The sequence below is a fragment of the Hordeum vulgare genome, chromosome 5H (genome assembly GCF_904849725.1).
Source record: "Hordeum vulgare subsp. vulgare chromosome 5H, MorexV3_pseudomolecules_assembly, whole genome shotgun sequence".
Classification (NCBI taxonomy): domain Eukaryota; kingdom Viridiplantae; phylum Streptophyta; class Magnoliopsida; order Poales; family Poaceae; genus Hordeum; species Hordeum vulgare.
In genome coordinates this window covers 6,946,150-7,018,238 of record NC_058522.1, presented here as the reverse complement: position 1 = coordinate 7,018,238, position 72,089 = coordinate 6,946,150, and the positions used below count along the sequence as shown (strand labels likewise).

At 42.1% G+C, this 72,089-nt stretch overlaps 1 long non-coding RNA gene, 17 other non-coding genes and 2 pseudogenes across 18 annotated transcripts; all 20 read right to left on the bottom strand.

The window, feature by feature from the left end:
• Positions 1-3,455, bottom strand: part of LOC123397702 — a 4,018-nt pseudogene extending 563 nt beyond the window's left edge.
• A 32,096-nt stretch (positions 3,456-35,551) lies between these two features.
• On the bottom strand, positions 35,552-41,475 carry LOC123398893. The gene is made up of 2 exons (XR_006610275.1): positions 40,558-41,475; positions 35,552-40,474 (listed from the first exon to the last, which is right to left on the bottom strand). It is a non-coding gene; the product is annotated as an uncharacterized LOC123398893 (long non-coding RNA).
• On the bottom strand, positions 36,932-37,052 carry LOC123400468. Its single transcript, XR_006610734.1, has one exon. It is a non-coding gene; the product is annotated as a small nucleolar RNA SNORD14 (small nucleolar RNA).
• On the bottom strand, positions 37,207-37,289 carry LOC123400601. The gene has a single exon (XR_006610821.1). It is a non-coding gene; the product is annotated as a small nucleolar RNA snoR77Y (small nucleolar RNA).
• LOC123400486 lies at positions 37,491-37,586 on the bottom strand. Its single transcript, XR_006610743.1, has one exon. It is a non-coding gene; the product is annotated as a small nucleolar RNA R30/Z108 (small nucleolar RNA).
• Positions 37,663-37,766, bottom strand: LOC123400597. Its single transcript, XR_006610817.1, has one exon. It is a non-coding gene; the product is annotated as a small nucleolar RNA Z107/R87 (small nucleolar RNA).
• On the bottom strand, positions 37,881-37,965 carry LOC123400610. The gene has a single exon (XR_006610830.1). It is a non-coding gene; the product is annotated as a small nucleolar RNA U31b (small nucleolar RNA).
• On the bottom strand, positions 38,275-38,370 carry LOC123400578. The gene has a single exon (XR_006610803.1). It is a non-coding gene; the product is annotated as a small nucleolar RNA Z43 (small nucleolar RNA).
• On the bottom strand, positions 38,474-38,567 carry LOC123400539. The gene has a single exon (XR_006610773.1). It is a non-coding gene; the product is annotated as a small nucleolar RNA snR60/Z15/Z230/Z193/J17 (small nucleolar RNA).
• On the bottom strand, positions 38,639-38,716 carry LOC123400602. The gene has a single exon (XR_006610822.1). It is a non-coding gene; the product is annotated as a small nucleolar RNA U83 (small nucleolar RNA).
• Positions 38,992-39,077, bottom strand: LOC123400609. The gene has a single exon (XR_006610829.1). It is a non-coding gene; the product is annotated as a small nucleolar RNA snoR8a (small nucleolar RNA).
• On the bottom strand, positions 39,281-39,366 carry LOC123400608. The gene has a single exon (XR_006610828.1). It is a non-coding gene; the product is annotated as a small nucleolar RNA snoR8a (small nucleolar RNA).
• On the bottom strand, positions 39,503-39,599 carry LOC123400585. Its single transcript, XR_006610809.1, has one exon. It is a non-coding gene; the product is annotated as a small nucleolar RNA Z101 (small nucleolar RNA).
• Positions 39,714-39,797, bottom strand: LOC123400593. The gene has a single exon (XR_006610815.1). It is a non-coding gene; the product is annotated as a small nucleolar RNA Z102/R77 (small nucleolar RNA).
• LOC123400590 lies at positions 39,900-39,986 on the bottom strand. Its single transcript, XR_006610813.1, has one exon. It is a non-coding gene; the product is annotated as a small nucleolar RNA Z102/R77 (small nucleolar RNA).
• On the bottom strand, positions 40,059-40,156 carry LOC123400584. The gene has a single exon (XR_006610808.1). It is a non-coding gene; the product is annotated as a small nucleolar RNA Z101 (small nucleolar RNA).
• LOC123400591 lies at positions 40,259-40,344 on the bottom strand. The gene has a single exon (XR_006610814.1). It is a non-coding gene; the product is annotated as a small nucleolar RNA Z102/R77 (small nucleolar RNA).
• On the bottom strand, positions 40,387-40,483 carry LOC123400586. Its single transcript, XR_006610810.1, has one exon. It is a non-coding gene; the product is annotated as a small nucleolar RNA Z101 (small nucleolar RNA).
• Positions 40,578-40,658, bottom strand: LOC123400596 (annotated as a pseudogene).
• On the bottom strand, positions 40,705-40,802 carry LOC123400587. The gene has a single exon (XR_006610811.1). It is a non-coding gene; the product is annotated as a small nucleolar RNA Z101 (small nucleolar RNA).
• Positions 41,476-72,089: the final 30,614 nt, after the last annotated feature.

The window sequence follows — 72,089 nt, the reverse complement described above, 5'->3', positions numbered from 1 at the left end:
AATGCATCAATTGATGCAGAGACCAGTTATCCTTTTCTAGTTAAATAACTTTTCTATTAGTTAACCAATATTTTATGGCAAGTAGTTTGTATGACCTGTTAACTATTATCCCGCCTCCAACATAGATGGTGTTTTAGAAAATATTTTTTCAAATATCTATAAGGGAATTGTTTGTATATACGAAATTATTCGAGCTTTTTCAACTACAATAATATCACTAGATTTAATACATTTAAGTTCTGTAAGTTTATAATTTACAACAATATATGCATATACTCCCTCCTTTCTGGTTTATAGGGCTCAAATCTGAAATCTCATTAACCAGGGTGAACTGTGAGTGGATGGCACTACTTCTAACTAGCCAATGAAATATTTCTCACATATTCAATTTCCAAGGCAATAAATGTAGCATCCTTCCTTTCATTGGACTTGCATGGTGCATATAGAAAAAGATGCATGCATAGCCACCAATTTCCTTTCTCTTATCTCTATGAATTAAATATGGTGTGAGACTCAAAGCACTTTAACTCAATTAGACTCAAAATATGCCTAGTATAATGGAAATCTGAAATTTTTGAGATGAGCCCTATAAACCAGAAAGGAGGGAGTAGGTGTTTAGAGTCTTAGATACTATTTCAGAATGGAGGCATTACATCAATGTACTTAGCTGTCTTTTAATCTGCATAGATATCCTCTTGCACACAACTAGAATTTATTATGTTTTTGCATAATATTCATCACCAAATATAAGAGACAAGCTAGAAACTAAAAGGATGCCAAACTTATCCATGAACGAAAAACTGCAAATAAAATCAAACATGGCATATATTTTCAGTTTTAAGTATATAACCTCGTGTGAAGCCACATCGTTGATGACACGGCCAATGATGCAAGAAGCTCGCATGATTTTGGGATAGGTCATGGTCCATTCGATGGCATCAACGCTTGCCCCTATGACAACGAGGGCAAGGCATACAATATGCATGCAACAAGAGCTAGGCACCGAGAATCGCAGGTGATCCTCAACAGTAACTGATGTTTCGCTCTCCTCACGCCATTTTGCCTCGTTGTAGTAGCATTTCGTAGCATCGATTAGCTGCACAAGTACAATGGTATATTTATTTTCCATGGGAAAGTTAATTGTCGATATCCATACACATATTTCTTTCATGTAGCAGATTTGTCTTACGAGCGAACATAAAGAAAACATAAGCTAGGTGATAACTTCTATCAACCAATATTGTAATATTAGTTTTGTAGGTTTTTTGAAACGAATTCAACAATTAAGATGAACCATGCAACGACTACACTGTTTATGAGTTAAAATATTTTAAACTTCAAATTTCTGCAGAGCCTCGATTATTTCATCACTTTTATCTACTTGTACACCCATGCACCATACATTGACTACACTGTTGATGGGTTAAAATATTTTGTACTTTAAATTTATGTAGAGCCATGATGATTTCATCACTTTTATCTACTTGTACACCCATGCAAATGGCCCTGCATCAATTGCTAAATGCGATTCAGGGGATCCGAACCATAGTGCTAGTTGCGTTCCATACATAATGATCTTATGCAAGTATCTAACGATATATTTTTGTTTAATTGAACATGTTCATGAGACATCGACTTACTAGATTTTTTACATAGTTTGCATGCTTGTTTCCTTGACTATCCAAGTCTTTTTCAATAACCTTCATGGTAGCGAGTACTTTGTTGTAGAAGAACTTCATGTAACCTGGGAGCTGTTCAGCAGCTTGTTCATCCCACCTAACAAGAATGGATAGTTGTTCCAGAATTAGTATCAAGCAACACATTAATTGGTTATTAAAACCACCCTATCCCACACATCTATATAGAGACCTTTCCATTGCCATGGTGAGGAGTTTGCTTTCTTCTAAGGTGCTATAACTGTCGTAAATGTCATCAAATATCGATATAAATATAAAGAACTTAGTGAGCACGATTCGTCCGTATGAATATTGTGGCTCAAATAGAACTCCTAGCATCCAAAAGTGCATCTCCACCATCCGGTCTCGTGCGAAGCTCAAATGGTCTTGGAGTTGAAGTTCTTTCCACCACCTGCAAATAAACCATGAGCTCAGATTGTAATGGTACGAGGGATGGTATATATGAAACGCGTTTCAAGAGTTAAGGGGCATCGCGTAGTGTCTGGACTTAGAGTTTAGTGATGAAATATAAATTCCACCAAGGGAAAGTAGGTGAAATTTTACCGACATACTAACAGATTTCATCATAGAGAGTCACTTACAAAGTAAGAGCCCTCAGCTCCTGACAGTACAGAGCTTGCAGAATACTGAAATCCAGCTTTGCAAGCTCCAAAATGGCCTCATTCCTTGTACTCATTCTCTCATAAACTGAGATGAAGTGTCGCACTTCAACTCTTTGAGGCCTCCTGAAAAGAGGTGTTTCCAGCGCGCGCCGCACCTGATCGAGCAATATTGATGGTGGAATTGTTTGTTGCTCCACCGCACGCTGGAGATGGTCTGTTGTGTAAGCCATCGCACTGCTGAGTGTTTCTTCACCATGGGTTCGAATATGGGCAGCGTTGTACATGGCCAAAAGGCTTCTTGTGTCGTTGCAGGTAATATTTCATTTGGCATCTATGAACTTTAAGAATACATCTGCGGCATTGTCATGTATAGTACATAGTTCTATTAGGACAAATATTTATAGAAAATCACACCTGTCCACCTCTTTGAGATTTTAGTTATGTTTGTAATACCTGGTGAAACATTGAATCCCTGTTTCCTGAGCAAATAAAACCGAAGGGCCACTGTGTGAAGATCGCTGGCGTCATCGCCGGCATCATGAATCCCACACAGCAAATCATTGATCTCCTTCCCATAGTGATAATCCAAACCAAGCTGCTGTAAAGTATCGACAAGCTCAAGCTTCTGAGGCAGATCAACAGAACGCGAATCTACTATCGTTGTCCTCAGTTCTTCTTTCATTACTTCAGCCTTGTTTTTCATGAGAAGACACTGCAAGAGCATGTAACATTAGTACTTACTTGGTGTTCCAATGCATGTTGTCTTAGACATTTAGACCTGCACAGTGTCCGAGGTTACTCTTTCACAGTCCATTTTGCATGATGTGTGTTATATTGTACGTTAAAACTTAAGTTGTTTAACTTATGCATATCGTACATCTATTTAGAGTTGTGCAATGGAAGTAGTGCTAGTTCATTTGATGCCAGCCTCCAACAGGAAAGTACAATACTGGTGTGTGCTAATTAAATTTAGTTCACCTGCGTCGGAGTGAATGGCCTGAAACCAAGGAAGAAGTCCCCCCAGACAGTGGGGTGGTGAAACCGGTGGCTGCCCTGGTTGTCGTTCATCACAGGCTGCGAGTGTGGGCAGCGGCGAATCTCCACAGAGGCTGCCATTGCTGGAGTACGATGGAGCTCAGCTGATCACTTGTCTATGATAATGCTAAGGTTAGTGATGCATGCCTTGTGAACTGGTTGGCTTTATAGATAGAACAGGAGAGGCCCCTAAATGGCACACGTGTATAATACTGGAGACACACAGGAACACTGAATGCAAGATTCACGTGATATTGTAACTGTCACTTTCAGTAGTGTGACACAAATGTGCTCATTAATTTAAAAACAATATTCAAGAAGTTAGGTAGAGGTTTGAAAATTCTAAGACATGTATCTCTTTCATAGTACATTGTTCCCTTTTGGCAGGCCACCCAAAAAGATTCTCCATGCATTGCTATCTTATATATCTAGTAACTGGAGGCACTCGGAGAGACACCATGTTAAGTCATGTAATCTTAAGTCTTTAGATGGTTGGATCTCGAAAATGCAATGGTGAATATGGTTCCATGCACCAGCTATAAGCAGTAAAATAAAATAAAAATGTAAATAAGTCAAACAGTTCTAAAACTCAAGGTTACCAAACAAGATCGGTTGTTCTATTCACATGTGAAATTTAGCAAAGAAATGACACCCATGATATTATTAACAGAGAATAAAAAATCGGACCTCCAAATTACTTCATGGATAAAACAAATCAGAATTGTTTGGGGGTAGCGAGGGTCTGAGTTGCAATAGGCAGACCGAGTCCTCATCCTCGTCGAAGCTGCTGGAGGAAAAGTGAGAAGAGGAGGAGGTCATTGTCGGAGGGAGGGGTAGAAAGCAGCGGAAGTTTTGGATCTAGATGGTTGATTGCATGATAGGTTTGTGCAACTCTGCCCATTCATTGATCGACTGGGTACCGAGGCTCAACTAAATCACACATAACCAGCCTATAGACTAGGTCCGGATGCGTCTGCTTCTCCTTCTCCCCCTTCCCTCGTGTTCGGCGGGGAGCTCGGTTGGAGGGATGGGTGGCCTCGATGCAGTCACGTCACCTATCGCCGACACGAGGGTGTATCGGTCTGGATTCGTCCACTCCCCTTTCTCACCATTTCCTTGGCAGCGGACGGATTGGCGCAGGTCTTCCAGTGGAGCGCATGCAGGTGGTTATATCGGACGAGGGCCGCTGGTTGGTCTAAAGTCGGGGCCTTTGTGTAGATCTCGGGGTTGTCTGGTTGCAGGGCGGCGGCTCTAGCTGCGGGAGGCATGGCGTTTGGGGCGGAGCATGTGTCTCAGGTGCGGGCGTGCAACCATGGTCGTGCGGGTGGCGTGGTTGCGGGTGGTTGACGTAGCTAGGGTGCAACGGAGGGGGTGAGCGCCGGGGTACACCCCTTGCCTAGTCATTTGACTTCCCGACAGTGGTGACGGCGGTTGACGTTGTATCCTTCCTGAAGGCCCCGTCGCGGAGTTCCCACTCTTGTCGTATTGCTCCGGGTGAAAACCTGATCTTCACGATCGGGCGATGAAGACTATCCATGGTCGCACCCTTACGTGAGGCACCGCTTTGGAGGGTTAGTTTCATGGTTTGTCCGTTTCACCTCTCTATTGTCAATGCTCATGGTGGAGGTCTCCATCGGCTCCAAGCGATCCACCTCGCTCATCTCTAGTTTGCTTGGTTATCGGTAGGGGAGATGTCGGTGCCCGGCACCTTTGTATCTAGCCCTAGGTGTGTGCGATGTGGGTGATGATGGCGCGTGTTTGTTCGGTCTCTTATTCTATTTCGTGATGATTGTTTTATAATATAAAGCGGGGGAACCCTTTTTGGTAAGAATGTTTCAACTGGAGAACCAGTTGTTGGCACACAGCCCGGAGAACTTTTCATGCACTGCATGCAACCAAGCCTTTCCCTTACTTTGTTTCTAGGTCCATAGTTATAAGCATATGCGGAAATTCTAAGACATCTACTATATATGTAATTATGCGTGAATAGAAGTATGTCGAAAGGATTATTCAAGTTCCACACACACTCTACAAGGTTGGGATGGTGAGTTCAAGTAACTAATATGTGTACCACCTGATATGAGTTATTTACTTTCATGCAGAATTAAGGAAGAGGCCACAATGGTGATGATTTTATAATAATGTGATGATGATAAACGGGAAAGAACTTAATTTTCATAAGAGCATTGCCGGTCATGAATGAAAACTGGGACTACAATTACAGGAGTCATCTAAAGTCGATGAAGTTGCAGGAGTCATCTAAAGTCGATGGTGAAATAACTAAGTGTAAAGGACACAAAGGTTCTCAATGATAACTTCATGATGGCATATTCGTCAATGTGGATTTTGTTGGAATTGTAAGAAATATGCATACGACTTCTATTACAGGTAGGCTTTGTATTTAAAGGTGGATTAGATCTTGGAGTTGAATATCAACTCACTTTGGTTGCCATTGGTAGTTTCAATTATTTACTGATGTGCTCAGTGTGTTTTCTTTTGAGTTGGAATCATATGTTGTGCCTCAATCTTTTTTATAGCGGGATAAGAAAGGGCCAGGAAAAAGAAAAGACATGGTGCGATTGTTCTTATCCTCTGGACAAACCATCTTCAGTTGTACCCTTTGTAATATTCATTTCTTTAGTGATGTGCCTACTGTTTGTTATTTTTCTTTGGGGTCATAGACTATAGTCCTTCTTTTACACCAAAATAAAATGAGGAATTGTCGATTATGTTCTTGCAAAGTGAAACTGTTCTTACCTCTCGATTATTTTCATAAAAACCTACAACTATCTTTCATTGTACATGTCGTTTTTTTTGGAGATAAATAATGCACTGATACATGCATACATCTCAATTTTTATTACACAACACAACCCCTATATCATATCCTATAACAACAATTTGATCTGGACTAACTATATTTCCTTCCCATGTGAACTTCATCACAATTGGAAGGGTCATCGACTCTCCGTCTCCTCGCTTCACTTCCTATTTATGATGTGTTTTATCTACACTTTGGCTTAGAGGGTGTTTGTTTACAAAGACTTTTTAGTTGGGACTAAAAAAAGTCCAAGGACTTTTTAACAAACAGGGCCTTATTCTATTGATTTTGTTTGCTCGATATAATCATCGCAAATAATAATAAATTTTATCATGATTAAAATGTTATCTATGTGGATTGGTACCTCTGTTTGATCATCCAATTGTTCCTAGATATAACATAATACATTTAGAATTAATAAAAACAAAATACATTTCATATTGCAACTATTGCACTATGCATCTTAAATTCCCCTTTATTTTACTTTTTTGTAGATAACTTTCCTTTGTTTTTCAACTTAGAATTTTCATATAAGTTCTCAAGGATTCATGTCGCAACGCGTGGGGTATCTTCTAGTTTCTAAATAAAATGAGTTAGGCTTATATATAATTCATGCTTATATAGGTTTCTGCTCTTCTCATACTTGGTATAAATGTATGAAATGGAAAAAAAATAACAGGGGTGGAGGGAGTACCTATCGTGGCGGCGGCGGGGCAGGGCAAGGGCGCCGGAGCAGCGACGTCGGGGGGGGGGGGGGGGCACTACTAGAAAAAACCTTATACACAAAACATTAGCAGTACCGCTGGATAAAAGTGGGCTTGTACAGTTTTTTTAGTTATACATTGTTTCCTTGGCAAATGTATTTCCCTAAACATATGTGCATGGACATGTGTCACGTAAATCCTTTGAGGCCCACCATATTGTATATGTTACGTAGATCGAACTATCATGGAATCTTAATTTTAAGATATATACCAATCGACTACTGATATCTTCTAGTTAATGTCAATGTGGAATTTTCTAACATAGTATTTCTCTTGCTCCTGGTTCACCTTATATTATTTTTAGTATATAATAGTATAGAATAGAAAATAGATAGAATAGATAGATAGACTTCAGCACAATTCACTTAACTTCGTTGACACCAGCTAATAAAAGCTTCATTAGTCCGCTGAAGCGCTGCAGCCGACAACGATGTATGTCATGGTCAACTATAAAGCCGCTGTAACAGTGATACTGTTAACGTGATTGTGAAATAACAGTATTGATTGAACAGGAAATTAAAACTAAAAAAATGACAGTACATTTAGGACCAGAAATTTCATCCAATTGTGTGGCCGATAATTGCTTTTGGCCGCAGGAAACGCATTCTTCACGCAGTGATGCCGACCTAACATGTACCTCCTTTAAAAAGAATGTAGAAAACGTGGGCCAAAACGGCTATGAAGGAGAAAGGAAACAAAACACAGGAAACACATTTTTGGCGCGAGAAACACATTTTTTTCACTCAATAATGACGAGCTAACATATGTCATCTTCGTCAAAACGTTCTACGGTAGCCTTATAGCATAGGTATGGGCATATGGCTCTGTACCGACAACGGAAATTCAAGATCTATAAAGATAGATTAAAAACGCTTAATAATATTTTTAAATGAATACATACCGTGATAAAATTTTAAAGGAGTTTAAAATAGATCGGCAAAGAAGGAGTTTTTGGCTGTGTTATAAGGTGTGAGTATTGAGTAAGACTCGAAACCTACACACGGTGAAAAAGATGGGTATAGATCCGTCAAGGATCAAGCCCAGCAACACTACCTTTAAAGGAGTGATCTCGGGCGTCGAGGCCTGCTATTCCGGTACCATAACGCTGAATGTAGTGTTCGGCTCGCCACACAACTTCCGTAGCATCAAATGGAAGTTTTCACTTCAGCCAAAAAATAAACCGTCTAGAAAATGGAAATACATTTCTTTAGAAAAGGAAGATTACCTCCTGCATGCGTCCCTTTTATATACTCACAAAGATTATACAAAGTAGTACATGAGGTTGTCTGAAGCCATCATCTTAGCAACAACTTCCGCTACTCCTATCTACTTGATGAAGTGGTGCCGATATAGTCCGAGTCTAATACCATACAGACTTCGCACAAATGCCTAACATTAAGGCCGAAGACCCCAAGCAAGCCGCATGCTGGGTTTGGACACAAACCGGTACGACGCACTTTCATGTGTCGTCGCTGTCATCTTCCACCAATCCATCTTTAGAGCAGAAACTACTGCACCGACCTTGTCAGGCCTCTCTGCCATTGACGTCACCATGACGCCAGACAGCGTCCTCCTGTTGCGCTAGTCCATCTTCGCGCATCGGGCGTCCAGTCTCCACTGCGCCATGCTGTCGAGATCCATCGCCATCAATGTGTAAGATGAAGCACCACTCCATCGAAGAAGCAGTCCTCTCATCCCTTGAGTCCATGTACACCTCCAAGAATAACGCCCCCAAGGGGGAAAACGACACTAGAACATCGGCGCCATCTGATCTATTGATCTAGGGTTTTCCTCCAAGGTAGCACAGAGTGGCCATGAACTTCTCCACGGTGATGCCTTCAAGAAAGGAACGACGCAGACAGGACTGCCACCGCCGGCCTTGGTAGTAGCCGATAGCAAGTTTTCACCCAGATCTATTCGAAGGGCCTCCATCAACCATCTCATGCATAGACCGCAGCCATCTTAGCCGGGGACCGGACGGACGCTGTTGCCTGGCCGACCGTCGCGCCACCATGATGCCTACATCTGGCGTCGTCAGGCCCACCACACTCGCGTTTAGATGCACACAAGAACCGCTGGCCCGCCCAAGCACATCTGGGCAAGGCGAGACCCACGATCCCCGTCGGCACCACAGGGGCGACTATGCCACGGGCAGTTCGCGCCTCCGCTGTCGCTGTCGACACGCGCGTCATCGGGATCCCGCCGCTCCTTGCCGCTGGATGCCTGTCGTAGCATTCACCGCCGCCGCTAGGATATCTCGCCACGATGATGCGAGGGAGAATACCCCACCGTCGCCACCAGGATATCTCGCCACCATCACGCGAGGGAGAATACCCCACCGCCGCCACCACAGGCTAGGCTTCGTCGGCGCGACCTCAGGCGGCGGCAGGAAAAAGTATGTGAGGAGAGGAGGCCTAAGACCAGCGGCGCGGTCGCCCCCCGTGTTGCCTAGGGTAGGCGATGCGGGGACGGGGATGAGTTTTGTTTTCTGTTTGGGAACCGCCTACAGTATGTGTAGCATGGAAGAGGGTAAAAACTCTTGGTCATTGCGTTGACAATGAAAGCATGCCACCCGAAATTATTTATCTCTGTCTTCAAAGCTTGAGCTCTGGCACCTCTGCAAATCAATGCTTCCCTCTGCGAAGGGCCTATCTATTTATGTTTCTGTTGAGTCATCCTCTTCTTATAAAAGCACCAATTAGAGAGCATATATCTCTATATCATAGTAACCATAGTGATTCATAATCATAAGCATATATCTCTATATGATGGTATATTGAATGATTATTTCTTAGTAAGTTAAGCAAGTATAATGCATGAATATGTGAGCTATGCTATGCAAAACTACATCACATGGATATGATGGCTTGCCTTGATCGGTGGGGTTGTTCAAACACTCCTTGTCTTCAAAGTTTCCCTCTAAAAATATGTTTGAAATAGCAAAAGAAAAGGAAAAGCATTAAATACCTTTTTATTAACTAGAAATTCTATGAGTGTGGGAAAAATACCAAATTGTAAAGAATTTCAATACCAACCCAATGCAAAAAGAATCAAGTGATTTGGACTTGTAAATAAAAATATTTAAATGGTCAAAGTTTCTGTTTAAATCTGAAATAAATAAAAGAAATAGAAATCCTGGGAGGGGCCACGTGGAAGGTGTAAAGTGGAGGGGCGCCTCACTTAACGCTTCGGCCGCAGGCCGCAGACCCTGGCAGGTGGGGCCTGCCCCTTTTAAACAGAGAGGGAGGAGGGGGGACAGAGGAGGGCGGCTCACCGGCGACGCTCACCAGCGATAGAGACGGCGGCGAGGCTGGGAGATGACGGGAATGGATCGGGCGCTCGACGGCGGTCCTCCCTGTACCCGTAGCTCCTCCGGAGGTGGACAGACGGTGTCGCCCCGTCTTCTCCGGCGGGTGGAGGCTACCGTGGTCATCGCTGGCGACGGTTCCGGCAGGGATTCAACTCACCGACGGCTCAAGGAGCACCAGAGGGACCCAAGGAACACACTGGTGGCCTTGGATTCGATTGGGCACGGGCGGAGGAGGCTGGCGACAGAGGGGATTTGGCGACGGAGCTTTTCGATGGAGCTGAGGGAGACGAGCTCCCGGCTCTTGCTGCGGGTCTGTAGGGCTAATCCAGAGGTGGAGGAGAGGGGTGAGAGCTAGGAGGGGTTCGAGCAGCGCCTTATATAGGCCAGCGACGAGCGCTGTCGAGCTCTCCTGAAGTGGCGAGGCTCGGGCTTGCCACTGGAGCAAGGAAAGTGAGCTGGCTCTCGTGGCGCGGTGGTGAGGTGATGGAGGAGGTCAAGGGAGCGACGGGACGGGTCTGGAGCCATTAATGGCGTGCGGACGACCACAGTGGCTGAAGCCCACTGTGTTGCTCGTGGCGGAGCTTGGCCGGGAGCGACGACGGCCTTCTCCGGCGAACCAGAGGGTTCGGGAGGTGCCACGCGGCTACCAGGGACCTCGTCGGCGCTTAGGACAAGGGGGGCATGGTTTGACGGCTCGGGGCGGCTCGGCTGTCACTGGAGTTGCGCAGAGCGTGCTCTGTGGCATGCCGGCACCGTGATCACCCCGGTTGCGGCCACCCTGATGCCATGCAAGCCTTGAATCCTTGTCTATTACATCGACCAGCCTTCCATCAGTCACCATCCACTACTTGCCTAAACACACAAGCTCTGCTGCGACTAGGAACATCAACAACAGGTTCTGCCAGCAGACTTTGGGAGGTTCTAGACCTCAACAGGGTTGGGATAAGAGCAAGATAGGATGTCTAGGAGAATCAGCATAGAAAAGACTCTAAACTGGCAAAAATTGGCAAGGTTTGAAGATCAAATGAATATAGTTCCTTTGTAAACCACCTTTATGGTCCAGAACACAAATGATCTCCTAGCACTCAATTGCAAGCTTTGCTACCAGTGTCATTTGGTGGGGAAGTATCATTTGGTAGTGCACACATGCCCAAAAAATTGTAGCTCCATTGTGCACTCCTAGCTAGCACTTCCTTCACAAAGGTTCTGTTTTAGCATAAACTTAGCAGAGTGTTTTTGCTCAAAATTTGTACTGGACCATGGGATGTTTTTACATATTGGAACCATATATGATCCCTAGTAACTACAGCAATTTATTTGGAATTTTGCAAAATAGGAATCATAGGGTTGCTTCACAAAGGGATAATTCTGGTCAGATAATAAATAATTATTCTGGCCATAATTATCCATTGGACAAAGAAACATTTTTGAATATTTTAAAATCATATGGCATTGAGAAGATGTTGCAAAAGTTTTGGGTCTTAAAGCTCATCCAAGCTATAGGTTGCTTCACAACCCATAGTGATGGCATAATTCCCAAAATAGAAAAAGATAATTATTTAGTAGAATAAAATATTGCAAATAAATCTCAGAAAGGTTTTAGTAAGAAGCAAATGGTTTTCGGTTGTTTGAGACAAGAAATCGGAGATTTCATAATCCAACTTGCTTTGAGAATTTGAAAATCCACCAAATTGCAAGTGATCTTCAAAAATATTTTAAAAAGAAAAGGTTTGAAAAATCAGGGTGTTACAGATATGATCATAGAGATGAATGTCTGAGTTGCGAGTTTTGGTACATGGTTAAGAAAATTTGGAAATTGTTTTGCAATTCATGCCACCTAGAACACCATAGTGTGATGGTGTGTCCGAACGTCCTAGCCGCGCCCTATTTGATATGGTGCATACTATGATGTCTCTTATCGAATTACCACTATCGTTTATGGGTTATGCATTAGCGACAACCGCATTCACTTTAAATAGGGCACCGCGTATTTCCGTTGAGATGACACAGTATAGACTATGGTTTGGAGAACCCTATGCTGCCGTTTCTTAAAAGTTTGGGGCTTCAATGCATATGTGAAAAAGTTTCACTCTGATAAGCTCGAACCCAAAGCGGATAAATGCATCTTCATAGGATATCCAAAATAGTTGGGTACATCTCCTATCTCAGATCCGGAAGCGAAGTGTTTGTTTCTAGAAATGGGTCCTTTCTTGAGGAAAGGTTTCTCTCGAAAGAATTTAGTTGAGGGTGGTGGAACTTGATGAGATTAGTGAACCGTCACTTCAACCAGTGTGTAGCACGGCGCAGGAAGTTGTTCTTGTGGCGCCTACACCAATTGAAGTGGAAACTGATGATGGTGATCATTGAGCTTCGGATCAAGTTACTACAAACCTGGTAGGTCGACAAGGCCGCATACTACTACAGAGTGGTACGGTAACCTTGTCTTCGAAGTCATGTTGTTGAACAACAATGAACCTACGAGCTATGGAGAAACGATGGTGGGCCCGGATTCCGACAAATAGCTGGAGTCCATGAAATCCGAGAGAGGATCCATGTATGAAAACAAAGTGTAGACTTTGGAAGAACTACTTGATGGACGTAGGACTGTTAAGTAAAGATGGATCTTTAAAAGGAAGACAAACGATGATGGTTAAAAGTCACCATTAAGAAAAGCTCGACTTATCACAAAGATGTTACCGACAAGTTCAAAGAGTTGACTATGATGAGACTTTCTCACTCGTAGCGATGCTAAAAATCTGTTAGAATTATGTTAGCAATTGATGCATTGTTTGTGAAATATTGCACATAGGATGTCAAAACATTGTTTCCTTGAGGAACGGTTGTATGTGATACAACCAGAAGGTTTTGTCAATCCTAAGGATGCTAACAAGTATGAAAGCTCCAGCAATCCTTCTATGGACTGATGCAAGCATCTCGGAGTTGGAATATACGCTTTGATGAGATGATCAAAGATTTTGGGTTTGTACAAGGTTTATGAGAAACTTGTATTTACAAAGAAGTGAGTAGGAGCACTATAGAATTTCTGATAAGTATATGTGGTTGACATATTGTAGATCGAAAGTAATGTAGAATTTCTGTGAAGCATAAAGGGTTGTTTGAAAGGAGTTTTTCAAAGGAAAACCTGGATAGAGCTACTTGAACATTGAGCATCAAGATCTATAGAGATAGATCAAAACGCTTAATAGAACTTTCAATGAAATGCATGCCTTGACAAGTGTTTGAAGGAGTTCAAAATAGATCAGCAAAGAAGGAGTTCTTGGCTGTGTTGTAAGGTGTGAATTTGAGTAAGACTCAAAGCCCGACCACGGTAGAAGAAAGAGAAAGGACGAAGGTCGTCCCCTATGCCTTAGCGTAGGCTCTAAAGTATGGCAAGTTGTGTACCTGATACGTCTCCATCGTATCTACTTTTCCAAACTCTTTTGCCCTTGTTTTGGACTCTAATTTGAATGATTTGAATGGAACTAACCCGGACTAACGTTGTTTTCAGCAGAATTGCCATGGTGTTGTTTTTCCGTAGAAATAAAATTTCTCGGAATGACCTGGAAATTTACGAGGATTTTTTGTGGAATATATAAAAAATACTGGCGCAAGAATCAATCGGAGATGTGGAGCGAGGAGCCCACAAGCCCACCAGCCCCCCCCCCCCCCCGGCCATGCCTAGCAGGCTTGTGGGGCCCTCAGGGCTCCGCCGCCTCCAACTCCAGCTCTATTTAGTCCCTTTCATCCGGAAAAAAATCAAGGAGAAGAGTTCATCGCGTTTTACGATACGGAGGCACCGCCACCACCTGCTCTTCCTCTGGAGGGCAGATCTGGAGTCCGTTCTGGGCTCCGGAGAGGGGAGATCGTCGCCATCGTCATCACCAACCTTCCTTCATCGCCAATTCCATGATGCTCTTCACCGTTCGTGACTAATCTCATCGTAGGCTTGCTGGACGGTGATGGGTTGGATGATATCTATCATGTAATCGAGTTAGTTTTTGACGAGGATTGATCCCTAGTATCCACTATGTTCTAGATTGATGTTGCTAGTACTTGGCTATTCTTAATGCTTGTCACTTGGGCCCGAATGCCATGATTTCACATCTGAACCTATTATGTTCTCGTCAATATATGTGTGTTATTAATCCTATCTTGCAAGTTGTAGTCACCTACTATGTGTTATGACCCGGCAACCCCGGAGTGACAATAGCCGGAACCACTCCTGGAGATGACCATAGTATGAGGAGTTCATGTATTCACTATGTGCTAATGCTTTGTTCCGGTTCTCTATTAAAAGGAGAACCTTAATATCCCGTAGTTTCCATTAGGACCCCGCTGCCACGGGAGGGATGGACAAGAGATGTCATGCAAGTTCTTTTCATAAGCACGTATGACTACATATGGAATACATGCCTACATTACATTGACGAGCTAGTTACATATCTCCCCATGTTATAACTGTTGCATGATGAATGTCATCCGGCATAATTATCCATCACCGATCCAATGCCTACGAGTTTTTCCTACTGGTCCTTGCTACATTACTTTGCCGCTACTGCTGTCACTGTTGCTACTGTTACTCTGTCGCTACCGCTGTCACTGCTGCTACTATTACTAACGCTACTATTGCTATCACACCACTTTGCTACTGATACTTTGCTGTAGATACTAAGTCTTTCAGGTGTGGTTAAATTGACAACTCAACTGCTAATACTCGAGAATATTCTTTGGCTTCCCCTTGTGTCGAATCACCAAATTTGGGTTGAATACTCTACCCTCGAAAATTGTTGCGGTCCCCTATACTTGTGTGTTATCAAGACTATTTTCTGGCGCCGTTGTCAGGGAGGCATAGCTCTATTCTCTGAGTCACTTGGGATTTACGTCTGTTGATCACTATGAGGAATCCGAGAGATCCAAAAACTAAAGTCTTGCCCTCAACTACGAGGACAGGTAAGGAACTGTCATCTAGCTCTGCACTTGATTCACCTTTAGTTATGAGTAAGTTTGCGACATCACCTCCTGCTAGAAATTTTGATGTGTCGCTTGTGCTTGATGATGCTACTTCTGCTATCCATGATGCTTGTGATGCTTTGCTTGATACTGCTTTGCCACTAGGTGCATTCCTAGATGCACAAATTTCTAGAGTTGCTCCTAGATGTGATGATACTTCTGAAACTGCTGAGATTATTGAAGTAGAACCTGCTATTTCACATGTTAGAACTAGCTCTCCTAGATATGAATTGCCTGATATGCCTAAGGGTTATGTTATGGAGGGAGAGATAGCTGAGGACTTTCTTGCTTGTAAGGATAGCTATGATCTTGAGAATTACTGCGCAAGTGGAAAGAAAAATCTTTGAACGCTAGGATGAAATATGACCCGAAGTTTGCTGCTTCGCCTATCTTTGTGACCGATAAGGATTATGAATTCTCTGTCGACCCTGAGTTAATCACTTTGGTCGAATCTGATCCTTTTCATGGTTATGAGTCTGAAACGGTTGTAGCACATCTTACTAAGTTGCACGATATAGCCACCCTATTCACGAGTGAGGAAAAGATCCGCCACTACTATATCCTTAAGTTGTTCCCTTTCTTGCTAAAGGATGATGCTAAGACTTGGTTCACTTCTCTTGCTCCTAGTTGTGTGCGTAGTCCCCAGGATATGATCTACTACTTCTCTGAGAAATATTTTCCTGCCCATAAGAAGCAAGCTGCCTTGCAGGAGATATATAACTTTGTGCAAGTTGAAGAAGAGAGTCTCCCACAAGCTTGGGGGAGGCTCGTCCAGCTACTGAATGCTTTGCCTGATCACCCTCTTGAGAAGAATGAAATACTTGATATCTTCTATAATCTACTAACTGATACTTCTAGGGACCACCTAGATAATTGTGTCGGTTGTGTTTTCAGGGAACGAACTGTGGAACAAGGTGAGATTCTATTGAATAATATCTTGTGCAATGAGAATGCTTGGACTATTCCCGAACCACCTCTGAAGCCAACTCCGAAGAAAAGAGGTATTCTATTCCTCAGTCCTGAAGATATGCAAGAAGCTAAGAAATCTATGAAAGAGAAAGGCATTAAATCTGAAGATGTCAAAAATCTACCACCTATCGAAGAGATCCATGGTCTTGATAACCCGACACAGGTAGCAGAGGTAAATTCTCTTCGTAGATTCAATGAGAGTGATATTCCTTTTGATAAACCTGCTAGCTTATGCCTGGATGAATTTGTTAACTTTGTTGCCAAACAACAAAGTTTTAATGATTATGTTAGCATACAATTGGAAAAGTTGCTCGTGTGCTTAGTCATTTAAGTGTTTGTGTGGATAGAAATGTCAATGATCTTAAGCTTTTGAGTAAACATGCCTCTATGGTTACTACTCAAGTAGAACAAGTATTTAAGGCTCAAAATGACTTGCTCAATGAGTTGAATGACAATTCTGTCAGAGTCGTCACTAGAGGTGGTAGAATGACCCAGGAACCTTTGTATCCTGAGGGTCATCCTAAGAGAATTGAACAAGATTCTCAAGGAGTTAGCACTAATGCACCTAGTCATCCTAGAAAGAAAAAGAAAGATGATAGGAATTTGCACGCTAGCAACCCTGTTGTTGTTACACCCGAGAATGCAAACAATGTCTCTGTTTCTGATGCCGAAACACAATCTGGTGATGAACATTAACCTAATGATAATATCGATAGTGATGTTCATGATGATTCTCAACCTAGCAATGATAAGGATGTGGAGATTGAACTAGTTGATCTTGATATCCCACTACCTAAGAATAGGAGATACGATAAGAATGACTTCATTGCTAGGAAGCATGGTAAAGAAAGGGAACCATGGGTGCAGAAACCCATGCCCTTTCCTCCCAAACCATCCAAGAAAAAGGATGATGAGGATTTTGAGCGCTTTGTTGAAATGATTAGACATGTCTTTCTGCAAATGTGTTTGACAGATATGCTCAAAATGTCTTTGTATGCCAAGTATATGAAAGATATTGTGACTAATAAGAGGATGATACCTGAGGTTGAGATTTCCACCATGCTCGCTAATTACACCTTCAAGGGTGGAACTCCTAAGAAACTAGGTGATCCTGGAGTGCCCACTATACCTTGCTCCATTAAAGGCAACTACGTTAGAACTGCTTTATGCGATCTTGGAGTCGTTGTTAGTGTTATGCCTCTTTCTCTTTATCGTAGACTTGAATTGGAAAAGTTGACACCCACTGAAATCTCTCTGCAAATGGCCGACAAATCAACTGCTTTCCCTATTGGCATTTGCGAGGATGTGACTGTTGTGGTTACTAACGTTACTATCTTAACGGACTTTGTTATTCTAGATATTCCCGAGGATGATGCCATGGTGGTCATCCTTGGAAGACCCTTTTTAAACACAGCAGGGGCTGTTATTGATTGCAACAAAGGCAATGTCACTTTCCATGTCAATGGTAATGAGCATACGGTGCACTTTCCGAAGAAACAATATCGAGTACATTGCATCAATGCTATTGAAAAAACTTCATCGATTCTTATTGGGAGCTTTGAATGCCCTATACCTACTGTTGAGATGAAGTATGATTTGCTTGTTGGGATATGCACATCCCCATTGAGGTAACCTAGTGACTATTCGAAAATTCTCCGTTTTTACGCGATTCGAAAAAAGTTTGTCAACGAGACTTGATCAACCTCATTGACGGATTTCTTTTGATGACCATGAGATGGATGAATCTGAGAGTCACAGCCCTCTGTTCCAAACCTTTACCTTCGGTTGCTTAGAAGAAAAATGATAGATTTAGCTTTAGTTTTTCCTGTTTTCTGCTTTTTGCGTCCCGTAGAAAAGTGTGCCGAAAATAAAAGTTCTCCGAATGCCCTGAAAATCAAGTATGATTTTTTCTGGAATTTTTGAAAAATTCTGAGACGGAGAGCTAGTTAGGGGGATGCACCAGTGGGCCACAAGCCCAGGAGGCGCGGGCACCCCCCCTGGCCGCGCCTACCAGGCTTGTGCGGCCCACGTGTCCCCCCTCCACTTATTCCAGCTCCCATCTCCTTCTCCTACCTCCAGAAAAAATTCATTCTACAGCTCAAACCCGTGTTCTTGCTCTTCTTGGTGCGATTTTCGATCTCCTTGTGCAAAGCCCCATTCAACAAACTGTTTTGAGGAAATTGTTCCTTGGTATGTGACTCCTCCATTGGTCCAATTAGTTTTGCTCTAGTGCCTTATTCGTTGCGTATTTTTGCTGCCTTGGTGACCCTGTTCTTGAGCTTTGCATGCTAATTTTAGCTGGTCCCAAGTAGTTTTGATGCATGATATGGCCTCTAGGCACTTGTAGGGGTAGTTGCTATGAGTTTCGTTGAGCCTTGTTTACCTTTCCTTTGAGTCACCAAAGATTTCAGAAAAAGAAAGATGTTCAGGAGAAACTATCATGGTGGTTCCTCAAGCAAGAAGGGTCCTCGTCTCGCGATTCGGGAGCCCGATCCTTACCAACCGAGGAACGCATAGGTACAACCATGTGAATGGTCTTCTGATGAATTCATGATTGATGCAGGTTTCAAAGACGAGTTTGATATATTTGTTCACAACGCCCGGCTCAAAGAATTCATCTCCGATAAATGTGAACAGTGTACTACTCTAACTGCCTCTTTTGTTCGTAGATTCAAATTTTCAGCTGGCCGTGACACATCCATACTGTTTGATCTGTATGACAAATCGTATACCATGGATTTAGAGAATTTCAATAGAATTTGCAAGATACCCGATTGGGGTAGTCTCAATGATCCTCCTAAGTCTTCGGTTAGAGATTTTATCTCTAGTATAACTATCGGAGAAACTAGATATATTACGCAGGCTACCATGGGGAGCATTCATTTTCCTGTCTTGCATTACTTTGCCCTCTTCATAGGTAGATACATTAACGTCAAGATCGAGCATTGTCACCTCTGCGCACCTGACCTTAACATTCTTAAGAGCGTAGTAACGGGTGATAGAAGTTCCAACATGGGAGTTATAATAGCAAGGAGGTTGAATAATAATGCTAATGAAGGGGATTTCTTTGGTGGGATCTATGCCACTCGCATAGCAAATTTTCTTGGAGTACCCATCCGCGAAGGAGATCCCCCGCTCCATACAGCTTTCCTTGATCACGCCGCTTTGACACGCAATCAGTTCCTTGAGAGGGATAATGAATCCCTCCTATACCGGTTAATATTTAACCGACAGCGTGTTTTCCATATTACCCTTCCTGCTCTTGCGTTCTTTGACTTTTAGGTAAAACAGAGATATTACATAACCAGAGGAGAGGCAGAGGAGTATGAGAGGGAGGCAAAGGTTGCTCGCCTCCGTGAGGCAGCTATTCAGGCGGTAGCTGCCGCGCTCCGTACAACCCCCATTATGATTTTGGATATCGCCGGACCAGCCATGGGAGTAGACCAACTTAGGCCAAAAGCCTAAGCTTGGGGGAGTACGTGTTTCTCACCGACTTTATATTCATGCTCACACTTTCACTTTGATAGTCGGTGTTCACACTTTGCCACTGTATCATCCATGCTAGTTTATTTTTTTTTCTCGCTTTCTTCTCGTGTGTTTGTCTAGTTTGAGAAAACCCAAAAAGATTCCATTTTTTTCTTTTTCTTGTTGGGAGCTTTCCCGTGTAAATAGTTTTCTTTTTCTTTGGGTCAAGGTAGAAGACCATGGTTACAATGTTTAGTGGCTCTCGCATGCATATCTGTTTATCTGTCAAAGAGCCATATTTCTTTGTCTTCTCCTTTGTGTTTGATTGCAGATTCCAGCGTAGTCCAATGCACGAACTCTCTTATTATTGTTCACATCATTTGGTCGTGCAAGTGAAAGGCAATAATGACGATATATGATGAAGTGACTGAACCTGTAAAAGCTGGTATGAACTCGATCTATTTTGTTTATGTAAATATGACTAGCTCATCGTTCCTAATTCAGCTTTGTTGTGAGAGAAACATGTTTGCAATGACAACTTAGAGATCATAGTTTCTGATGCCATGCTTAATTAGCTAGGAGCTTATAATGGTTTGTCTTGGATGCCATCATGAATTTTGAGATGATTATGATGTAGTATGATAGGATGGTATCCTCCTTTGAATGATTCAACTGGCTTGACTTGGCGCATCACGCATGTTTACGCATATAGTTGAAACAAAATCAACATAGCTTCTATGATATTCAATTTCATGGTGATTTATCTCCTACTCATGCTTGCACTCAATGTTGGTTAATCTCAATGCATTTTGATGACTGTTGTCGCTCTCTAGTTGGTCGCTTCCCAGTCTTTTGCTAGCCTTCACTTGTACTAAGCAGGAATACTGCTTGTGCATCCACTTCCTTAAACCCAAAGTTGTTCCATATGAGTCCACCATACCTACCTATATGCGGTATCTACCTGTCGTTCCAAGTAAATTTATATGTGCCACCCTCTACATCTTTAAGAAATAATCTGGTTTGTATGCCCAAACCACTCATGTGGTGACAAGGGGCGATCAGTATCTTCCATGCTAGGCGTGTTATCCTCGATATGTGTTTATTCACTATCATTCACGGGAAAGGGGACGGTAATTGGAATGCCCAGTTCCATGCTCAAATCGAAAAGATAATTGCAAACATAACTCCCCCTGGATTGTTGTTGGTATGGATGGCACCCGAGTATTCGGCTAGCCGTGGAGTGTGATTGATCGGTGGTGTGGGAGTCAAAACTTTTCTTTTCTATTTGGGAACCGCCTATAGTATGTGTAGAATGGAAGATGGTGAAAACTATTGGTCATTGCGTTGACAATGAAAGCATGCCACCCGAAATTATTTATCTCTGTCTACAAAGCTTGAGCTCCGGCACCTCTGCAAATCAATGCTTCCCTCTGCGAACGGCCTATCTATTTATGTTTCTGTTGAGTCATCCACTTCTTATAAAAGCACCAATTAGAGAGAACCTCTGTCATTTCTATGCTTTGCTTTTAATTGTTAATGAGTATGACTGTGACTGGATCTTCTTTGCCATGAATTACAATGTTCAGTCAACCCTTGGTCTTTGAAGGTGCTCTACATTTATGTTTTGCGGTCTCAGAAAGAGCTAGCGAGATACCATCTGTTCATATTGCTTCATGATTGTTTTGATTGAAGTGTTGACGTTTGAAACTTATTATTATTGATCGCTAGTTGATTATGCCATTGATATGAGTTCCTCTTGAGACCTAAATGTCATTGCTTATGTGGTTTGCTCATGATCTTGCTCGAAATCTGAATATGAGTTAGACATAATTACAACAACAAGATCAAACAGAGTTCGTAAAAGTTTTTCTTTTGTCTCTTTCAGTTTGTCAAGTGAATTGCTTGAGGACAAGCAAGGCTTTAAGCTTGGGGGAGTTGATACGTCTCCATCGTATCTACTTTTCCAAACTCTTTTGCCCTTGTTTTGGACTCTAATTTGCATGATTTGAATGGAACTAACCCGGACTAACGCTGTTTTCAGCAGAATTGCCATGGTGTTGTTTTTGAGCAGAAATAAAAGTTCTCGGAATGACCTCGAAATTACGAGGAATTTTTGTGAAATATATAAAAAATACTGGCGCAAGAATCAACCGGAGACGTGGAGCGAGGAGCCCACAAGCCCACCAACCCCCCCCCCCCGGCTGCACCTAGCAGGCTTGTGGGGCCCTCAGGGCTCCGCCGCCTCCAACTCCAACTCTATTTAGTCCCTTTCGTCCGGAAAAAAATCAAGGAGAAGAGTTCATCGCGTTTTACGATACGGAGGCGCCGCCACCACCTGTTCTTCCTCTCGAGGGCAGATCTGGAGTCCGTTCTAGGCTCCGGAGAGGGGAGATCGTCGCCATCGTCATCACCAACCTTCCTTCATCGCCAATTCCATGATGCTCTTCACCGTTCGTGAGTAATCTCATCGTAGGCTTGCTGGACGGTGATGGGTTGGATGAGATCTATCATGTAATCGAGTTAATTTTGATGGGGATTGATCCCTAGTATCCACTATGTTCTGAGATTGATGTTGCTACTACTTTGCCATGCTTAATGCTTGTCACTAGGGCCCGAGTGCCATGATTTCAGATATGAACCTATTATGTTCTCATCAATATATGTGTGTTCTTGATCCTATCTTGCAAGTTGTAGTCACCTACTATGTGTTATGACCCGGCAACCCCGGAGTGACAATAGCCGGAACCACTCCCGGAGATGACCATAGTATGAGGAGTTCATGTATTCACTAAGTGCTAATGCATTGTTCTGGTTCTCTATTAAAAGGAGAACCTTAATATCTAGTAGTTTCCATTAGGACCCCGCTGCCATGGGAGGGATGGACAATAGATGTCATGCAAGTTCTTTTCATAAGCATGTATGACTACATACGGAATACATGCCTACATTACATCAATGAACTGGAGCTACTTACATATCTCCCCATGTTATAACTGTTGCATGATGAATGTCATCCGGCATAATTATCCATCACTGATCCAATGCCTACGAGTTTTTCCTACTGGTCCTTGCTATGTTACTTTGCCGCTACTGTTGTCACCGCTGCTATAGTTACTCTGTCGCTACTGCTGTTACTGCTGCTACTATTACCTTTGCTACTGTTGCTATCACACCACTTTGCTACTGATACTTTGCTGCAGATACTAAGTATTTCAGGTGTGGTTGAATTGACAACTCTACTGCTAATGCTCGAGAATATTCTTTGGCTTCCCCTTGTGTCGAATCAACAAATTTGGGTTGAATACTCTACCCACGAAAACTGTTGCGATCCCCTATACTTGTGGGTTATCAGTACCGCACCTGATGTGTGCCTTGCCATGCTGTGTCAAGGGGTACAAAAGGTGATCCAGGATTGAATCACTAAAACAACGGTCAAAGTTATCCTTAGTAGCTAGTGGACTAAGGAATTTTTTCTTGATTATGGAGGTGATTAAAGAGTTCGTCGTAAAGGGTTATGTCGATGCAAGCTTTGACACTAATCTGAATAACTCTCAGTAGTAAAACGGATTCGTATAGTAGAGTAGATATTTGGAGTATTTCTGAATAGCACGGAGTAGCAGCATCTATAAATGACATAAAGATTTGTAAAGCACACACGGCTCTGAAATATTTAGAACCGTTGACTAAAACCTCTCTCACGAGCAAGATGTGATCAAATCCGAGAACTGTATGGGTGTTGGATTCGTTAAAATCACATGGTGATGTGAACTAGATTATTGACTCTAGTGCAAGTGGGAGACTGTTGGAAATATGCCCTAGAGGCAATGATAAATTAGTTATTATTATATCTCTTTGTTCATCATAAACGTTTATTATCCATGCTATAATTGTATTGATTGGAAACACAAATACATGTCTGGATACATAGACAAAACATTGTCTCTAGTAAGCCTCTAGTTGACTAGCTCATTGATCAAATATGGTCAAGGTTTCCTGACCATAGACAAGTTTTATCACTTGATAACGGGATCACATCATTAGGAGAATCATGTGATGGACAAGACCCAAACTATGAACGTAGCATGTGATCGTGTCATTTTATTGCTATTGTTTTCTACGTGTCAAGTATTCATTCCTATGACCATGAGATCATGTAACTCACTGACATCGGAGGAATACCTTGTGTGTATCAAACGTCACAACGTAAATGGGTGACTATGAAGGTGCTCTAGAGGTATCTCCGAAGGTGTCCGTTCAGTTAGCATGGATCAAGACTGGGATTTATCACTCCGCGTGACGGAGAGGTATCTCGGGGCCCACTCGGTAATACAACATCACACACAAGCCTTGCAAGCAATGTGACTCAAGTGTGAGTCACGGGATCTTGTATTACAGAGCGAGTAAAGAGACTTGCCGGTAACGAGATTGAAATAGGTATAGAGATACCGACGATCAAATCTCGGGCAAGTAACATACCGAAGGACAAAGGGAATGTTATACGGGATTCTATGAATCCTTGGCACAGAGGTTCAACTGATAAGATCTTCGTAGAATATGTAGGATCCAATATGGGCATCTAGGTCCCACTATTGGATATTGACCGAGAAGTGTCTCGGGTCATGTCTGTATAGTTCTCGAACCCGCACGGTCAGCACATTTAAGGTTCGATGATGTTATAGTATAGTTGAGTTACATGTGTTGGTGACTGAAGGTTGTTCGGAGTACCGGATGAGATCACGGACGTCACGAGGGTTTCCGGAATGGTCCAGAAATGAAGATTGATATATAGGAAGTTGGTGTTTGGATTCCGGAAAGTTTTTGGGCATTACCGGCAGTGTACGGGGAGTGACGAATGGGTTCCGGGGGCCCACTGGGTGGGCGCACCACGCCCCAAGGGGTCCACGTGGGTTTATTGGATGTACAATAAGGTATAATGGGCTGACAAAGTCATCCAAGGAAAGCCCGTGAGGAAAAAGTGGAAAAACCAAAAGGGGTGGGAAAATAAGGAAGGAGTCCTAATCCAAGTGGGATTGGAGAAGGACTCCTCCCTCCCACTTCGGCCAACCCAAGGAGGGTTTCCTTGCGGCGCCAAGGCTGCCCAAGGCTTCCTCTCCCCTCCTCCTATATTTACTAGAAGTTTAGGGCTTTTGAGAAACAACTTTTGCCACGTGCAACTCAAACCTACACCACGTAGTTCTTCCTCTAGATTAGATTTCTGTGGAGCTCGGGCGGAGCCCTGCAGGAATAGATCATCACCAACACCGGCGCGCCGTCACGCTGCCGGAGAACTCATCTACTTCTCCGTCTCTCTTGCTGGATCAAGAAGGTCGAGATCGTCATCGAGCTGTACGTGTGCTGAACGCGGAGGTGCCGTCCGTTCGGCGCTAGATCGGAACGGATCGTGGGACGACGGTGATTTGAATCACGAAGTTGTACCACTACATCAACCGTGCTTCTTAACGCTTCCCGCTGAGCGATCTACAAGGGTATGTGGATCAAATCACCCTCTCGCAGATGAACATCACCATGATAGGTCTTCGTGTGCGTAGGAAAATTTTATTTTCCCATGCAACGTTCCCCAACATATTATATTTCCTGTTTCAAGATAATCGTTTATTATCCATGCTATAATTGTATTGAATGAAAGCATAGATACATGTGTGGATACATAAACAAAACAATGTCCCTAGTAAGCCTCTAGTTGGCTAGCCAGTTGATCAAGGATGGTTAAGGTTTTCTGACCATATGCAAGTGTTGTCACTTGATAACTGGATCACATCATTAGGAGAATGATGTGATGGACAAGACCCAAACTATGAACGTAGCATGTGATCATGTCATTTTGTTGCTATTGTTTTCTGCGTGTCAAGTATTCATTCCTATGACCATGAGATCATGTAACTCACTGACACCGGAGGAATACCTTGTGTGTATCAAACGTCACAACGTTACTGGGTGACTATAAAGATGCTCTACAAGTATCTCCAAAGGTGCCCGTTGAGTTAGCATGGATCAAGACTGGGATTTGTCACTTCGTGTGACGGAGACGTATCTCGGGGCCCACTCGGTAATACAACATCACATATAAGCCTTGCAAGCAATGTGACTCAAGTGTGAGTCACGAGATCTTGTATTACGGAACGAGTAAAGAGACTTGCCGGTAACGAGATTGAAATAGGTATAGAGATACCGACGATCAAATCTCGGGCAAGTAACATACCGAATGAGAAAGGGAATGTTATACGGGATTATATGAATCCTTGGCACAGAGGTTCAACCGATAAGATCTTCGTAGAATATGTAGGGTCCAATATGGACATCCAGGTCCCGCTATTGGATATTGGCCGAGGAGTGTCTCGGGTCATGTCTGCATAGTTCTTGAACCCGCAGGGTCTGCACACTTAAGGTTCGATGATTTTTAATATAGTTGGGTTATATGTGTTGGTGACCAAAGGTTGTTCGGAATCCCGGATGAGATCACAAACTTCACGAGGGTTTCCGGAATGGTCCGGAAACGAAGATTGATATATAGGATGGTTTCATTTGGTCAACGGAAAGATTTCAGGCATTACCGGCAGTGTACCGGGGGTGACGAATGGGTTCCGGGTATTCACCGGGAGGGGCCCACCCACCCAGGAGTGAGCCCAATAGCACTATGGTGGCGCACCAGCCCTTAGTGGGCTGGTGAGGCCAGCCCAAGTGGGCTATGGCGCCACAAGGAGAAAAAACCAAAGGAAAGAAAAAAAAAAGGAAAGAGGAGGTGGGAAGGAAGGAGTGGACTCCCCCCCCCCAAACCGAATTGGGGTGGGAGTCCACCTCCTCCTCTCGGCCGGCGCCCTTGGGGCTCCCTTGAGCTCCAAGGCTAGCCCCTCCCCTCCTCCTATATATATTGGTAGTTTTAGTGCTTTTGAGACCCAACTTTTGCCACGTGCAACTCAAACCTATACCATGTAATTCTTCCTCTAGATTAGATTTCTGCAGAGCTCGGGCGGAGCCGTGCAGGAATAGATCATCACCATCACCGGTGCGTCGTCGCGCTGCCAGAGAACTCATCTACTTCCCCGTCTCTCTTGCTGGATTAAGAAGGCGAAGATCGTCATCGACCTGTACGTGTGCTGAACGCGGAGGTGTCGTCCGTTCGGCGCTAGATCGGAACGGATCGTGGGACGACGGTGATTTGAATCACGAAGCTCTACCACTACATCAATCGCGTTTCTTAACGCTTCCCACTTAGCGGTCTACAAGGGTATGTGGATCCGATCTAACTCTCGTAGATGAACATCACCATGATAGGTCTTCGTGTGCGTAGGAAAAAAATTGTTTCCCATGCAACGTTCCCCAACATGAACTACCCATCAGGTGTTTGTCAACGTTGAGTTGACCTGCATTTACTCACTTCGAGGATTTTCTCCTCGATTTCCTTTGTTGCTTGATAGAAGCTAGCTCCAGGTCACAGGCCATACTACTCCCCCTCATTTTAGGAACATGGAGTTGAGGGGTTTTTATTGGTACCTCCACTCTTTGTGGCACGTTTCTGGCCGGATTTAAGGATTTTGTAACACCTTTCATATCAGTAAATGAATCTGGCAGATTATTTGCAAGATGTTGCAAATTAATGATCTTCCGAACTTGAAGTTCGGTCTCATGGGTACGTGGATCAGAGGATGAAATGGCATGAGCATTCCAATCAATCTCCGGGCATTCTTTCTCGTACTTGAAATCTCCCCCGAATGCCGGAAAATGTTCCTCATTAAATATGCAATCAGCGTGACGGGCTCTGAACAGATCCCGAGTTAGGGGTTCTAGGTACTTGATAATCGACGGCGATTTGTACCCCACAAAGATCCCCAACCTTTTGTGTGGGCCCGTAGATGTCAGCTGTGGTGGTGAGATTGGGATGTATGTAGCACATCCGAACTTACGCAGATGGGAAATGCTTGGAGGATTTCCACATACCAATTCCAGAGGGGAAGAACTCTGATATGCACTTGGCCTCAATTGTATCAAGTCAGCAGTGTCTAAAACAGCGTGACCCCAACAAGAGGTTGGCAAGTTGCAATTCGTCAACAAAGTATTGCAATGAGTTTAATCCTCTTAATCAACGCTTCAGTCAAACCATTTTGTGTATGAACATATGGAACAGAGTGATGAACTTCAATCCCCAAGGCCATGCAATAATCATTGAAAGCACGTGAGGAGAATTCTGCAGCGTTGTCCATTCGAATTGTCTTAATTCGACCTTCAGGATAATGGGCTTGCAACTTAATGACTTGCCTCATTATCTTGGCAAATGCATGCTTCCGTGTGGATAAAAGACACACATGTGACCATCGTGTAGATGTGTCAATCAGAACCATGAAATACTTGAAAGGTCCAGATAATGGTTGAATGGGACCACAAATGTCGCCTTGAATACGTTCAAGGAACTGAAGTGGTTCAGCTTGTATTTTGAGATGCGATGGCCTCAAAATTAGCTTTCCCGTGGCACAAGATGTGCACACAAAATCAGAAGATTGAGGAAATTTTGACTCAAGCAAATTATGACCAATGGAATTGCTAGTAATTTTTCTCATCGTCCCGATTCCGGGATGGCCCAGGCGATCATGCGAGGTTTGGAATGTGTCAACATTCTAAAAAATTACTTTGTATGCAACATGTTCCACGGTTTTGATGTACGTACGTATAGTACAAACCAGACGATAGAGAAGGAATTTTGTCATGTACCTTTTTGCCATATCCGTGATCTTTGGTAAAGAGTAAATACTCCTCTTTGTTGTCTTCATGGGTTTCAATATGAAAATCATTCTTACGGATATCTCGATAACTGATCAGGGTGCGTGATGAGTCAGGATACAATAAAGCACCCTCTATCATCACTTGTGTACCACTTGGGAGGGTGAATATGGCACGTCCTGTACCAACAATCACTGTATCGCGTCCAGCGATAGTTAGAATATCTCCATTCATCTTTTTTAGAGTTTGGAAATATTTTATCTCCCTCGGTATGGAGTTTGTGGTACCACTGTCCACAAGGCATAATTCATCTTCCATTGTATTGTCCCCGTAGAAAAACTATATAAAACGAAAGAATTTTCAATAAGAAAACATTATGTTAATACATAGAATACAATCTTATTATATCAAATGTGTTGATACAATATAATATAAAGACAACAACAAACTTATGTTCTTATTACAATCATCACAAATGGACATAAGTAAGTAGATCACTAAGGAGGTCGAGGGACTAGTCAAAGTCGTCGAACATGCTGTTTGAGGTGTACTCAATCAACATAGCCTCCATTTCAGCTGGGTCCTCAACGGGATAAGGAATCATGGCGTTGCTAGGTCCAGGAAGAACATCGTGCGAAGCACCAGCTCCATTTTCGCCATGCGGATGGAGATTGAAGTCGGCTTCAAACCTTTTCCCTTGAGGTGCTTTGCGTCCCAGAGGTTGCTGGTACAGCATGACCACATGCTTGGGCATTGAGCACTTTTCAGTAGAATGCGAGTAGCATCCACACTTGTTGCAAAGTTTAGATTTATCAAACTTGCTTTGTAGTGCCTTTTCCCTTGCCCATGTTTCTGAATTTTCTATTCCCGTTGCACTTGTGCCTGTGCTCATGATTGGAATGTTTACCTCGAAAGGTACCATTAAACTTTTGTCTATTCGCGACATTCAGATGAACATCAGGTAAAGGTTGTGCCCTAACTGGGCGCTGAGAGCTATTCTTAGCGAATAGCTCATCATACTTTTTAGCCTGAAGTAGGATGTGAATAAGCTCAGAATAGACAGTGTAGTTGCGAGCACGGTACTGTTGTTGGAGGATCCTGTCTGAAGGGAGCATGGTAGACAGAGTTTTTTCTATCTTTTCCCCCTCGGTAGGTTCCTTACCACAGAAGCGCAGTTGGGAACATATCTTATGAACAACATGATTGTACTCAGTAATGGACTTGAAATCCTGAAGGCGGAGATGAGTCCAATCATGGAGTACCTCTGGCAGGACTATTGTCTTCTGCTGTTCATACCTCGTTTTTGTTAAGAATAATTAAGATATTTAATTAGGGGAAATCCCTGTTTATATTAACCGTCGACGGATGCTATTTCAGCAACAGCTGCGCCGGTTCATGTACAGACCCCTCTCCAAAACGAGGCGTCTTCCCTGTACCTATATATGCAGAAGCATCCATGGAAGAGAGTAGATTTTTGATCTCTAACACGTTATCAGCACCTAGTGTCTACCGAGAGCAAAATAGACGAGAACCGAAGGAGAATCGAGTGCCGGTGAGGATGACTGCAGCGCCAAGCCGTGGTCAGCCTCGCCCGCGCCGCACCAAGCCCCGTGCCCGGCCGTTCGCTGCGCTTCGCCCGCGTCGACGCCTGGCCGTGGCAGCGCCAAGCAGTAGCCGACCCCGGTCGCATACGCCGCGCGAGGCCGTGGCCGGCTCCGCTCGCCCTCACCCACCCGCGCCTGAAGCTGCCCCTCTGCGCGACACCATCAAGGATAGAATCTGCTCGGTGCCCTTGTGATGGATAGAATCAATCAATCGATTCGTATCCACACACAACACCAAGAGATTGGAAACCTTATCTCTTCCCAGTTTTGTATTTAGACCTCGTTGTTTTGCGTATTTACGGATTGGACGCTCCTATTTGTTCTCACATTTTTTTTTGACTTATTTCAGTATGCAGAATAATCCTTGACTTATTTGTATTTCACATTTAAGTCTCCGTAAATTACAAACTAATGGACAGGTTGTTTGTACAATGCAGATATTTAGTACGGAAACATAATGTTTGCACCTAAGATTTTTATCTCTTGCAGAGATAAATTCAGTACATCTAAAGTACTGATTTGAATTGAGAATTTTCTTCTCTCGCAAAACAATCTCATTGCAATTGAGATTAATTTTTTTTTCTCAGAAAATATTAATTCACTTTGCTAAATTATCTTGCAGTTTGATATAAAATCTTCTCATTTAATTTGAGGTCTATACAATTCAAGTTTTTCACTTGAACATCAAGTTTACAACATCATTACTATTCATTACAATAATAGTGTATTTCCGTTGAGTACGATGTATTTCAGAATGTATGTATCTCCATGTTCGCTACATGTCGAGATTAATACGTCTATTTGCAATTGAGATTTTAAATTTCTTGCAGATACAGATGTAATATTCAAAGTGTTTTCTTTAAATTGATGTATTGAGATCACAATGTAGTCATATGGATCTACTGCCTACGCAGATTATCGATGACTACTGATAAAGCCTACATTTTGTCGTTTCGACATTATGATTGCTTTACAAAGTGCTCTCCCACACATTTTACTAAGTTATGACATAAGGCATTACAAGTGAGTATCTACTGATTTTATCAGATTATACTCCCTAGTGTTGTGAGATCTACTCCTTTTTGGAGATTATCTTCAAGGTGTCATACCTAGCAATTTGAGATTCACACTAATGGTTTCAAGATAACTTCTTGAAATACCCATTAATTTTGCTAAGTTCATTGCAACATCAACCATGATGGTCTTTAATTTACTGACCGTAAATTGATTATCTCTGGTTTACCCATAGCGGTATAATATGGCTATAGAATTTGAGGCACTCGCCCTCAATGGCCACCACTGCCTTATCTGGGCCATCGACATCATGATCTTTCTTGTCTCTCGTGTGATAAAGTGTGTAATCCAGGATTCATCTCTGGTCAGATCACATCGCTAACAGAAAAATGGTGTCTTATATATCATAAGGCATTAGATTCAGATCTCAGCATCTGGTTATTTTGTATTAGCAATTCCTGGGATACAATAAACTCGAGGGCAAAGGTTTGAAGCCCACTTCAACCTTCAACCCGACATCACCACTGATGACGGAATCCTATGGACATAGAGAACGACATGTTTAACCGTCATGTTTGGAGACTATGAGTAGTCTCTCAATCTCTTGAGTGGTCAATATTTATTTATGTCCATTTACGATGTTGTATTAACAACATAAGTATTGTTGTCATCATATATTGTATATCACAATATATTGTATCAACATTTGGTACAAATACATTTATATGTATTATACATATATATATTTGACAGTGATTATCATATTGAGAATCTTCATATCTATATATAGATTTTTACGGGAGTCGATCCAATGAAAGATGATATGTGCCTTGTGGACATATGCATCACAAACTCTATACTTAGGGAAGCCCAATTTTTCCACTCTCTTTGAGAGAAATGAGATATTTAAAAATCGCTAGACGCGATGAGGTACTTGTTGCTCCTGGTTTAACTCATATTTAATATCCCTCTGGGTACTCGAGTAATGTCAGGATGATTTATTGCTCCTGGTTTAACTCGTACCCTACTAAACTATAGAGGTGTTCGTCAAAATAGTTTCCATAGCGAAACTTATGATGAAAACAAAGAGAAATAACTTCTCTTTACCATATGCAGCGGATATGGAAAGCACATTCTTTATGTATCATCTGGATTGTACTACACATACTACAAAACTCGTAGCACATGTTGCGCCCAAAATAGTTTTCCATAATGTCTTGTACATGACAAACTTGGCATACTCGCGTTGGTCATCCACACATTGGGCTGAAACCGAAACTATCAGCAATTCCATTGGTTTATGATTATGATGATGCTAGATTCTAGCAATATTTGGATTTTATGTGCACTACATGTGACACGAGGAAGCTAATTTTAAGGCTTGCGCACCTTAAAGTCTATGCTGAACCACTTAGACTCCTTGAATGCATCAAGTTGAGGTAAGTGACTCTTCCCATCCATTGACTAGACTATTCAGACATTCCATGGTTCTAAAAGACATATCTACATGATGGTCTTGAGTGTGTGCTTTACTCACACAAAACCATTTGCTCATTATCCTGACATTGATTTCACGCAAATTGAATGGATAATATTGCAGAATTCTCCTTGAGTCCCTTCTCTATGGCCCTTGGATTGAAATTTAGCAATTTTTCCTAATGTCTAGACTCAAAATGGTTTGGTAGAATCCTATATCCAAAGAATTAAGCTCATTACATGATCTTTATTTTGAAATTGCAACTTACCAACTTGACGTTGGAGTCATGCAGTTTTACACGCTCATGACAGAACTTCATAACATTACTCCCCTCTATCTTTGATACGTGGAAATCTACCAAGTATTTCCCATCTGCGATAATTCGGTTGCATACCGACATCACCACCCGGCATACATCATTGGCCCCTCAATATATAGTTGGGATCTATGTGAGGAATAACTGTATTTCCGTCAATACCTCAAGCCCCTTGCATGGAGAGTTATTCAAGGCCAGTATGCTGATTCATGAGGAATATTTCCACGCATTAGAGGGAGAATTCAAGTACCATAGATAATGCCAGGAAATTAGTGGAATGTTCAACACATTTCTGCCTCAAATCCACGTACTCAAAGGTCTGAACCATGCGTTCAGAATGTTTGCAACACATTGCAAATAACCTGCCAGATTCATTTACTTATAAAGGTGTCACAAATCCTACAATCCTACAAAAGTACGCCTGAAAGAGTGGAGGTACCAACAAAAACCACTCCACTCCTCGTTCGATGCAACGGGGGGATGTGTATGGCATAAGTATATCAGGATTCAGCTTCTCGCAAGCAAGGATATCAAGGCCTATGAATCAGTAAATGCAAGTCAACTTCACGTTGACAAACACTTAATGGGTAGTATATACCCAGTAGATGGGAAACTTGCATCAACCCAGGTCATAATGCACACAATGACCGGGACATCGGAATACCCGACTCAATCGCATTGGGAAATCGCAATCAGTCACCATGGGTAACGATATTTCCATCAACTATATATTTATATATGGATTCTGGAGAATCATATAACCGGAAGTCTACAATTGTCGACATACATTTCTCAACTAGATTGCAAAACCTTTCGCATGATTGAGGTCCAAGACCATGGCCATGGCATAGTGTGAACAACACTGGGACTGAACTCAAACAAAGGATATAATCTAGGTAGAAATAATCTTGCTCAATAATGGAAAGGTATTCATAAGTAATACCTACACCAGTTTTCTTCTCGAAATAGAATTGAGAACAACAAGGTGGTGAAACATAGAGCAAGTATTGTAGCACAAGGGTTCACGCAGATACCCAACTATTCTCCAGAGGTGGAATCTCTTTCTGATAATTTCTATTATTGGCAGTACAAAATCATCTATCTGTGCAGTTGATAGATGTAGTGATCACATATCCATGAGGATCACTAGATTCAGACATATATGATTGATTCCCAATGAAATCTCACTTCTGAATCGAAATGCAAAATGCAACATACATTGTGTAAAATTATTGTTGTCGGTACATATGGTACAACTGACATAGTGAGATCCTTATACAAAAGGATTACTCCTGCAATGATGATTATCCATGTTTGTGTGTTTGTAATAACGACACATGTAATCATCCAAATGACGGAGTATAAAATGAAGGATTTGGGTAAACCAAAATACCGCTCGTTACTACAACTTGAGCACCTTCATTCATACATTATGGTATACTATGTTGTCTATATCCATAATATATTAGAGAAATTCATTGTGGACAAATCTTATCCATCCATAACCCTCATGGTAGTTCATTCTCTAGACTTAGAGACAGATCTATTTAGACCAAGAGATGGTGGAAATAAGATATTGGGACTGAACGTTCCATAATGCCATTGGATCCATCAAACACAATTGGTTGGTACTGAAGAATATCTTTTGATATCTCCAAGGCATCAAACATCTTGTCCTGGTTTTTCAGTTCCATTATACTCTTTTTTCCTTCATGAGTTTACTTTACAGATTCTCATAAAGATTTTTAATGAGGTAATATCAACATGATATCATGTCATACTTTCTGTTTTCCCCACCGGGGTTTTAAGAAAGTATATACGACATATTTATTGTCATTTGAACTCTATGGGTGTTCACGTATTTTGAGTTAAAAATGGATAATAACCATTATATGTTGCATCATTTTCTTCTTATTTTTCTCATTGTGTTTGAAGGAGTTTTGGCAACATATCAATCAATATACTCATGTTTTTCCCACAGGGTTTTTAGAGGAGACTATTTCAAGATGATGATGCTACCTATACAAGCATGGATTAGGAGGGGTGTTAAGATTAATTAAGATATTTAATTAAGGAAAATCCCTGCCTGTATTAACCGCCGACGGATGCTATTTCAGCAACCGCTACGCCGGTTAATGTACACACGTCTCTCCAAAACGAGGCGTTATCCCTGTACCTATATATGCAGAAGCATCAATGGAAGAGAGTAGATTTTTGATCTCTAACAGTTTTGAGGGCCAAAAACAGAGTACTAGGAGATTCCTCCTGTAAATACTCATACTTGAGATCTGGATGAATATGGTGCCTTATGACGAATACCCTATATGGGAAACCAGTGATAATCACTAAACCATCATGGTTGAGTAATAAGAACGCAAAATTTTAATACTAAGTGTAAACTTGAAAAATTCCCAATCTAAATTGTGTGAACATAGAACTCACAGTAAGATCTCACAGTAATAAGCTACATGGCCATTACATGTGTATGCTACAATTTAGATATAAGGAATACACGTTGAAGGTAATTAATTATCAAGATAGACAAAGCATAGAACTCACAGTAAGAGAGGATAGTCAGCACATATATAGTAGATCACAACTACTTTGTGATTCCAAATAAGACGAGGGAGAAATAAGACGAGAGAAGCTGATCTCAATCGCAATAAGAAATATGTTCAAAAAGTATGTTGTAAACACATGAAACACGTTATTCTTCCTAAATGAAATCCGGTACTTTATGCATATCATCAATCCATTGCATAATATAAACACACTTATAATTACACAAATCTTAAACTAGAGTAAAACAGTACTAAACATAATCTAAAACTATACTATATACAATAATTAATACTAACTAGTAAACAGAAAAATAAGAAAAAAGAAAAATAAATAGAACAGCGGCCCGCCGAAGCAACACGTGCGGTGCCTCGGCAGCACACTGCAGCACCCCATATAAGAGAGGAGGTGGGATCGGTTTGAATAAAAGATCCATCGGACCAGCACCCCTCCCTCCCCACCTCCTGGCCATCCCCACCACCGCACGAAGCCATACCCACCACATGTGCAAGACAAGAGGAAGCCCGCCGGCGGGATCGTGGGCTGCTGCCTCCCTGGCTTCTCCGGTGATCACCAGCGCAGCACACTCAGAAGAAGAGGAGACGTCGTGCCGAGGACAAGGCTCGCCGGAGCCCACAAGCCAGCACGGCACCCGAGCCGACGGTTGATGGCAGCGACGACCCGCTTGAAGAGGCGGCCGACGGCACGGCTGCTAGTGCATGACGCCGGAGGCACCGGTCGACGAAGGCGAGCGCCTCCACCGTGGTCACCTCCGCACACATCGGCACAGGTAAGAAACAGGGCGGGCGGTGACTTAGGCCAGCGTCCTCGGCAACAGGGGTAAGCATGTGCGAAGGCAGCCAATGCGCCGGCGGAGGCGGGTCCGCATGAAGCATCTGCACAGCCGAGCCGGCGAGCAGCCATGGCATGCTGGCGACCCGTCGTGTGTCCAGAGACGCGATAACTACCGCCCCGGGCAGCGCAACCAGCTGAGCTCTAGCCATGTCCAGCGACGACAACGGGCCAGGAACCGGTCCTGGCGGTTGTCCTCACTAATATATATCGCAATCCTTCATTACTGTTTACAGAGAATATATATCGCCTGACACTCTACAGACGCGGCACAGGTTCCACGACGAGCGGGTTGTGGACAGAGCCGCCAGACGTTGGGAAAAGTAGATTCCCTAATTACAATATGGTAGGTTGGATGATTAAGCAGACTTCATACACCCAAAAATATAAGGGACCTCATACACAGTAGATTATAACTACACCCCACATGCAACCAAAGCCGCAGACGGATGGTCATCAACGACTCCATAGAGGCCGGTTGGTTTGTAAAACTTTGTCAAGGGGACTTCCAAGCCTTCAACCCTTCCATTATCGCCTTCCCATCAATAATTAGCATATAAATTCAGCTTGAGAGAATGAAACATGGCAGAGCAAAAACCAGAGAAAGCAAAATGTTTGAAAAACAAGCCAATGCAATTAAACAAGCAGCAAAAACAATAAACTAAAATTGATATAAATATGAAATGGGGAGGAGATGTGAACGAGGCTCAGACATCCAAGGAAGGAATTAGCAGCATTAGCTCTCTAGCCTGGCAGGGCGAAAGCTCTTAGGCGGCAACTGCGAATGTTTTGAGAAACAAGCCTTAAATTTATCATCACTGCCACATAACATTTCCCCAATCCATCGGATCAAATGGACTATCAAGACATGCAAATAGTTGAAAAAAACAGAGTAAAGAAACCAGCAGACCAGACAGCTGAACCAAATAGGGTGCAAATGAGGATTTAAGCCAAGACCATTTCCAAGAGACTAGCAGTATAAAACTTCAGAAAGCCGCAAAATATATCGTCATTGGCTATCTGACGGTAATTCCAACATAAAAGCTAATCATCATTGGCTTCAACTGCATTAATGACCTAATTTGACAAAATTAATAACTACAAAATTTAACATCATCGGAGAGCCAACCCTAGGATAAGTGTTAGATCACGCATCAATACCTCGGCACAACCCACACAAATATTAAAACTGGAAGGTAAAGACGCAAACGATCAATAACAGCAAAAGGAGATATAAAATGACAGCAAAAAGAGATATAAAGTTGCTCAGTGGTGGCAATATTTAATAGGTTCGATTCTGCCAGCAATTTCGTCAATGCTTTCAGAAGAGGGAGCTTGTTATCCTCATCGCAACTACATCACCAAATACAACAAACAAAATCAAACACAAAAAGAGAAGAACAAGGAATGGCAGACCAAAAAAATCAAGTGGGAGATGGCTCGGTTCAGCGGGATAATCGGCATACATATCAACTCCTGAGAGAAAACCTGTGATTTGGTCTGTTGAGCTTGAATATTTGCAAATCGTCACTGCCATCACAGGAAAAGAAGTATATATTGAAAACAGAACCAACTGGAAGACAGGACTGAAACAAATCTGTGAATGTATAGGAGGGATAAGAGGACTTCACAATATGATATCAACTTCCACAGAGTCAGATTCAGAAATGTCAATCAGCACAGATCCAACAATGCAGACCATAAGACTGGGGCGACAAATATGAAATCATCATCCTCAAAACTGGATTGGAAAATCATTACAACCATCAATGTACTTATTGTATGCATGATAAAAAAATTCCTATTGCAATCTAACAGAATTTAAATGGCAAACGGGATATGAGCTCAGGAAGAACGTAGCGTTTGATAATCACACCTGGAAGATCATATTTATAGAATTGTCTCATCACTGCTCACATCCCGGCAAATAAACAAATAAGATATTTATTAGTCCAATAGAAGGTGATTCAAATACTTTAGTTCAAACAAAGGACAGATCCTGAAAAAGAATTAACATGTCAGTTTCCAATATACAAAGTAATAAGAGGACTCAGAATATGGGTGGTGATATAGCAGGATGGTCGGCAAGGCAAATAAATGCCAGTTACGACGAACGAGACCAAATATCAATCTTCACCGTCCTCGAAGGAAAATCATAGTAAATTAATTGTTTTGATTTTCAAATAAAAAGTGTTAGGAAAGATGAACGAAATTGTTTGATTCTGCTGCAAAAAGGGTTAGGTTTAAGGGTCATCAGATAGGAGCGAAAGACTATTTTCGTTCATGTAATCATGATTTTATCATATGAACTATGCACTTGTAATCATCAGTTGACCTCGGGCAAACAACAATTCAATGAAAATAAAAACAAAAGAAAAGAAAAACAGAAATAGAACACCAGGAATCATGATGCCTCAGAAGGAAGGCAGTAGGTTATGTAATCATTTGTGATTTCATTGAGAAAGGTTCACACTAATCATCACCAGCACCATGAAGACATAAAACACAATAAATGTAACTGCAGATACATAAATGAGCAAGATCATTAGCCTCATAGAGAAGATTAGATGATTCCACATAAAGAAAATTCAGACATATGCTTGTCTATTAAATTACTTTAATCATTGGCCACCAATGAACACGCCACTTACAAAAGCAAAACATCTTCAAAAAAAAACAGACTGGTCAAGATCAAATATTAACCTTAACCGTCCTCAAAACAAAATGGTTTGAGAAATAATAGTTGACCAAGGCCGAGTTTACTGGTGCTCAGATTCTATGGGTGTATTAGGAGTCATTCATGTGGTTCTCCCATCAGTACGAGGAATGTTTTATAATCACTGCACAAATGAAACCAGCAGCACAAGATTTAAAACATTGAATTACGAAAAGAGAAGTTAAGACAAGTAAAGTCACCCAAACATTTCCTCTGAAATTGACAAATTTTCAAATAATTCAACACAATACTATCTAATGAAAATGCAAAACAAACCGCAGAACAAATAAACACAGAAAACAAGTATCCAACAAATCCAGTAGAATAGTGGTTTGGTAATGCTCAGATTCTATGGGTGTATAGGAGTCGTTCACGTGGATCTCCCATCAGTACGAGGAATGTTTTATAATCATTGCACCACCACATGTTTCTACTCTAAATCAGATGAACCACAAGGACTTCAATTACACTAGATAAAAAGCAAAAAGAAAACAATAGAATCACAGATGGTAAACTGGAATTTCAGGTTGCACATAGGGCAAAATCCAACAGAATTCAGGGATGCATCAGATCTCCAAGGTGAAAAAGCTGTGACATCATAGAATGCCTCAGACGCAAATTACCCATAAAACTTGTGTCTCCTCATCTGCATCAACATTGCCGGTTGTTTCGAAACCAATCAAACTCAATTTTAAAACCAATATACAGGCAGAGCTGCAACCTTTCAAAACTAGAAGCTAAAATCACATTTTTTTTATCAAACCAGGGATGGTGATCAGACTCGGTTCAGTATTTAGGCCATCATGTTGGCCAATCAAACCAATAGGGAAATTAATCATTCATCATCTCACCTCCACCGATTAAATTAGAAAATGATTAGATCAAATTGATGAAACAATGTTAAAGCAAGGCAAGAAAAAAACAGATTGGACTTTATCATTGAGAGTTGAAAGCAAGATGATCAGATTCGGTTCAGTATTTTAGGCCATCATATCAGCCAATCAAACCAATAGGGAAATTAATCTCATTCATCATATCATCTCTCGCTTACTAAAGGCAAAAATGATTCTTTTAAAGAAAAATATACTAGCAAGTAGAAACACAATAGTGAGGGCAGATGCATCAGATCTCCAAGGTGAAAAAGAGTGTGACATCACAGAAATGACTCAGATGCAAATTACCCATAAACTCATGTCTCATCATCTGCATCAACCCATTCTATCTAAATTGATCTAACACTGCTTTTATCATTCTGCAACAAACACAAACATATCTATCAACTATAAATGCTTTCTCTCCATATCACAGAAGGCAGGATGATCAGATTCGGTTCAGTATGTAGGCCATCATGTCAGCTAATCAAACCAATAGGGAAATTAATCTCATTCATCATCTCATCTCTCAGACTTGAAAACACAAAACAAAAGAAGAAATGAGTAGAGCGGATGCATCAGATCTCCAAGGTGAAAAGAGTGTGACATCACTGAAATGCCTCAGACGCAAATTACCCATAAACTCGTGTCTCCTCATCTGCATCAACAACGTTCATTTTTTAAAGACATGAAACAGCAAATTCAACAAGAGAAACTAGACAGACTGGCAAAGTTTTCTACCTTAGATAAATCAGTGTGGGGTATGATCAGATAGAGCTAATACATGATTCATTGGACATCATACCATCCATCAACAATGTAATTATATCCTCATCTCACCCCAAACGAATCAGAAACAAACAAAACCAAACGAAGAGGGTATTATCAGATACGCATCAGATCTCCAAGGTGAAAAGGGTGTGACATCACTGAAATGCCTCAGACGCAAATTACCCATAAAACTTGTGTCTCATCATCTGCATCATCAATAATCCTCCAAGAAACAAAAGTAAGAACGAAATACCATCGCCTAAAAGCTGCTACATACACACGCTCGTGCGACATCTGCATAATCATAGCCCTAGTAATAGTTGCTTATGTCTGAAGGTAGTAACCAAACACCAGCGCCTAATCAGAACAGAGACCTCGTCATGTAGCTAGTGTGATGTCTGAAGGTACTAACCAAACACCAACGCCTAATCAGAACAGAGACCTCGCCTAATCAGAACAAACCCCTGATAAATCTACAGAATCGCAAGTCAACTCGGCAGTGTACGACAACACCATCACCTACTCGACCACAGCAGGCTAAATCCATTGCAAATCTAAAGAACCGTACTGTAATGTAGCCTACGGAGTCGTAAGGGGGCCGTGCAATGTACACCGCCGTCGCCTACTGGCCCACCACGGAGGTGGGTGAGGCCATGTAGGACGGCGACGGCGGGGCGGGTCGCTGTGGCATCGTCTCATACGCGGCGGCCATGAGATCCGCCGGTAATCAGTTTTTGCGATGCGCGAGGGACAAATCTACGAGCAACGCTAAAACAAATCTACAGGTCATCCACTAGCACATAACTCGGACAACCCTAGAAGCAGAACAAGAACCAGGGCAAGGCGGTGCGGCCGCTTACGGCTGCAGGTCCTGAGGAGGAACAGGGTCGTTACCGAGTTCTTCGTCGAGACCACGGCGGCTGCGCCCCCTGGAGAAGTAGGGGCGGCGGAGGCTGAGACAGGGGAGGTGGAGGTGGATGAGTTGGTTGGGGCTAGGGTTTGAGTTATATAGACTCGGGAGAGGGGGGGGGGGTGGGGGGGTGGCAAGGGTTTCGCCCGGTGTGGGCTTTGGTGAGTTCGGGCCTATTTGGGCCGAATTGAGGGTTTGTCTGCTCCAGTGGCCCCATTTGGGCCGAATTTGTATGTTTGAAGACAAATTGTTCTAAAAAAAAAGATTGTTTGACAAAATGATTGAATATCCACGTATCTCTTGACGCATGCTTTTTGACGTGTCCCGTAAAGGAAAAAAAAGATTTTTATTTATGTGGGAAACATGTGCCGGAAAACATCGCTTGGATGTTACTACATGTGCCTTCAGTGCAAAAGTCTTGTTGGAATTCTGTGAGCAGTCCATTTTCCCGTCACGCCCATAACCATGCTCGCATCGTGCACGCACTAAACGAGCTCGTGGTGCAACTGAAGCACAAGTGCAGATTTCTGTCATTGTGGTTGCGCCAACTTATACGATAGGCGTGACAAGTCCTCTCGTGCACTAGTTACATAGCATGGACTCGAGCGTAGAACCTTCACGCGCTCAAATGGGGAATTCAGGTGTCCGTTTACGCAAGCTCGCAACACACCTTGCGTCGGTTTATGGGCAAGACCAACCTAAATGGGGTTTGGCGCTGGGAATGTGCCCATGACAGCATATCATTGTTGGTGTAATCATCCCAATGCCTCGCATGCCTACTGGTGTTAAAGTAGCAGCAAGGCAGTCTCATGATGCGATATGAGAAAGGCAGATGGTGTTGCACGAGAGGCATATATAGAGTGACAATGTCAAGCAAAGAACCCAAAGTAGTATACATATAAGGATATTTGAACCATTGGCTAACATAAAGCAATAAGTAAGGTAGGTGGCAAAAAATTCATCGTACATAAGGTGGGTGAATTGGACACAAAGAAAACTCATTCAGTAATTTGGAATCTAGCCTATTGTACTTTCCACAACAGGAGCTCGGGACAATAGTCTTGACTTTTAAAAATAACCACGCTCTTGTTGACAAATTCCATTTGCGTCCATAGAGCAAACAGAAGTAACAACACAACATCAAAGAATTTCACATAGTGTAGCGTGAATGAATACCTACAACAAAATCAGTTGGCATGCATCAAATGACTATCTATAGCATGGATCAAGCCAATGCTCACCGATGCAAAATGCAATAATGCTAGATTTTGACCTCAAGTTTTTTTGTCGAGATGACACCGAAAATGACCTGCAAGACACCAACACAGTCTAGTACATATGAGATGTACAAATCAGACTCCATTTGGTATACAGAGGTAGCTACATATCATCAACCTGATCATTTTGGTGCTGCTTGTCGATACTACTCACCAAGAGAACCAACAACAATACGAAGCTAGCTAAGACTAATGCAATCGTTGGAGTTGAATGTCGTGTTACCAAGTGATTGTCATGCTTCTCGGTCCTGGTTCATAATCTGGTGCAAAAGTACAATGCCTCATTTTCAAACTTGTTTGGATGTATAAGATGATGATGCATCAGTTGCAATTCATGTTAGAACATACTAAGAAAATTTTGTTTCCCTCAAAGAAAAAAAAACAAGAAAAAGTATACCATGAAAAATAAGCATTCGTTACACTAAAAAAATACTACATTAAGCATTCACGCTTGGACGAAATGCTAGAATACCCTCATATCTATTGTCGCGACATGCTTTTTGATGTGTCCTGTAAAGAAAATAAAAAGATGACATGTTTTTGATTTACAGAACATGCACGGGAAAACATTGCACGAGATGTGATATATTGTGACGAAAATGCTCGTGACAATGACTCGTAACGTCACCGAATACTGATAACAACATGCGCGTCGGTGGCCTCCGTGGCCATTGGATCTATCTTAATCGAATGGTTTGAGGGTAACTAAGTCGTTGTTGCAAAAAAAATTACAACACCTAGTCTGTTGCATTTTTTTTGCAACAACTAGTCTGTTGCAGTATCTGAATCTAGTGTGAATCCTTGATCACATTCACCTATTCTTTATCATTTCATCCCGAGGCGGCAGCAACAACACAAATAGGCTGGTCATGGTTTGTCATGAGCCAAAGGTCCGATACGGTTGCTGCTGTATTTTTTTTTCTGCAACAATACCTTTGTTGCAAAAGTTCCGTAACATGAACTCTATTACAAATGTTCGAACGTAACTTATCCTTATTGCAGAGCTCGCAGTTGAATCTGACGGCTCCCCGCATTGAATCATATGGCTCGGCACGCATTGGATCTTTCAAAAACATCCATCGGCTGACATGTAGCATTATATTGCCTAATTTTTTCCGCACCGAAATAATTATGGAAGCCACTTGTTTTCTGAAAATATTTATATGTTTACGCCAAAAAAATATATTTTCCCTCCACCAAAAAACATGTTCCCTCCATTTTTGGAATTTTTTGGCGTCCTACCACACCTGTCGGTCACCCCAAAAATTTCAGCCCCCACGATCTATTCCCGCGCGTAGCAATTTACCTTTCCCTCGTATCCTCTCGTGGCCCTCTCCTCTTCCCCCATTATCGCCACAAACAGATCGGAGGTCCTTCGATAAACCCGCCCCACGCAGGTCGTGAGCCGCCCCCTCCTCATCTACGGGATTCCAGCCGTCGCCTCACTCGCGAGCTTCTCCTCCGGGCCCCAGTACACGCGAGCGCTACCGCCCTTCTCACCGGCGGGATAGGAGCCGCCGGTCTCACCCACGAGAACGCCGCCGCATGCACTAGAGAGTGTGCCGCCACCGGCCACAAGTTCGTCGATCTCGTGAGGTACGTGATTTGTTAACTATCCCCGATCTCACCATTCTTTCCGCATGTGTTCCACGCCAATCGCTTTGTTGTACACGTGAATGTACAATCTGCTCGTGCTCGGTGTGGACTCTAATAGACAGGCCATGTGAAAGACTGATATAAGATGAGATATGTAGACAAGGTGTATTTATTCCGTTACCAACTGATCCACATTCTGAAAGGTGATGTGTTGATCGATTCATTCATGTGGGGCTGGGGTTGATTATACTACGATCATTGACGGGTGAGTATAGTGCTTTTAGTTCCAGTATACTACACTACAATCAAATCAGAATGTTGTGTGCCTGCACCCTGACTCGCCTTGAGCCCTAGTAGCTGCTTTGGTACGATTATCAAATACATACATGTTTAATTTATGATCTTAGAGTAGTTACTAAAATAATCTGGTTCATATGCATTTTAATTACATCTGCTTAGAGTTGATGCTCTTCAGTGTTTGTGTTGGTTTTCTTTGGGTGCCGAGTTCTTGTATTTTGCTTGCCTCATCTATCTGAAATATGGGAGCATCTATTAGTGTTTTATGTTGTTGTTTATTTGGGTCGAATTTTTGACAGGTATAATCTAACGAAGCTAGCTAGAGCGTAATCTCTCAAATCTGACATATGCAGTTTGTTGAAAATGGGAACACAGAATAGTAGCTCTGCCTACTAGATGAACTGAAGGGAAAGTGACCAAGGTGAGGTTAATTTATTTTTGCATGCTATTGTAGAGTATCTTGGAATTTGATATGTACTTTCCTCAAGTTGTGAAACACCAGATTAGCAAATCACTTATTCTCTAGAAAAACTGACTTTGCCCCTCGCATGTTGTTGAATAGTATACTCTGTAAAACACATATTTTCCCCCTTGCATGCTGTTAAAGACACTACTCAGCCGATATTCCAATTGTTAATCTATATATTACATCGCTTGATATAAGATATGTGACAGTTTTAATACAGAAGTTTATTTTGGCTTGAAGAGACTACACAACAGATATTCCAATTGTTAATCTATAGATAACACCGCTTGATATAATATATGTGGTAGTTTTATTATAGAAGTTTATTTTGGCTTGAAGAGACTACTCAGCAGATATTCCAATTCAGCTTGCAACAAAATAAATGTGCATTTTATTTAGCCTCATTCCATAAGCAGCAAGTAAAATGCATTTTATTTAGCCTCAGTTGGTAAGCAGCAATCCAACTTACCACTATAAATCACACATCTATATAACATCATCCTATCGCATTTTGAGCTTACTGCTTATCTTTTCAACTACGGGTGGACAAACCAGTTCAAATGGACAACCGAGACAACAGGTGCTCCTACTGAAATTAGTCTGCTCTATATTTTCATTTTATTTCTTTCCCTTATTTACAACATACACATATCTTTCTTACCCTTATTGACAACATACACATATCTTCTCCAGGATACCACCTAATTCTGCAAACAATAATTTTCCATGTTCTACCGTTGGTTCAATAAGAGAAGCTCAGAAGAAATTCATGAGTGCAATTGTAAATATGACGAGCATAAAAGACCCAATATTTATAACTTGCAAACGCGAGTCCAAGCCTCAACACAAAACAAACCCATTCTTATCTCTTGGATACATTGTTGAATATGAAAAGAATGGGATGTCATATATCCATGTCACACTAACTGAAGAAGGAAAACCTACAAACAATATCTAACAGCTCCTGTAATAATATGGTTGGTGCTACAAACTACTATAGTTGTTACTATTCATGCTTTGACTGATATAGATTTTTATCACATGTTACATATTTGTACTGACAATAAAAATTTCAGACATTGCCTATGTATGAAATCTATCTATCATTTTATTAATTCAAATTATTTTCTTCTTTGAGATTTCCATGTTACTCCGATAATCTGCAACAAATTTCCGCAGCAACACGCGGGGCATCAACTAGTCCTATGAAAAGAAGCAAGAGGAAACAGACAACCTTATCAGTTTTATCTTACAGAAATATGCAACTCAAAACTAAGTAACATGCGTAATGGTTCTTGAAGGCCATCATTACATGGTGGTGATATCTAGAAAATAGTTTGCTTTTCTTTAGTTATGTTACTTTCATTACGTGGGGGTGATATCTAGAACATACATAATTTGTCTTTTTTAATTATGTTAGTTTAACATTCCAAGTTACTTATTGTCATTTTTTTTGAATGTACGATGATATTTGGTTGTGTTAAATATATATTGTTATTTGGCAGTTGAGTATATATTGTTGTATGTATTGAAATGAATTTTTAACTCAAAATGTATAGTAAAGTAAATTTGGAAGTGTTATCAAAAATAATATGATATAAAATTAAATAAAAATAATAATTAATATTACACTCACAAAATAATTCTACAAAACTATGTGAAAATATTTGGGAAAAAAATATTTTTTAATGAAAATGTAATTGTCAAAAGTATTTCGAAAATAAATATTTATTTTTCTAAAAATGGGAAAATAAAAAATACAGAAAAATAAGAAACAATTTCAATTTCTTAGAGAAATAAATTCTAATAAAATAACATGACATCATAAATGATGTCATCCACACTCGGTGACGCTAATCAATGATGTTTTAGGGCCACGGGATGGATTCCTAGGTGTTATGCCAGTGACGGTACAACATGTGCACCGTCACTGAAGGTCCCATATTCCGTGACAGTCTTTCGTGCGCCGCGTCACTAGGAGGAATCTGTGACGGTGATTCCGTGACGATGCTCGTGACGCTCAAAAAACGACACGACGAGGTTTTCCATGACGTTTTTGGATATTGCATGACGATAGTAGCTCGTCACAATATACCAGATCCCTTGTAGTGAGTAATTTGGAATCTAGCCTATTGTACTTTCCACAACAAGAGCTTGGGACAATAGTCTTGACTTTTAAAATATCCACGCTCTTGTTGACAAATCCATTTGCGACTATAGGGCAAATAGAAGTAAGAACAAAACATCAAAGACTATGACATAGTGTAGTGTGAATGAATACTTACAAGAAAATCAGTTAACATGCGTCAAATAACTATCTATGTCATGGATCAAAACAATGCCCCTGGATGCAAAATGCAATAATGCTAGATTGTTGACCTCAAGTTGGGGTTTGCTTTTGCCGACATGTCATCGAAAATGACCCACAAAAGACCAACACAATCCACTTAATATGACATGTACAGATCACTCCATCTGGTATACAGAGGTAGCTAGATATGGATTGATCAGCTTGATAATTTTGGTGATGCTTGTCGATACTACTCACCAAGAGAAACCAGCAACAATACGAAGCTAGCTATGCTGATGCAGCTGTTGGAATTGAATGTTGTGTTATCAAGTGATTGTCATGCTTCTCGGTGTTGGTTCAAAATCTGATGCAAAAGTATAATGCCTCATTTACAAACTTGTTTAGATGTAGAACATTAAGATGCATCCCTTAGAGCATCTCCAGTCGTTTGTCCCCCATCGCACCTTGACGAAAGCCTTTTTGGCGTTGAGCCGACGCTTTTCTTGCCCTCGGGGCGAGCGAGTTTCCAGCCGTGCCCCCAGGTTTGGGTCCCGGGACGCCAACGGTTTCAAACTTGTCTTTTTCCGGCACCACAAAGTTTGACGATCGTGCCACAAGTCGGCGATCAGCATGCCATAGTTCGGCGATCAACACACCCAGTAGTTCGACGATCAAAAAGGAAAGGATGAAACGAATCAAACACGCGTCTCGGCACGGTGTGGCTCCTCTCCCGTGGGACTGGCCGGGGTAGGTTCTGTTGGGGTAGTCGGGCTCGTCGGCGGCGTAAGTTCTGCCGGGGTAGTCGGGGTCGTCGGCGTGGTTTCTGTCGGGGTCGTCGGCGTGGGTGTTGTCGGGGTCGCCGACGTGGTTGGAGTCGTCGTTGTCGTGGCTGCCACTGCAGTCGCACCGGCACCGTCATCTAGTTCAAGATTAGATCGCGCTCCACGAAGTACCACGCCTTCACCTGTTCGTCCATCATCGACGCGTCTGTCCTCATCAAGAATGCCAGGTTGGTGTTCCTCTTCTTTGCGACGACGTTGGTCCTGAGAAGGTCAAGCTTGACGTGCTGATTCGCCATCAACGCTGACCATTGTGCGTCGGATTTCTCCTCCCTCATGGCAGCGCTGCTCTTCGGCGGCATGGTGGCTGGATGGCGGGAAAGCGGGAGAAGAATGGCGGGAGGAGGCACAAAATGGAGGGAAAGGGAGGAGGAAGGGGGAGAAAACGGAGGGAAAGGCCGGCTGTCGCCGACAGAGCTGGCCCGCTTGGTTTTTTTGCGTCGACTGGCGCTCCCAGGCGCCCCCCGGGGGGTTGGGTTCGACTCGGATTCGCCAGCTATTATTTTGGCCAAAACCGACGCTAAACAAGCTATTGGGGACGCGACTCGGGCGATTTTGCACCGTCGGCGCTAAAAAAGGCGCCCTCGGGGGGGTGTTGGGGGGCAAGTGGAGATGCTCCTACAATTCATGTTCTAGCTATGAGATATCATTGTCACTTTCGTGTCCACGCCCAATCATTTTACATGTTCATGGAGATTTGTGGGATGCATGTGTAAGGGAATTTTGTGCCACCAATTAGGGGGTGCCCTTGGATAAAGTGAGGAGTAATCATAGATAAAAAAGATGGAATGTAAATAGTTTGACACTCAAGTATACTTTTGTGTGGAATCATATATCCTATATTATTTCGTCAAAGAGAGTCATCCCCACTGATTTATTTATATCGAAACACACAACTATTTATCTTGAAATACACAACATGCCACCTCATCATATAATTATGAATGCGATAAGATCTACCTTTGTATGCAATCATGCATGAGAAAAATCCCACCATAACATTCAGCCATGCATGGGAAAATGGTTTCCATTTAATTAACATACTTATATTCAATAAATATTTTACAATCATACACAATCAAATAAATAAATAATATGTATTTTAAATTTTGTTCTCATGTTATCAACTCAACTCCATGGACCACATAGCGATGACCACAACCACTAGAGCAAGCCTAAGACACGCCAAGTAACAAATATTTGTTCCATGGACCACATAGTGATGATCACAATCAAATAAAATAAATAGTACGTATTTTAAATTTTGTTCTCATGTTATCAAGTCAACTTTTTGCCAACCAACTCCCGCAACAACGCATGAGGTATCCTCTAGGTTTATATGTATTTTATCATATTTCTAGATGCGAGAGTATTTGGTTAATTACGGAGTACACGCAATTTTTGTGGTTGGTTAGATTAGATTCAATTTACACCAAGACGGTCGTTCAACTGCACAGAACTTTGGTTAATTCATTTTTTGTTGAGTGACTAGTGCTTGCTCACAAGTTGTCCCTGCTCCTCCAGTCTCACATGGACATGAAAAAATGGGGGTGCAACACGGACTCCCTCACCCTTTGTTAATTTTGGCTGAATAGCTAACCCATGCATGATTCCAGAATGAGAGGAATTGGTGGAAAGGGAGCAACCGCTTTGAGATTTACAACATAAGGTTTGTTCTAATCTCTACATTGATTTGCATCGATTTTTTTAAAACTTTTATTTGGGAGGGGGGCTACCGAAGCAAAAGCGAAGACATGTGGACATGTTTTTTTTCGAAATGGAGGCTGAGCCCCGGCCTCTGCATCAATAGATGCATACAACCATATATTAAAAACAAAATCAAGTTTTCAATAAGTACATGAAGTGTGCAGCAAAAATAAAATAAAGCGATACAAGGCATCTTTCTTGCCCAAGCCGGAGATGACAAAATATATAGATGACTAAACACCTATCCTATTAACATGACACCATCCAAACCGGTTGAAGATACCCTGTGCTACCATCTCCCAGCGGACACATCCAGTAACCATATGCTCCCTGGCTTCCACAGGAGTGAGTAATGACCACGTGCGGATCACTGCGGTAACCCTGAAGATAACCTGCAAGAAGTGAAAGTCGCGTTGTCTGTTAAACACTAAGTCATTTCTGCAATTTCATACAGCCCACAACAGTGCACAGGAACCCACGCGAATAAGTTTAGCAGTATGTACATCAACCCCGTGTAACCACATCCCAAATAACGTGCTTATACTATTAGGAGGAGTGATGTTAAAAGCAATGTGCAACGAGCGTCAAACCAGTTTAGCCATAGGACAATCGAGAAAGAGGTGCTTAATACTTTCTTTATTCGGACAAAAGTTGCATCTAGTATTACCATTCCAGTTTTGCTTGGCAAGATTATCCTTCGTTAGAATAACCCCCTTGTGAACAAACCACATAAAGATTTTAATTCTAAGAGGAACTTTGATCTTCCAAATATGCGCTGATTTTGGAATAGGTGTTGAATCTATGAGATGCATGTACATAGATTTTACCGTAAATACCCCATTCGTGGTCAGCTTCCAATGAACACGATCGGGTCTGTGAGAGAGGTTGATATCCATCAACCTTCTCACGAGATGCAACCAACTAGTCCATCTATCGCCGATAAGAGATCTACGAAATTGAATATTTAGAGGGATCTCACGAAGAATTGACGCAACGGACGCTTGTCGACGTTGTGCAATATGGTAGAGCCGCGGATATTGAAAAGCTAAAGGCGTCCCCCTAACCAAGTGTCTTCCCAGAAACTAGTGGATTCACCATTGCCTATGATGAACCTAGTTCTGCTGAAGAAAGCATTTTTTTGTCCGCATCAACCCCTTCCAGAAAGGAGAATCACTTGGTCGTGTTGTAGCCTGAGATAACGTTTTGTTTTGTAAGTACTTGTTCTTTATAATTTGTACCCATAAACCTTCAGTTTCCGAAGATAGTCTAAACAACCATCTGCTTAGTAGACATTTGTTTTTGGTCTCTAAATTTTCAATTCCTAATCCCCCTTGATCTTTGGGTCTACACAAAATATCCCATCTAGTAAGTCTGTACTTTGTCTTGAGCTCATCGCTTTGCCAGAAAAAACGGGACCGAAAGAAATCCAATCTTTTTCGCACCCCCACAGGGACTTCGAAGAAGGATAGGAGAAACATAGGCATACTAGTTAATACCGAATTAACCAGAACTAACCATCCTCCATAAGACAGCAACTTGCCCTTCCAGCAACTTAACTTCTTTTCAAAACGATCCTCAATGCATTTCCATTCCTTGTTGGATAATTTTCGGTGATGGATAGGAATCCCTAATTATGTGAAGGGCAAGTTCCCAGTTTCACAACCGAACAATTGATTGTAAGAGTGTTGTTCATTTTTGGCTCTACCAAAACAGAATACCTCACTCTTGTTAAAATTAATTTTCAGCCCTGATAGCTGCTCAAACAAGCAAAGAATGACCTTCAAATTTCTAGCTTTGACCAGATCGTGCTCCATAAAAAGTATAGTGTCATCTGCATACTGCAATATAGAGACACCCCCATCCACGAGGTGCGGGATAAGACCCCCTATCAGATCCTTCTCGGTTGCCCGCTTAATCATAAGGGCCAACATATCAACAACGATGTTGAATAAAATAGGAGACATCGGGTCCCCTTGTCTAAGACCCTTCAGTGTCTGGAAGAAATGACCTACATCATCGTTTACCTTAATCCCGACACTTCCCTTTTTTTATAAAACAATCGACATGCTTTCTCCAAAGCTCGTCGAACCCCTTCATGCGCAGGGTTTGCTGCAAAAAGGACCATTTAACTTTATCGTATGCCTTTTCAAAATCCACTTTGAAGATAACGCCATCAAGTTTCTTCGAATGGATTTCATGCAACGTTTCATGCAGAACAACGACACCTTCTAGGATATTCCGCCCAGGCATAAAGGCCGTTTCCGTAGATTGCACCACCGAATGTGCCATTTTCGTTAGTCTATCCGTTCCCACCTTCGTGAAAATCTTGAAACTAAAATTTAGCAAACAAATTGGGCGAAACTGCTCAATATGAGTCGTCCCTTCTTTCTTTGGTAGCAACGTAATGGTACCAAAATTCAAATGAAAGAGTTGTAGGTGACCATCATAAAGATCGTGAAACATTGCCATACGATCCTTCTTGATAATATGCCAACATTTTTTGTAGAACTCTGCTGGAAACCCATCTGGCCCAGGAGCTTTACCATTCTTCATCTCCCCAATTGCCTCCAGCACCTCTTTCTCCGAAAATGGGGCGGATAATAACTCATTGTCCGCCTCGCCAACTTGAGGAATATCTGCGATTTGATGTTCATCCATAGTCACGAAACTATGGTCAAAAGCACCAAATAACTTTTTATAATAGTTTGAAATATACAATTTTAGGTTCTCATGACCCACTATTGTACCCTCATCTTGCTCGAGCTGGAGAATTTTCTTTTTCCTATGCTTGCCATTTGCAATCAGGTGAAAAAAATTGGTATTATTATCCCCATAAATGATTGCCCGTACTTTAGCTCTAGTAGCCCATTTCGATTCCTCCTCTCTAAGGAGCACTCGTAGGCGTTGTTCAGCTTCATTCTTCAAAGATCGCTCATTGAGATCCAAGACAATGTTCTCGGCCTTACGGTCAAGATCATCTATAAGTTTGATAAGCCTATACTGCTCATCCTTATTGATCCCCGAAACGTTCTTAGCCCAACCTCGAAGGTATTTTCTAAGATGCCTAATTTTATTTTGCCATCGATCCACGTTGGATATCCCACCCAACTCTCTATTCCATTCCCGGGCAACCATATCTGTGAAACCCTCCCGTGAGAACCAACTTGACTCAAAGGAGAATCTACACTTGTTTCCCATATGAATAGCACTACCAGAATCCAGCAACAAAGGTGTGTGGTCAGAAATCGCTCTGCGGAGCGCTCGCACCGTCACTAGAGGGAATTTATGTTCCCAATCAATACTGGTAAGGACCCGGTCCAACTTTTCAAAAGTCTGGTTTTGTAGGGAATTAGCCTAGGTGAATTTCCTACCAGAGAGCTCTATCTCCCTAAGGTCCAGGCTCTCGATAATAGTATTGAACATAAATGGCCATCTGCCATCAAAATTGTCATTGCTCTTTTCGTCAGCTCTCCTAATAATATTGAAATCACCCCCAATCAAAAGCGGTAATCTCTCATCGCAGATCCTCACCAGATCGGCGAGAAAATTAGGTTTAAGCTCTGGCTGAGCAGCCCCATATACAGCTATGAGGGCCCATTGGAATCCATCCTCTTTAGACGTAATACTGAATTTAACTGCAAAATCTCCTAAAACCACTTCTGTAACTTGAAGGGTATCACATCTGACTCCAAGTAAAATTCCACCGGATCTTCCTCTTGGAGGGACACAATGCCAGTCAAACTCTACTCCCGCTGATAGAGAACTCAGAAACTTAGAAGTAAAATTATCTCTCCCAGTCTCCATGAGCGCTATAAAATCAAGGTGATGCTCTAAAGTTGCCTCAGCTAGAAATCTTGTTTTTAGCCAAGTCCCGAAGACCTCTGCTATTCCAAAATATTCCTCTCATCTTTCATCATAAAAAAATTTAGCAGTCTTAAATCTAGCACTCCTTCTAACCGCAGAAACCGGATATACTTTCCGTTTCCAAGGCTGTTTTGGTTTCTCCACAAAACCCCGATCCATATAACCAGGTGTTTGGGAGTCAACTACAAAATATTGTGTCTCCTCGGAACTTTGCTCAAGGGTGTTGTCCTCTCCCACCTCTGGATCGGCCAGTATGTCCAAATTCTCACATAGAGTATTCAGACCCCCCATCTCATTAATATCAGAGTCATTCATAGGTTTGACGGCAGCTAAATTACGAATAATATCAAGAGCTCTATCTACTTCTAAGTCTAGAAGGTCATTAATAGATTTTGAAATTTGTGTACCAGTATTACCCAAAGACACCCCAACAGCAGCAACATTATCAATAATATCATGCGGAGAAAAATGAAGGATGGAATTGTCTTTGTTAAAAGCCATACCTGTCGCAATTTCCGCATCCTTCATCTTTGCAGCTCTCATTGCACGCCCCAACTGCAAGTCATCCGCGTCCGGTTGATCCTGAATACGCTGACTAGACCGCCTGTCCTGCGTCATCGGATCCGGGAGCCCCCCAAACGCTATAACATCATCCACAGAGAAATGTGCACCGTCATGCACTATCATCCCATCAAAAGAGCACTCGGTCCCCGTTGACACAACCGGAACTGAAACCTCCACTGCCACAGCCGTAGGTATCTCATTATCGGTCGGACTCTGATCATGCACCAAAAGCGAACCCTCCTTCCGTGCTTCTGCAAGATATGTGTCAAGAGAGACAGCCGGCAATCCCACCGTAGGCGAGACTGGCCCCTGCGCATCCTCGATGGGCAGCTTCCGAGGAAACAAGATCTTACGCCGCTGCCCCTCGAAGCTTGCCACTAAGCGGCCACCACCAAGCTTGGCCGGAGTCGAGGCCGGACCAAAAGAGCCAAACCGAAGCTGCGCCAACGGAGCTGTAACAGAAACAGCACCTCCAACCGCCCCCGTCACGTGTGAAGCCGCTGGTTCCTTAGCGTTAGCAGGCTTGTGGTCGCTCTTATCGGCCTCCTTTGACCCCGACTCATCATCCCCATCAGTCATATCCACATCCTTATCCGGCACTCCTTCCTCAAATAAAGGAGGACTCGCAATCTCAAGCTGGAGGGTATATCTCATCCCCGCGTGCATCCAAACCACCTCATCCGGCACCAGTGCGATGTCAATGACACTAACAAGCACACGAGCAACTCCTTTAGCTCGGGTAAACCTCATGTCTACCTTTTCTGTCTTGCCAATCAGAGATCCTAAGCTCCAAGTAACCAGAAAGTCGCTAACCGCCGTTGACATGTAGCCTTGCAATACACACATCGCTTGGACTGCTCAAGTACTCGCACTCACCTCTATTGCTTTCTCCTCCAAATCTTGTGCATACAAACCACCTTGCATTGGTGTATGGTTAAGAGTGTCTAGTCTTGACAATATGAAGAAGTTAAATTATTCGATGCATTCCCGGGCCTAGCATGCAGACCACCGATGCCAATAATATAACTTATACACGTAAAGGATATTAAAGCCCTCAAAAAGTACGACAGATGCCAACAATCGCTGAGCTTAAACTCTGATCAATATATTCTATTCCATCGGTTGGTAGGAAAGTGATAACTGAAGGTTTTCTTTAAGGAAACTACAATTAAGACGTATGATGAACTAAGCTAGAATATACAGTAACAGAGGCTTGTAACGGATAAAGCGAAAGACTATGTCTAGGCTTTCGGTCTGACTAATACTAGAGGGGCGACTAAGTGGCAGCGACTTACTCCACTAGTGGGGACAGAGCCTATAGTCCCGGCCCGTAAGGGGCTTTAGTCCCAGTTCACCAACCGGGACCAAAGGGGCGGGACTAAAGGCCTAACCTTTAGTCCCGGCCCTGTTCCAAGCCGGGACCAAAGGTGCTCCACGTGGGCGCCTCGGAGCGCCCTCAGGGGCAGGCCCTTTAGTCCCGGGTCTTAACACGGACCGGGACTAAAGAGTTTCTGCAGATTTTGTTTATTTTAGGGTTTTAGGGTTTAGGTGTTCGGGAGATTAACGTGATGCCTCGTTTGGTGTTCGGGAATTAGTTTTCATATAATTCTAAATATACATGTTTATGCATATGTATATATATAAGATTAACTTATCTTACAAGCGAGCATATATATACAATTATATGGAGATCTGAATTATCGGGACTAGAGCCCGTCTATTCGATTACATGGACCAACATCAGTAATGGCCCCTAGCTACACTAAATCGTCCTTTGTCATCTATAGCTTCTGTCCTCAGAAAGGTCGCAAGCTCCTCTGCAACAGCAATCGCGCGTTGCTCTGGTAGGGACTTCTCCCTCATGGCCGTGTACTATATAAGAAGAGGAGATGAATATGAATATCAATCATGATAACAAAGAATGATGGGTAAAAATAGAGGTGTGAATGTTCATTTCTTACGTCGTATCTGTAATCCTTGTGCTCAGAGGTAAACGTGCGAATGGTCTCGCAAACATAGTATTCGCATAGATGCGTCCCCCGTGGCTGCTGGTCGCACTTTACGAGAATATAATATATATAATCAAAATAATAATCTAGCATCATAAATGTATTGAAAATAGAAGTATATCATACTACTACTTACATGAGTCGCTCTAAAGGTCAGCTTCTCATGCTCGATAGAGGGAGTCACGCACTTGAACCGCTTCTAAACCCTGCCCGACAAGGAAAATGATTTGCTAAGTTTTTCATTAATTGATATATCAGAAAATCATCGAAAGAGACCGATAGAGCGCAAGAATGATTGAAATTACCCTTGAAGCATGTCCTGCAGGCTTTGGAACTGTTCCAAGGGTCTCGATAATGGGTCGAAGGCATCAACTCTTCCCTTATCAATTTGAATGTCCAACAAAATCCAATGGAAGTTGCACATGTATATATATATGTGTGTGTGAGTAACTTATCAATTACACTTATAAGTGAATGGACACAACAGAGTAAAGACCCTCACTTGAAGTTGTATGGAAACAGTATGTGGTCACAGAAATTTTGATCTGTTAGAAACCTTAGAAGGTTTTCCTCCGTCTCCTTGGGTTTATCAGTTAGCGTCGCTATATGTATTTTATCTGGGTCAATAAACCCAATATTTAGGATGTTCATTAGCGGATTTCCCAAGACCAAGAAAGGAAACAATGCTATCTTTGTGGTCATTGACCGTCTTTCCAAAGTGGCTCATTTTCTTCCTGTTCGTGAGAGTATAACAGCTAGCCAGCTAGCAGAGTTATATATCTCTCGAATAGTGTCTCTTCATGGTGTTCCCCTGGAAATTAACTCGGACCGTGGAAGTATCTTTACTTCTCGCTTCTGGGGAAGTTTTCAGAATGCCATGGGGACTCACCTATCTTTTAGCACTGCTTTCCATCCCCAGTCAAGTGGTCAAGTAGAAAGAGTGAAGCAAAACTTAGAAGATATGCTCCGAGCTTGTGTTATTTCGTTCGGTATGAATTGGGAGAAGTGCCTTCCATTCGCCGAATTCGCTTATAACAATAGTTATCAATCAAGCTTGGGCAAAGCCCCTTTTGAAGTTCTCTATGGACGAAGATGTCGAACACCTCTTAATTGGTCAGAAACCGGAGAGAGGCAACTCTTTGGCCCGGACATGATCCAGGATGCAGAAGAGCAGGTTCGCATTATTCGTGAAAAGTTGAAAACAGCCCAGTCTCGTCAAAAGAGCCAATATGATCGTCATCATAAGGCTGTGACCTTTGAATTTGACGAGAAGGCTTACCTTCGGGTTACACCTTTGAAGGGTACCCATCGTTTCGGTATCAAGGGCAAGTTGGCTCCTCGTTACATTGGACCTTTTCGCATTCTTGCCAAACGAGGAGAAGTTGCCTACCAGTTGGAACTTCCTCCGCATCTTTCCAAGGTTCATGATGTTTTCCACGTCTCGCAACTCAGGCGTTGCTTTTCGGATCCTATCCGTGAAGTGGACCACGAAACGCTTGATCTACAAGATAACCTTTCTTACCGAGAATACATTCTCATGCCATGCTCATGCATCATTTTGATTGCATATGATTGTTATTGAATGTTGCCGTTCATTTCGGTAGGCTCCGCACCCCCGGATTCCACCGAATATCCGTCTGACGGATATCGTTCCTCCTCTGAGCAACAAGGCAAGCACCCCTTTTGATCATCCCGATAACACCTATGTTCTTGCTCCTGCACCTATTTAATGCATTAGGATCAAATGCTTCAACTGCTTTTGCCACGATAGTTGGACCCACTTCCTTTGCATGACTTAACCTTGTCACGGTAAATAGCCGAACCTTGCAACCTAGCATACCTGGTAGTTGCTTGAGCTATGATGTGCCTTATCCTGCTATGCATGCTATGCTTAGAGTTGTGTATGGTCAGTCATCTGGGAGATGAACAGAAATGTGGAATGTGTTCGGTGAGCAAAGGTCGTGTGTTGAACTTGATTTGGTAAAGGTACCGGTTAAAGGCTATGTAGGAGTACATGGTGGGTTGTTTCATTGGAACCGTCCTTAGGAACTGAGTTCCGTGTATGTAATCCAAGACTAGATACTACCACATGCTGGGCCCTGAAATATGACCCCGCTCGGCCTATTAATCGCGTAGTACTCGGTCCAGGAGTTGCAAGTAGTTTCTGGTGTTTATAGTAATGCTGGAAGCCGTGCATGGTGCTGACCTGAGAGGTGGACCATGATGCGGTAGGCAGTGGCACGGTGTACCAAGTGGCACCCGGATGGTGGGCTTGGGAACCCTGCGCACATCGTTTGAGGCCGTGGCGGAAACCTCGGCCGGACTTCCGTACGGGTTACTCTCAGATAGGCGATAAACCTGGACTAGGTACTAGTGTGGTTAACGGTCGTGGCCGACTCCCTCGCTGGGCTTCCGCTTGAAGGTTGCCGAGGTGCATGACGTGCACATGGCGATAAGTGGCGGGAGCGTGTGTGACGAAGTACACCCTGCAGGGTTATGATCTATTCGAATAGCCGCGTCCGCGGATATGGACTACTTGGAGACATATGTTGTTCATAGATAATTTCAATGGCTACTCATAAAATTGTCAAGATAAGCGTGAGTGTCGTGGACGGCATTTCCGTATGGAGACGGAATGATTCCACGATAGTGTATTGTTGTGGTGTTAGTGGACTCGTGTGCGAGAAATCAAGTTGTCAAAACTAATTTCAAAAAGCAAGTTGTCTAGCCACGAGTCAAATGCTGGCTTCCCGCATGAAACCCCACAATACCTTCTTGATACCTTGCATGAGTAGTTAGCCATCCTAAAGTCTTGCTGAGTACCTTCGTACTCATGTTTGCTTAATAATGTTGCAGAGGTTGCTAATGACCCTAATGGAGGGTTCTTCGTAGACATCGACGACGAAGAGTAGCTGGTGTCCCAGCTACGATCTGGCCCTACGTCGGCTCTGTAGTATAGTCAGGCCATGTGCCTCCTAGTTGCTCTGTCTGTACCCAGACAGCTTATAACTCTTCCGCTGGCTTGTATTGTGTGACTGATATTATGGGTCGTGAGACCCTTAATGTGTAATAATATGTGTGTGGCTCTTCTGAGCCTCTTAAATAAAGCTTGTATGTTTATGGTTATGTTGTGATGCCATTGATGTATCTATACATATCGGTATGCCATGCGTACGTGTGTCTTACTTGATATGTATGGGGTTCGAATACCTAGTCGTGAACTTTAGTAGCACCCCTTACAAGGAAATGCCCCTTTGTGATCCAACGAGCCTTGGTAGTTCGCTACTGCTCTGGACACATTGGTTGACCGGCATGTGTCCTTCTTAGCTGCTGTGTCTGTCCCCTTTGGGGAAATGTCACGCGATGTAATGGAGTCCTTGTAGCTTGCTACGACTCGTCTACGTTCGTTGATGACCGACACCTGCTTTGTTGGGTCATGTATGCCTGTCCTTGTGCGGGACTGCCACTTTGGTTTATGACTAGACATGTCAATCCGGGTTCTTTGACATTGGAATGCTAGCGACACTATCGCATACGTGAGTCAAAAGACGCAAACGGTCCCGGCTAAGGTAAGGCTGCAGCCGTGGAGTTAACCGTGCGTGAGACCACAAAGGGATGCGATGTGTTACAGGCTGGATTCCTATGGCTTAGGATCGGGGTCCCGGCAACTACTTACATGAGCCGCTCTAAAGGTCAGCTTCTCATGCTCAATACCGGGAGTCACGCACTTGAACCGCTTCTAAACCCTGCCCGACAAGGAAAATGATTTGCTAAGTTTTTCATTAATTGATATATCAGAAAATCATCGAAAGAGACCGATAGAGCGCAAGAATGATTGAAATTACCCTTGAAGCATGTCCTGCAGGCTTTGGAACTGTTCCAAGGGTCTCGATAATGGGTCGAAGGCATCAACTCTTCCCTTATCAATTTGAATGTCCAACAAAATCCAATGGAAGTTGCACATGTATATATATATGTGTGTCAGTAACTTATCAATTACACTTATAAGTGAATGGACACAACAGAGTAAAGACCCTCACTTGAAGTTGTATGAAAACAGTATGTGGTCACAGAAATTTTGATCTGTTAGAAACCTTAGAAGGTTTTCCTCCGTCTCCTTGGGTTTATCAGTTAGCGTCGCTATATGTATTTTATCTGGGTCAATAGACCCAATATTTAGGATGTTCCTACTTTTACATTCCAGAATCTTCATTCTGCATAATAGAGTACAAGTTATATGTAGACAATGAATTGAAATAACTAGACAAGTTATATGTAGACAACGAATTGAAAAACTTACAGACAATAGCAACTCATAAGCGATTTGTCGAGGGCGTCGCCATTGTACATCTGGAAGAGTTCATCAAAGTCGATATGGATTTCTTCGGGGCGGCCGCAGTACTCCCGTGGGACACTCGCCACGGTCATCGTTCTCCCATTCTTTGATTCACTTAAGTACCATGTATGCAAGTAACGCATATTTGTTGGGAGATCATCTTTGCTGACCAAAGGCGCTCCCATGACAAACTGTGGCTTAGGGGCTACCACAGCCTTGGGTAACCTGCCGTCTTGGGAAGCCAGAATGTCTTCAACCGGGATACCCCATTCATCCGCCCACTTCTTTGCTAATTCCAAATCTTGCCCCTGCACTATAGAGGGAACATTCTCGGGTAACACCCTGAGGGGTGGGATCGACTGTTTGGCCTGTTGTCCAAGCCGAGGAACGTCTGATCTTTTTTTGCTTGTAGTTGAACTTGATTTGCTCCCACTTGCACTTGCACGTGATCTGCTCTTTTTCCCTTCCTTCTGCAATGTGCGTGTATAGTCATCAAGCTTATGGTGTAAGTCATACTGTGATGGAAGGGTCGTGAAGTATTTTGCATATGCTATTTGCTTCTCGGTGTATTCTGGGCGGGGCTCGGGTTCCTTCTTTTTCATCAGCGCATCATAATGTTCCTTTGCTATCCTGGTGTTTTCCTCGTCGGTGCGATCATAAGGTATGATAGGAAGATTAGCATGAGGTACCTTTGGGAGGGGCGACAGTTTGCGCTTTGGGGAGCTCCATTACTTAGAACTCATCGACGGAGCGTTCTTGCTGGCACACTTCCGCTTAGTATCCGGAGCGGGCGGCGGCGGAGACGGACGACCCAAGTCCGGCGGCGGTGATCGAGATGGACTCGTGTTGTGTTGGCCATCGTCATGTGGAGGGCTTGGAGGTGATGGAGGTGTAGGTGACCTACGACGACTCGGAGGCGGTGTTGTCCTTGGGGCCGAGCCTAGAAGCTTGATGTAGTTCTTGTCCGATAGGATGACTCCACCCAGTACTTCTCCGAGTGACCTCTCATCTTCGGGTCCAGCTATGTCGAGCTCCATATCATGAAACCCCGCCATGATTTCATCCACCCCGACTTTAGCAAAACCAGCTAGAATCTCACGGCCATGCCAGCGTGCATCAGGGCCAGAAGGTAAAGCTTGTCCGACGGCCAGCTTCATGGATATGTTCTTGAATTTCTGATGGAGTTCACATGATGTTGACTCCTTGATTCCATCCACGGGGTAGCCGGGACCGCCCTCTATCATTCTTCGTGCATCGTCGGGCGGGGCCTCAGATTCAGCCATGCTACTTTTCCGCTTAGATGGGGCGCCGGTAATATCGAGTGCAGGATCTTCCTGGCGCGCTACTCCTCTAAGCTCATCAATCTGCTTCTCTTGCTCGTTAAGCCTGGCAAGCAACTGGTTGAACTTTTCATTCTCCTCATCCTGCTGTCGCTTCTTTGCTCTCGCTCGGCTTCTATAAGTGTCTTGGTCTCTGGCAAACCCAAGCCACCACGGGTAAGAAGGACCGAAGCCTCGCGTTCGTCCTCCATGTTCGTCATTGCCGAGGACCAGTGTGAGAAAATCTTTCTCTCTATCTGCAGTGAACTGTCTTTTTCCCTCCTTAATTTCTTTCACTATCTTTTTCCAATTCTCCCTGGGTATCCTAAGACCGTCACTGCAGATGAGGTCCCCTGTTTCTTTGTCGTACGAACCACCATGCGCAAGGAACCAATTTCTTGCTCTCAATTCCCACTCATCACGGATGGGTTCAGGTATGATGCCTTTAGCTAGCAGATCTTGCTCTTTCTTATCCCACTTTGGGATGGCAGTCTCATAGCCCCCTGGCCCCAGCGTGTGGTGATATTTCTTCTTGTCGACATTTTTCTTGTTCTTTTCTGATAATGCCTTGGCATCTTCTGACTCCTTGTACTCTTGAAATGCCTTCTAGTGATTCGCCTGCTTTGCTAGATACCCCTCAAATACTAGCACTTTCTTTGTCTTCCGATAGTTTTTCCATAGCTTCTTCTTCCAGCTACGGAACATTTCAGCCATCTTCTTTAGAGTCTAATGCTTGACTTTGGCCCTTAGTTTTTTTTGCGGCGTCTTCATTCTCACATTCTCGCAGGTTGAAATGTGACATCAGATCATTCCAAATATTATCTTTGTACCTTTCGGCGACATAGTCACTATCGGCTGCCCCTTTGCGCTTGTTCCACTCCCGAACGCTGATCGGGACGTGATCCCTAACGAGAACTCCGCATTGCTTCTTGAATGTGTCAGCAACATTCTTAGGAAGCTTGGGTTCCCCCGTAGGCAATATCACCTCAAAGGTGTAATGCGTCCGTGCATCCAACATTTTAGTCGGGCCTCGTTTCGTAGCTTTGCTCGATGTGGAGGCCTAAGAGGGAGAAACATTCGTCAAATGAATGTATATGTATATAATATAGAGTATCTCCAATATTTTTCACATATTACAAGTGATTGTCGAACTCCATATGTATACCTCGCCGGACTTTATTATTTCTCCACCGGCTTCTCCATCAGTGGAGTTATCACCTTCTCCGTCATTGGACCTATCTCCTGCCCCATCGGCTTCATCTTCGTGTCGGTCGACCTCCATTCCATATCCGGAGGGGTTTAGATATGACGACGGAGATTCAGCTGGTTCAACGTCGGGGCCGTCTTTGATTATATCTTCGAGAAGTTCTTCCTCTTCGAGGTTCTTGATATGTGGATCCATAGTTCTGCAAAAAAAGGACATTTGATTAACTAATAAACTAACAAACTATATAAGAGGGGTTGGAAACTTCGAAGTGTCGTTTTATATAGGAGGACCTTTAGTCCCGGGTCTTGGCTAGAACCTAAACTCTAAAATATGTCTAACGGATTCTCTTAACCTTTAAGGATTTAACAAAATGGCGACATTCTAGATATGTAGAAAATGATCCTATTTTTCCTGATCTCATCTACCCTTCTATATGTCACATTGTCTAGTGTCAAAGGAATTTGTTGAACTTTGTACCAAAAAAGAATTATTCTATCAGGAACTCCGTTCCAAAACAACTTTAGTCCCGGGTCGTGGCTCCACCCGGGACTCCTAGATTTCTGCATAGTATTCAAAGTAGGAGTACTTTTCCAATTTGAGCATTCAATAAGCAAAACCAAATCGTAAAATAAAGTACTATTCAAATTAGCATGCATTCAATTATAAGCAAAACTACATCATCTCTTGTGTCCGTACATCGTCGAATATTACCACTAATACTCCTCGAATACTATCATACATATAGCATCACTAATACAGCTAGAACCGTAGCGTCCGACGGGTATCGTCGCGGGCGGTGGACACCCAAAGAGAAGGAACCATCACAGGATCATAGCTCCAGTGAGATCCCTGAAGAACCTGCCAGGTATGGTCGAACCTGCCCTCCAACGCAACCATGTAGCGACGGACGTGCTCATCCTCCTCGCTGACACGGTGACGTACCACCTCCGCGGTGTCCGGAAGCCTCGGCACCGTCACTAGCCCACGCGACCGCCATCAAACAAGGATCGGGTCAACAACGGGCTGGATCCTCACCAACCTACGCCCCCGGAAGGTAGCACCTCCCAATACCAGCCGGGTGGAGCCTAGTCCCGGACATGGCCCCTCTGATCAAGCAGGTGTCCTCCGCCGAGTCGACGACGAGGATGCGGGATAGGCATCGTAAAATGAACTAAAAAAGACACCCTTTAGTCCCGGGTGGAGCCACGACCCAAGACTAAAGACCCTTTTTCGGCAGACCAAAAGGCGGGAAGCACGGGCCTTTAGTCCCGGGTCAGGGCTCGAGCCGGGACTAAAGACACCCTTTAGTCCCGGGTCTAGCCACGACCCGGGGCTAAAGACCCCTTTTCGGCAGGCGGCAGGCGAGGGGCTTTAGTCCCGTGTCGTGGCTCCACCCGGGACTAAAGGGTGTCTTTAGTCCCGGCTCGAGCCCCGACCCGGGACTAAAGGCTTGGGCTGGCGGCATTCCAAAGTTTAGTCCCACCTCGCTTGTCGAGAGGAGCCACCACTGGTTTATAAGCCCCGTTGTCCCAACCGTGTCGAGCTCCTCTCTAAAGCAGGCTTATGGGCCTAAACAGACTTTAAATTTAAAAGTTGAAAATATATTTGAAATTATGGACAAAATTCAACCTGAATTCAAAGTGAGGTCACTTTGAATTTAGGTTGAATTTTTCTCTATAAATTCTCATATAGTTTCAATTTTTTTCCATTTTTTTTGTTCTTTGCTTTATTTATTATTTCTCTTCTATTTTAGTTTTCTATTGAGTAGATCTTTTTTTGTTTCTTTTTAGTTAATGTTTTACTTGATTCTTTCCAACAAATAAGCACTTTGAAAATTTTAGTAAATTATTCTTAATTCATTCATTTTAGTTAATATTTTAGTTGATTCTTTTTAGTTGACTCTTTTTTTGTTTTCTATTAAGGATTTTAACAAAAAAAATATGAAATTTCTGACTTCATTTGATATTTTTCGTGAATTTACTTATTTTTTTGAGCTAGTTGAGCCTGAAATTGAAAAGCACTACAAATGAACTCTAGAAATGTTGAAAGTTGGCATGGTATCATCATTTTCACCCGCATAGCATGTGCTATAGAGTTGAGAGGGTTACGGCAAAAACTGGATGCATTTCGTGTACAAAACGGACAATCTCTCTCGAAGTATCACGGTTTCGAATGAGAACTCATCTGTTACAAAGGTATTTCATTTTTTGAACTTATTTGAACTCCATACTTTTTGTGTGTTTAAAATGCACCATTCAAAGGCACATCATAAATTTTCAACAATTTCTGACTTTATTAGGTATTCCTTGTGCATTTACTTTTGTTTTTTTGGGCTAGTTGACCCTAAAATTGAAAAGCACTACAAATGAACTCTGAAAATGTTGAAAGTTGGCATGCTATCATAATTTCACCCACATAGCATGTGTTAAAAAGTTTAGAGGGCTACGACAAAAACTGGATGCACTTCGTGTACAAAACGGACAATCTCTCCCGAAGTATGAGCGTTTCGAACGAGAACTCATCTCTTACAAAAGGGATTTCATTTTTTTTGAACTTATTCAAACTCCATACTTTTTGTGTGTTCAAAATGCATCATTCAAAGGCACATCACAAAATTTCAACAATTTCTCACTTCATTTGGTATTTTTCGTGCATTTACTTATTTTTTCTGAGCTAGTTGACCCTAAAATTGAAAATCACTACAAATGAACTCTGAAAATGTTGAAATTTTGCATGGTATCATCATTTCACCCACATAGCATGTGCTAAAAAGTGGAGAGGGTTACGACAAAAACTGGATGCACTTCGTGTACAAAACAGACAATGTCTCTCGAAGTATGAGGGTTTCGAACGAGAACTCATCTGTTATAAAGGTATTTCATTTTTTGAACTTATTTGAACTCCATACTTTTTGTGTGTTTAAAATGCACCATTCAAAGGCACATCACAAATTTTCAACAATTTTTGACTTAATTTGATATTCTTCGTGCATTTACTTTTGTTTTTTTTGGCTAGTTGACCCTAAAATTGAAAAGCAGTACAAATGAACTCTGAATATGTTGAAAGTTGGCATTCTATCATCATTTCACCCACATAGCATGTGTTAAAAAGTTGAGAGAGCTACGATAAAAGCTGGATGCACTTCGTGTACAAAACGGACAATCTCTCTCGAAGTATGAGCGTTTCAAACGATAACTCATCTTTTACAAAGAGATTTCATTTTTTTGAACTTATTTGAACTCCATACTTTTTGTGTGTTCAAAATGCACCATTTAAAGACACATCACAAAATTTCAACAATTTCTGACTTCATTTGTATTTTTCGTGCATTTACTTATTTTTTTAGGTAGTTGACCCTAAAATTGAAAAACACTACAAATAAACTTTGAAAATGTTGAAAATTGGCATGGTATCATCATTTCACCCACATAGCATGTGCTAAAAAGTGGAGAGGGTTACGACAAAAAGTGGATGCACTTCGTGTACAAAACAGACAATCTCTCTCGAAGTATGAGGGTTTCGAACGAGAACTCGTCTATTACAAAGGGATTTCATTTTTTGAACTTATTTGAACTTCATAATTTTTTATGTTTAAAATGCACCGTTCAAAGGCACATCACAAATTTTCAACAATTTCTGACTTAATTTGGTATTCTTCGTGCATTTAGTTTTGTTTTTTTGGGCTAGTTGACCCTAAAATTGAAAAGCATTACAAATGAACTCTGAAAATGTTGAAAGTTGGCATTCTATCATCGTTTCACCCACATAGCTTGTGTTAAAAAGTTGAGAGGGCTACGACAAAAGCTGGATGCACTTCGTGTACAAAACGGACAATCTCTCTCGAAGTATGAGCGTTTCGAACGAGAACTCATCTCTTACAAAGGGATTTCATTTTTTTGAACTTATTTGAACTCCATACTTTTTGTGTCTTCAAAATGCACCATTCAAAGTCACATCATAAAATTTCAACAATTTCTGACTTCATTTGGTATTTTTCGTGCATTTACTTTTTTTTTGAGCTAGTTGACCCTAAAATTGAAAAGCACTACAAATGAACTCTGAAAATGTTGAAAGTTGGCATGGTATCATCATTTCTCCCACATAGCATGTGTTACGACAAAAACTGGATGCACTTCGTGTACAAAACAGACAATCTCTCTCGAAGTATGAGGATTTCGAACGAGAACTCATCTATTACAAAGGTATTTCATTTTTTGAACTTACTTGAACTCCATACTTTTTGTGTGTTTAAAATGAACCATCCATTCAAAGGCACATCACAAATTTTCAACAATTTCTGACTTAATTTGGTATTTTTCGTGCATTTACTTTTGTTTTTTGGGCTAGTTGACCCTAAAATTGAAAAGCACTACAAATGAACTCTGAAAATGTTGAAATTGGCATGCTATCATCATTTCACCCACATAGCATGTGTTGAAAAGTTGAGAGGGCTACGACAAAAACTGGATGCACTTCGTGTACAAAACGGACAATCTCTCTCGAAGTATGAGCGTTTCGAACGAGAACTCATCTCTTACAAAGGGATTTTAATTTTTTTGAACTTATTTTAACTTCATACTTTTTATGTGTTCAAAATGCACCATTCAAAGGCACATCACAAATTTTCAACAATTTCTGATTTCATTTGGTATTTTTCGTGCATTTACTTATTTGTTTGTGTGCTAGTTGACCCTAAAATTGAAAAACACTACAAATGAACTCTGAAAATGTTGAAAGTTGGCATGGTATCATCATTTCACCCACATAGCATGTGCTAAAAAAGTGGAGAGGGTTGCGACAAAAACTAGATGCACTTCGTGTACAAAACAGACAATCTCTCTCGAAGTATGAGGGTTTCGAACGAGAAGTCATCTATTACAAAGGGATTTCATTTTTTGAACTTATTTGAACTCCATACTTTTTGTGTGTTTAAAATGCACCATTCAAAGGCACATCACAAATTTTCAACAATTTCTGACTTAACTCGGTATTCTTCGTGCATTTAGTTTTGTTTTTTGGGCTAGTTGACCCTGAAATTGAAAAGCACTACAAATGAACTTTTAAAATGTTGAAAGTAGGCATGCTATCATCATTTCACCCACATAGGATGTGTTAAAAAGTTGAGAGGGCTACTACAAAAAACTGGATGCACTTCGTGTACAAAACGGTCAATCTCTCTCGAAGTATCACGGTTTCGAACGAGAACTCATCTATCACAAAGGGATTTCATTTTTTGAACTTATTTGAACTCCATACTTTTGTAAGTTCAAAATGCACCATTCAAAGGCACATCACAAAATTTCAACAATTTCTGACTTTATTTGGTATTTTTCATGCATTTACTTAGTTTTTTTTTGAGCTAGTTGACCCTAAAATTGAAAAGCACTACAAATGAACTCTGAAAATGTTGAAAGTTGGCATGGTATCATCATTTCACCCACATAGCATGTGCTAAAAAGTGGAGAGGGTTACGACAAAAACTGGATACACTTCGTGTACAAAACAAACAATCTCTCTCGAAGTATGAGGGTTTCAAACGAGAACTCATCTATTACAAAGGGATTTCATTTTTTGAACTTATTTGAACTCCATAGTTTTTGTGTGTTTAAAATGAACCATTAAAAGGCACATCACAAATTTTCAACAATTTCTGACTTAATTTGGTATTTTTCGTGCATTTACTTTTGTTTTTTTGGGCTAGTTGACCCTAAAATTGAAAAGCACTACAAATGAACTGTGAAAATGTTGAAAGTTGGCATGCTATCATCATTTCACCCACATAGCATTTGTTAAAAAGTTGAGAGGGCTACGACAAAAACTGGATGCACTTTATGTACAAAACGGACAATCTCTCTCGAAGTATCACGGTTTCGAACGAGAAATCATCTCTTACAAAGAGATTTCATTTTTTTGAACTTATTTTAACTCCATACTTTTTGTGTGTTCAAATGCACCATTCAAAGGCACATCACAAAATTTCAACAATTTCTGACTTCATTTGGTATTTTCCGTGCATTTACTTATTGTTTTTGAGCTAGTTCATCCTAAAATTGAAACGCACTACAAATGAACTTTGAAAATGTTGAAAGTTGGCATGGTATCATCATTTCACCCACATAGCATGTGTTAAAAAGTTGAGAGGGCTACGGCAAAAATTGGATGCACTTCGTGTACAAAACAGACAATCTCTCTCGAAGTATGAGGGTTTCGAAGGAGAACTCATCTATTACAAAGGGATTTCATTTTTTGAACTTATTGGAACTCCATACTTTTTGTGTGTTTAAAATGCACCATTCAAAGGCACATCACAAATTTTCAACAATTTCTGACTTAATTTGGTATTCTTCGTGCATTTACTTTTGTTTTTTTTGGGCTAGTTGACCCTAAAATTAAAAAACACTACAAATGAACTCTGAAAATGTTGAAAGTTGGCATGTTATCATCATTTCACCCACATAGCATGTGTTAAAAAGTTGAGAGGGCTACGACAAAAACTGGATGTACTTCGTGTACAAAACGGACAATCTCTCTCGAAGTATCAGGGTTTCGAACGACAACTCATCTCTTACAAAGGTTTATTAAAATTCTTTTTGCATATTTGAGAATTTGACAAAACTATGAAAATGAAAAGTGTTTGAAATTGAATAAATAATTTAAAACTAAAAGGTTTAGTTCATTCCATACATGCATTACATAAAAGGTTTAATACATTATTACATTATTGCACCAATATTCCTATCTATTATTTCTGTTTTCTTCTGGGTCGTAGCCATGGAGAATCTTCATCATTTAGTAGGATGCTTGGGTCAGTTTTCACTTTGAAGGGCGGAATTTCATGAAACTTATTATAATCTAGTGACATGTCTGTCTTGTCATCTACTCCCACGATGTTTCTTTTCCCTGAAAGAACTATGTGGCGTTTTGGCTCATCGGACGATATCTTCTTTTGCTGATTTATTTTTCTCGTTTTTGTAGACATGTCCTTCACTTAGAAAACCTGAGCGACATCATTGGCTAGGACAAATGGTTCGTCCATGTACGCAAGATTGTTGAGATCCACTGTTGTCATGCCGTACTTTTGGTCTACAACTACCCCGCCTCCTGTCAGCTTCATCCATTTGCACCGAAACAAAGGGATCTTAAAAGTAGGTCTATAGTCAAGTTTCCATATCTCCTCTATGTACCCGTAATATGTTTCCAAACAGTGCCCATTCTCGTCTGTTGCATCAAAACGGACACCACTATTTTGGTTGGTGCTCTTTTTATCTTAGGCAACCGTGTAAAATGTATTCCCATTTATCTCATACCCTTGGAAAGTACATATAGTCGAAGATGGTGGCCTGGCCAAATAGTACAGATCATCTCCAACGGTGTCGTCATTCATGAGATGTGTCCGCAACCAACTGCTGAAAGTCTTCTCGTGTTCCCATTTAATCCAAGAGTCAGCCTTCCCCGGGTTTTCGGAGCGTAGAATATTCTTGTGTCTCACGATATACGGAGCCACCACGATGGAATTGTGTAGAACTGTGTAGTGTGCTTGAGAGAAAGAATGCCCGTCCATACATACTTTTGCTTTCCTTCCTAGTGTGCCTTTTTCTTGTCAGCCTACCCTCATACCGAGATTCAGGAACACCAATCGGCTTAAGGTCAGGAAGAAAGTCCACACAAAACTCAATGACCTCCTCTGTTCCATAGCCCTTGGAGATGCTTCCTTCTGGCCTAGCACGGTTACGAACATATTTCTTTAAGACTCCCATGAACCTCTCGAAGGGGGACATATTTCTTTAAGACTCCCATGAACCCTTGGAGATGTTAATTTTGGCTGAATAGCTAACCCATGCATGATTCCAGAATGAGAGGAATTGGTGGAAAGGGAGCAACCGCTTTGAGATTTACAACATAAGGTTTGTTCTAATCTCTACATTGATTTGCATCGATTTTTTTAAAACTTTTATTTGGGAGGGGGCTACCGAAGCAAAAGCGAAGACATGTGGACATGTAGCCTTGCAATACACACATCGCTTGGACTGCTCAAGTACTCGCACTCACCTCTATTGCTTTCTCCTCCAAATCTTGTGCATACAAACCACCTTGCGTTGGTGTATGGTGAAGAGTGTCTAGTCTTGACAATATGAAGAAGTTAAATTATTCGATGTATTTTTGTAATCATCCCAATATGCATTGCGTGCCTATAAGTAAGTGAAAGAGCAGCAAGAAATAGATCACATGGTGAAATGTGAGAAAATTCGTGGTTTCCCGGGCCTAGCATGCAGACCACCGATGCCAAGAATATAACTTATACACGTAAAGGATATTAAAGACCTCAATAAGTACGACAGATGCCAACAATCGCTGAGCTTAAACTCTGATCAATATATTCTATTCCATCGGTTGGTAGGAAAGTGATAACTGAAGGTTTTCTTTAAGGAAACTACAATTAAGACGTTAAATGAACTAAGCTAGAATATACAGTAACAGAGGCTTGTAACGGATAAAGCGAAAGACTATGTCTAGGCTTTCGGTCTGACTAATACTAGAGGGGCGACTAAGTGGCAGCGACATACTAGCTCGTATTACACGGAGTAATGCCTCAAAAGAGCATAAAAATTATTCTAAGAATAAGGAAAGATTTCTTAAAATACTAAACGATCTCTTTCGATTTTGATCCGTGGACTGTCATTTCCATAGGCGTATTAGACATAACCTCGCACCAAGGTCACACGGGGTACCAATAATACACAACGAACCAAAGGATCACACAAATTTCATCTATCCAGTCTATGTAAGTGCAAGTGCTCACACGATCATATGTAGAACACCA